At 42.8% G+C, this 70,641-nt stretch overlaps 3 protein-coding genes across 3 annotated transcripts in view; 2 read left to right on the top strand and 1 right to left on the bottom strand.

Moving 5' to 3' along the window:
- The window catches only part of LOC104570735 (ovostatin), a 25,300-nt gene extending 3,365 nt beyond the window's left edge, over positions 1-21,935 (top strand). The window contains exons 5-35 of the mRNA XM_010217773.2: positions 104-124; positions 1,171-1,339; positions 1,892-1,976; positions 2,771-2,882; positions 3,876-3,990; positions 4,184-4,293; positions 5,314-5,472; positions 5,752-5,979; positions 6,534-6,591; positions 7,074-7,219; positions 8,337-8,486; positions 9,058-9,228; positions 9,514-9,646; positions 9,835-9,931; positions 10,356-10,584; positions 11,945-12,068; positions 12,409-12,527; positions 12,940-12,991; positions 13,786-13,869; positions 14,749-14,925; positions 15,472-15,553; positions 16,040-16,196; positions 16,612-16,686; positions 17,674-17,839; positions 18,109-18,323; positions 18,917-19,132; positions 19,294-19,418; positions 19,772-19,862; positions 20,430-20,498; positions 21,423-21,528; positions 21,874-21,935. Coding sequence (XP_010216075.2) covers positions 104-124; positions 1,171-1,339; positions 1,892-1,976; positions 2,771-2,882; positions 3,876-3,990; positions 4,184-4,293; positions 5,314-5,472; positions 5,752-5,979; positions 6,534-6,591; positions 7,074-7,219; positions 8,337-8,486; positions 9,058-9,228; positions 9,514-9,646; positions 9,835-9,931; positions 10,356-10,584; positions 11,945-12,068; positions 12,409-12,527; positions 12,940-12,991; positions 13,786-13,869; positions 14,749-14,925; positions 15,472-15,553; positions 16,040-16,196; positions 16,612-16,686; positions 17,674-17,839; positions 18,109-18,323; positions 18,917-19,132; positions 19,294-19,418; positions 19,772-19,862; positions 20,430-20,498; positions 21,423-21,528; positions 21,874-21,935 — 3,903 coding nt within the window. The remainder of the gene's footprint in view (positions 1-103; positions 125-1,170; positions 1,340-1,891; positions 1,977-2,770; positions 2,883-3,875; positions 3,991-4,183; positions 4,294-5,313; positions 5,473-5,751; positions 5,980-6,533; positions 6,592-7,073; positions 7,220-8,336; positions 8,487-9,057; positions 9,229-9,513; positions 9,647-9,834; positions 9,932-10,355; positions 10,585-11,944; positions 12,069-12,408; positions 12,528-12,939; positions 12,992-13,785; positions 13,870-14,748; positions 14,926-15,471; positions 15,554-16,039; positions 16,197-16,611; positions 16,687-17,673; positions 17,840-18,108; positions 18,324-18,916; positions 19,133-19,293; positions 19,419-19,771; positions 19,863-20,429; positions 20,499-21,422; positions 21,529-21,873) is intronic.
- A 4,984-nt stretch (positions 21,936-26,919) lies between these two features.
- Positions 26,920-57,016, bottom strand: A2M (alpha-2-macroglobulin). Its single transcript, XM_088531346.1, has 36 exons — positions 56,846-57,016; positions 55,221-55,404; positions 53,998-54,157; positions 52,352-52,404; positions 51,772-51,792; positions 51,248-51,416; positions 49,906-49,990; positions 49,036-49,159; positions 48,119-48,233; positions 47,779-47,888; positions 47,111-47,269; positions 45,420-45,647; positions 45,014-45,077; positions 44,430-44,572; positions 42,485-42,634; positions 41,636-41,806; positions 40,865-41,000; positions 39,564-39,678; positions 38,987-39,215; positions 38,600-38,726; positions 37,219-37,340; positions 36,512-36,563; positions 35,885-35,968; positions 35,284-35,460; positions 34,691-34,775; positions 33,417-33,573; positions 32,994-33,068; positions 32,565-32,730; positions 31,747-31,970; positions 31,016-31,234; positions 30,583-30,710; positions 30,134-30,224; positions 29,300-29,368; positions 28,783-28,885; positions 27,892-27,933; positions 26,920-27,094 (listed from the first exon to the last, which is right to left on the bottom strand). The coding sequence occupies exons 1-36, from the start codon at positions 56,932-56,934 to the stop codon at positions 27,069-27,071; spliced, it is 4,452 nt and encodes a 1,483-aa protein (XP_088387472.1). The 5' UTR covers positions 56,935-57,016; the 3' UTR covers positions 26,920-27,068.
- A 13,309-nt stretch (positions 57,017-70,325) lies between these two features.
- The window catches only part of M6PR (mannose-6-phosphate receptor, cation dependent), a 3,204-nt gene continuing 2,888 nt past the window's right edge, over positions 70,326-70,641 (top strand). Inside the window, exon 1 of the mRNA XM_010217775.2 lies at positions 70,326-70,531. Coding sequence (XP_010216077.1) covers positions 70,359-70,531 — 173 coding nt within the window. The 5' untranslated portion in view covers positions 70,326-70,358. The remainder of the gene's footprint in view (positions 70,532-70,641) is intronic.

The raw sequence follows: 70,641 nt of genomic DNA, 5'->3' as shown, positions 1-70,641 counted from the left end.
CTGGTAATTATTCAGTTCTTGCAACACTGAAAGAAACTTTTATTTGTTCAAACACCTGATCTCTTCTTCCACTTCTTTTTTTTTTTAATTATTACTTTTTCAGTATCCCTGGATAACAATTCAGGTAAGAGATCTTTCTCCTTGTAATATATAGTACCTATAAAAATAAAATCTAGATCATTTTATCTAGATAAAATCTAGATCAGTTTGTGTGTTTATACACTCAGCCAAATTGTACTCCTGAGTAGACTTGAAGATATTAACATAGAATTCAAGAATGTTGTTTGAGCTTTTCAGATGTGGAAAAGATACATACATGTATATTTATGTATAGCATATTAAGTTGTTCTGTTCTTATGCAAATCATTGATATACCTCCACTTCCTCCAGGCCACCTTGTTTTGGTGTGTATCTCTTCATAACTCAAGGTTGCTGAAAACGGTGAACAAATAGAGACAAGCGATAAAATTGCTGCTTATGTTAACATTTTTAGTCTAACTTTGTGGTAGTTTTAAAAACAGAAATAGTAGTCCAAACATAGGCAGCATTCCTGCAAGATTTTATACAGTGAAATCAAATCACTTTCTTGCTTTTATATATATATGTATATATATATTTTTGAGAAACATAAATACTTGGAGCTTATCTGCATTTTGTGCAGTGTTCTGAAGTGTTCAAAGAAATTGTGTGAATGCATTTCCTTTAATCAGTCTATTACGAAATATTATCAGAGGCAAATGACACCCCACTGAATGCAGAATAAATGTTTCCTTCCTTTATTTTGCAGCTGGATACTAAGGGACAAGATTTGTGTGGAACACGCTAGTCTGAAGGGGGCACACAAAGAAGAAGGGATGTTCTTTTTCTCCCCACTTTACACAAAACTAGATATATATACTAAAGACTGGGGAAGGACAATACAGTGCAACTTTCTCTGGTGACTGAGGGTTGTACCTGGGATGGGAGAGGCTGAATCTGAAATCAACAGGCAAGAATATAGCAGTATTAATAGGATTCCTGTGGCATAATTTAGCTCAAATCATATGCAGTGAACGACTAATAAATTAAAACAATTTGCCCTATTTGCTTCTTTTTTCTGGTTTAACTTGCTAGTAGCAAAAAAAAAAAAAAATTCCAAGGGAAATCAATTCTTTAATTGTTTTCTTTCAGGATCCAAGGGGAAACAGGATTTTTCAGTGGCAAAATGTGACTTCGGAGATGAACATTGTCCAGATTGAATTCCCATTAACTGAAGAGCCTATCCTGGGGAACTACAAAATTACCATAGTAAAGAAATCTGGAGATAGAACAAGTCACTCATTCCTTGTGGAGGAATATGGTAAATGTCACCTGTTGTTTTTATTCAGCGTAGGAAACACTATTACAGACTCTGCCACTCAATCTTTTTGATTGGTAATACTTCAAACATCTTCTGGATTAATCATCATTCAGAATTGGAGGGACAAAGACATAGAAGAGGAATTAACAATTAACACACATTCAGCATTCAGCCAGGGGAAAAAAAAAAAAAAAAAAGCTATCTAGCAAACCACCAAGATGAATGAAAAAAATCATTGTGACAAACTAACCTTTCCTAGTCATGCCCACAAGTGTCTTTATTTATAGCTCTGCAAGGTATCTAAACTCTACAGGATTAACTTCAGAAGCCCCTGACTTCCCTCCAGGGGTTTATTGAAATAGTTAAATGGAACTTTTAATCATCATGAGTCTTCATGGATGAAGACATTTTTTTGATCATTTTGACACCTCAGTTTTGATGGCATCTGCGATTAATGGTGATTTTATAGATTCCTTCTCGCTTTCATACTGAGAGGACCTGCAACCTGACATTGTGTTGGTAGTTCTATTTTCTTTTTGTTCTTCATCCTAGTGTTGCCAAAATTTGATGTTATTGTCACTGCACCAGAAAGCCTCACAGTCATGGATACTGATTTCACAGTGAAAGTCTGCGGAGTGTAAGTACTAGATACAGAACAGTATATACGCTGGGGACCAAGAACTTCTCACAGCTGGGGAAAAAGAAAGGGCTGAAGGGCTGAGGGAGAGAACAAAATAAGCAGGACCTCAGAAGAGGTTGGACAGGATTGCCTTAGTGGAAGTTGGAGCTTCCATTTACTTACCTTTTCTCAGACTTTGTTATATTGGCAGTATCCTTTTCATACTGGTGTTTAGTGCATTGCCCAAATTCTAGGAGATGTACTCTGCTATTGAAGGAGGTGTCCTTTCCCAATAACCCACATGAGAAGGAGGCCTTTATGCAAAAGACCACTGTTAAATTCTAGCGGCAATTTTAGTCTATCAGCCGGCTTCAAATCCTAAACAAATCATGCTTAGTCCTTCAGAAGGATGTGATTACTCTTATACTAAGATCTTGTAACTTGGAATCCATTGATCCTCTCACATATGTGCATTTTACTTTGATCTCAGTGAGTTCAGGACTCACTCTAAGCTGAAGAATGAAAATTCATAATTTGTTTGGTAGGCGTGTTTATCCATCATGTTTATAGATGTGTTTTGAGGCTTTTTTCATCGGTTTAGAGGTAAAATAAAAAAGTCATAATATTTCATTTTCTAAGTTCTATTTCCTTTCTGTAATAGAAGATGAGTAAGCAAAAAGACCATGAAACTACTCGAGTAGTTTCTGCTCTGGCTTCCCAAGTCAGTGCTCTTCCTGGGTTTATCTCTGCATAAGTTTGCCTGAGTCAATTTTTCAAGCATCAGTTCATGGACCTATTTCCTCTTTCACCAGATACACCTACGGCCAGCCTGTTGAGGGGAAAGTCCAGCTCAGTGTGTGCAGAGATTTTGATTCGTATGGGCGGTGCAAGAAAAGCCCACTTTGTCAATCATTTACGAAAGACGTATGATACATAATAATTATTCTCTCTGTGCTTATCCCCTCCAATAATTATTCTCTCTGTGCTTATCCCCTCCCCTCTGTTCTCTTTTCTCTTCCTTTTCTCACTGCTTTTGTCTTTCTTTCTTTTCTTGATGCTTCACATCACTCTATTTGTCTGTTTTTCAGATCACTAGCTAGAAACTCATGGACACATAGTTTTTCTTCTTGGTTTTCCTTCAAGCATGAAGAGGGACTGACATGGTCTTCTTCTATGTCTCAGCTTCCCACATGAAAACTCTAGACAGTGATGTTTCTGTCAGTCCTGAAAACTGTGGGAAAATGCACCTGTTTGAAAGTGACAGAAGAACAACTTTTTCCCTAGACTCCGCTTGACAGCTGGGCACTCATTTTAACCTATAAAACTCAGTAGCCACTTTTTCACGTGTTTTTCATTCTGCTGTGCAAGACCTGGCATTGTTTAGGAACTCTTTCCCCCTTATAGGAGACGCAGACTTGCAGAGATGCTTTGGCTTACTGGCAAATTACCTATCTACTTAAAAATCGCTCTGTTCATACAGTATAGTATGCAGCACAGTATTTCCATATCTGTAGACTAAGAAATTCTAACATAACAATGGGAAGAAAGGATAACACACACAACTGCCTTGCATGCACCAGTAATATTCCAGGCAGAGTGAAGATTTGTCTGACAGGAAGAGGAAGACAATTATCTGCAAGAGTTTCTTCATTTCTCTCACTCAGAAACTGATGGGAGCAGATTTCCTCTCAAATCACTTGAAAGATATCTTTTGCACAGTGTGACCCACTCTTCATCACTGTCTACTAGTGTCAGCCCTTAAGATCTTTCCTGAGGCAGGCCAAATGGAACCAGAATGGATTTACAAACACTGAATGCTTTAACAAAAAAAAAATCTCTGTAAAGCAGGGTCATTGTGGCCAATATCAGTTGTAAGCTGTAAATTTGCTGACAGCATTTGTTTTCTTACCTTTCCAGCTAGAGTCAGAGGGCTGCCTCTCTCAGGTTTTCAGTTCCAAAATCTTCGAGCTAAACCGCATTGGTTACATGAGGAATCTTGATGTGAAAGCCACTGTCACAGAGACAGGAACAGGTAAGCTTTTCTAGACAGTCAGAAATAGAGCAAAGAAGAGAATAAGAGCTATTCAGTCTCTGTCTGCTGAGCACAAGGATGTCTTCCTGAAGAAGATCCATTTTTATGAACACATCTCCAGGCAAATGCTCTGACTCTGTTGAAGCTATATGCAAAACAAAGTATATCTTCTGACTCTAGGCATGTCTTACAGGCCTGCAACTTACAGCTACCCGGTCTATTTCCATAACTCGAGTGATGAGCCGTATACAATTTGAGAGCATGGATCGCCACTACCGAAGAGGAATTCCTTACTTTGGACAGGTAAGCAAGGAGATATAGAAGTTCTTGTATTGAAGATGATTGAAGAGAGATCATATGAAAACCATGACAGAAAAATCTGGGAACTTCTTGAGGATTTTTTTTTCACCAAAGCTTCTCTCTTTACATACTGATGACCTCCTAGTAATTCTGAATGCTGGGAAGTATAAACTTATACCGAGCCCTTTCCATTCTGAATCTTTGAATATTTTGAATTAAAACAAACTATTAACTAGCATATTTCTTGCTTGCATTTTCAGCTTAATTTAACTAACTGCTATCCTTTCAGAATTGACAATGATATCCTAGACACAGATGACTGAACAGCGATGTAGTGTAATGACAAATCGTGTGTAACTCTTTGTCAGTGTCAATTTATGATTAGCACTGAAGCAAGGGAATTAATTCTCTTTAAGGATTTATTTTTCCCTCTCTAAGATGCCTGTAAAACTTTCTCATTCTCTTCCACACCCATTCTTCAGACTGCAGTGCACCTTACCATGACTTACTGGAGAAGAGGGGTCAAGAGAACCCCTGGGCTGACACAACATAGTGAATTCCTACAAAATACACAAAAATTCTCACATATGATAGAGGTTAAAAATGATAAAAGACACTTGGTAGGAAGCTGGAATGTCACATCTCAGAGACAAGGTGTTGAGTATTTTAGGCAATTTCTTTGTTTCTGCACAAATAAACAAACAGAAAACAGACAAACAAACGAATTTTAAAAACCCGCTGACACCCATACTTCCTCAAAATGCATCAGATCTCAATCCCTGTGCTGTCCCAGTCAGATGCCATTCACAGTTATCCCCTGCACAATCACTATCATTTGCTGCTGTAAGGGTCCAAATCCCCTAAGGGAGCTGCCACAAATGGCATCTGGCATTTTAGTTCCTAAATACTTTTTGGAAGGGAGAAGAAAAATAAAACAGTTTTGCTGTCTAGAGAGCAAAGGTGTGAAAAACATGAATATCTATATACAGAAAACTGAACATCTTGCATTTTCTTCCCCTGCAGATCAAGCTAGCAGACAAAGACAACTCTCCTATTTCCAATGAGATTGTTCAGCTATTTGTGAATAACAAGAACACACACAACTTCACCACTGATGTTAATGGCATCATTGATTTTAGCATCGACACATCTGAAATGTTTGAACCTGAGATCAGTCTAAAAGTAAGTACAAAACAAGTCTGAATAGGAGAGAAAGGACTAATTTCAAATTGAACCCAAAAAAGATGGGATGAAGTTTGAATTCTAGTAATAAGTTATGTTTTCACTGGCTTCTGTCTGAGTTGTTTCAATGCAACTTCTTCTGTAACTGTTTGACTTCAGATGCAATGCTTGTGAATTTTGTGACCTGATCATTCTGATGTCAGTTTGTGGTAATGCTTTGACATTCCCTAGTGAGATATATTTGTTTTGTTTTTCTTCTCTGCTCCCTGTCCTGATCAGGCAATATACAAAACCAGTGACCAATGTCATTCTGAAGGCTGGATAGAGCCTTCCTATCCCGATGCATCTATTTCTGTCCAGCGCTTCTACTCCTGGACCAATAGTTTTGTGAGGATTGAGCCGTTGTGGAAAGATCTGATTTGTGGGCAAAAAAGGATGATCACTGTGCACTATGTCTTGAATACAGAAGAATACGAAAGCATCAATATTATGAACTTTTATTACATGGTGAGTGTGAGGTTGTTACATGGCTTTGCTTAAAGAGCTTGATCAGAGATTTGTTGTCTGTTCTGCAACAGATCTGTCTGACAAACAGCAGTTACAGCAGTGAGTGCTCTTCTAACCTTTGGGTAACTGACCAGTCCAATATCTCCTTGATCAACAATGCAAAGGCAGAAACAGCACTGAGATGGCTTGGTAAAACTGCGTGCTTTACAGGCAAAATCATACTCACTTCTGGCCATGTTACTCTAATTCACAGTAAGGAACCACTTTCACAATGTCGCACAAGGATTCTCACCCCTTCTCTCCAAGCAGCCCTTTACAGCGTTCTGTGCCTTCCCTGCTACCTGATCCCTTCCTTTTCATGTGTTTTCTGAGCAGTGTACACAGCCATAGCTATAGCAGCAGCAGTGGCAGCATCCAGCAAGGTTTAGTGTTGATGCTTAAGGACTTGAAACCCTCCCAACATATACGCCACTTCTTGAGTTGGATTTGTCACTGAAAGTGACAACTTTCTGCTTCTAAGAAATATGTTGCTTTTCTCTGCTGTTCTCTCACAGGGCATGGCAAAAGGCAGGATAGTGCTTACAGGGGAAATTAAAGTCAATATCCATGCTGGTAAGTGAAGTACCTATGTATAGTTCTACATTCAATTGAAAAAAAAAAGGAAAAAAAGTGGGGGAAGTGGAGGGAAAGGAAGAAGGAAGGTGTGCTGTGGACCAAGATAAAACTTCTTGGATGTGTATAGGAGCTACCAGGTGGGCTTTATCTCTCTCCATCCTTGCATGTGGGCATGATACTAGCACTACCAGTAAGATTGCTGTACAGTCAGGTTAAGTCTAACAACCTCAATATACGGGCAAAGAAGAAGGAATCAGTTGATACTAGCCAAAAAACTGTCCTGTAAAGATCTCCTGAAAGGGAGGGAAAGCAGAGTGTCTGGTTTGGGAGGCTATCTGAATCTCAACACATGTTTAAACCTAGATTTTGATGAGTGTCACTTACATGTAACTCCATGTCACTTCAGGATTCTTCAGTTTGATATACAAGAACAAACTTTGAGTTTCTCTGTTTATTAGTCCCTTTCCTTTTGCTGACAGATCAAAATGGCACTTTCATCATCCCACTTGTGGTCAACGAGAAAATGGCTCCAGCCCTTCGGTTGCTAGTATATACCTTACACCCTGCAAAAGAGCTGATAGCAGACAGTGTCAGATTTCCAGTTGAGAAGTGCTTCAAACACAAGGTGAGAGGCACTAAGATATATCTAGAATTACTTGCTGTCAAATAAATATAAATTCTTTGCACAAGCATCCACAAGATATCTCCAGTCTTATTTCTTCTTTCCACCTACTTCTCTCACTATTACTCTCTGCATTCTCCTCTTTTTTCCTTGGTCTTGTGTCTGTCCCCTACTAGCACTTCTATCTGACCTTATCTCCAAGGAGCAAATTCTTTTTTAACTTTAAAACTACTTTTTTCAAGAAACCAGCAGTACTCCCAAATTTTGCCTGCCTCTCATTCACTATGCTGGCGTCCTATGTGTTTTGGATTGTCTGTTTTTTATTGTATTGAATACACTTATTCATATCTCAATTTGCTGTGTAATCTAACTCCTTACAGTCCATTGCTTATTTGCTAAAGAATGCAATTTTGGTTTTTCACAATGAAACACATATAGAAAAGAATGCAAAAATAAAAATACTGTTTTTTAAGCTTGATTTACATTTTTTAATTTCAACTAAACATTTTGATCTGTCAAATTAAAATGAGATTTTCTTAAAAGATAAAAGATATCCAAATACAAAATAAAATATAAGCAGACAAAGCAACCAGGGTTAACCTGAATATTTCCATTTACCTGATGTATTCTCCCCTCCTGCGTTTTCCCTCTTCTGTAGCACAAACTTGAGTTAGATTTTTCTCTGAATAGATTCAAATGTCTTTCCTCAGATTTCCTCAGATTCCTCAGATTTCCTCAGATTGCATTTCCTCAGATCAGTCATGGTCCTGGTAAAAATATGATTTGCTCACCATAGTGTATATTGTGTTATCAATGTCATAATAAGATTTGATTTGATAAGAACAGCAAAAGAATCACACTCCATTTTAAAACACTAAAAGTAGTCTCCATTTATGGTATCACAATGTAGAAGTCTCTATGTGTCTTCAGTTTAAGCTCTCATTACAGTGCAGGCTGAGTCAGCAGAGACACTGGAGACTAGATATCTCTGTCCAGTTAGATGATCTGTACTTTAATAGAAGAGTTTTCTGCTTTACTTGTCCTCCCATCCACACATATAGCCTTGAGCAGCCTTGAGCAGTAGGGATTATCAAGTCGACAAGTCTCTGATCAATTTCAGGTCCAGTTGCAATTCTCTGAAAAGCAGATACTCTCAGCTTCCAATGTCAGTTTGGTCATTGAAGCTGCTGCCAACTCCTTTTGTGCTGTGAGGGCTGTGGATCAGAGTGTCCTGCTCCTGAAGTCTGAGACAGAACTCTCTGCTGAAACTGTAAGTCACCCCAAAGAATAAATCTTCTCCTATCACAACACTCTTCCTACACTGCTTCCTACTTACAATATCTCTCAATTTGTGAATATTAGACTGTGCTTTCTTCTACTGCTTTTTGTACCTCATGGTCATTCACCATCTATCATGTGTCATACATGGCTCTTGTTTTTTGGCAGTCGGAAGCTTGCTTTTGTGTGGTCTCTGGACTAACCAATAATTTAAGGGTTCACAAAATCATTCTGGATGTTTAAGTAGATTATCACAAATCAATAACTACAAGCATCCTAGTAAATACCACAGCCTTATACAACCATGAGCTCTACCCTGGGTATTATATATCCAGAAAGGCCAAGAACAAGAAGTCATTCCATAGAGTCAGAATCCAAAGACAGAAAAGCAGGCCTCATATATTCTTCAGGTAGCTATCCCATTATACTTGTGTTATGTGACAAAAGGGTATGGTTTCAAACAGGCCAGCATCTCAGTTTTGGTAATGACCAGCACGTGGTTGTATAATTACGGTTATCTTTCCACACACTGGTTTTATTTTTTTTTTCCTTCTCTCTCATAGGTATACAACCTGCATCCCCTGCAAGATTTACAAGGCTACATCTTCAATGAGCTCAACCTAGAAGATGACCCCCAAGACCCATGTGTCTCGTCTGACAGCATCTTTCACAATGGCTTGTATTACACACCTGTAATGTCTGGACTAGGCCCTGATGTCTCGCAGTTCCTCAGGGTAAGTATCCCACAAATTACCTAAATTTCTGAAGTAGGATTACATTGACAAAATTCCAAATCTTTCTTCAAATGGCACTGCCAGGAAAACTCATATGTGACAAACTCTTAGCCTGGGTATGCATTCCCAATGGACTCCTACGCATATCATGATTTTCCAGCATCTGTATATTCTGTCCTGGACTTCTCTGTGGGAGAAAGGAAATAATGAGGAATAGAGAAGAGCAGAACTATACTACCTACAGCATTGTATTTGTGTCTGATACTGTGATATGCTTTTTTACAGGATATGGGCATTAAATTTTTTACCAATTCAAGGGTTCGGCAACCAGTTGTGTGTGCTAGTGAGACCGTAAGACCTCAGCCATATTTCTTTAATGTAGGATTCACAGCTTCTACACATAATGTCAAATCATCAGGTAATAGAGGGAACAGAAAAGTGGTATTAATACCTTTGTGAAAATATTGACATTCTCAAGTGAAAAAAAAAAGGTGGATAAACACTAATCATCCTTCATACTGATCCAAGCATATTAAAGCCCAACCTTCCTGGTAGTCCTTGCAATGTGAACTAGATTTGACCTAATCTCCCATTATCTCTTAGCAGCTGACGTTGCTAGAGAGGAGCGTGGGAAAAGACTCATACTTGAGACTATTCGACAAGTTTTTCCTGAAACTTGGATTTGGGATATAGTCCTAATAAAGTGAGTACTACTTTTTTTTTTTTCCTTTCTTTTAAGAACCACTAAATATGTCCCCTGATGTCCTGAAAGATGATAATAAAGGCCTTGAAGACCTAACTGCTTCAGTCATCATCTAACCTTTTGTACTCTCCTTTTCCATGACAAAATTACTCTGTTTCCAAAGGGATCTATTCCCGTAAGATGTGTATCATGAGTCATATTTCTTTGTTAAAAACTGGGTCTCCTCTTGTCTGCAAAACATGAATTCCAAGTTTTCTCTTGAAACTGAGGGAAACAATGGTCAGATGCACTTTCAAGTGATCTTTCCTTAGAAGATTTGGGTGATGGGTTCTGAGGTTTTGGAGGTGGGATTTCTATAGAGTAAGAACACTGTCATTTGTGAAACTTCTCTTTTACAAACTCATTATCTACCCATTCCCATCAGCTCTACTGGAAAAGCAAGTATCCCATACACTGTCCCTGACACCATTACTGAATGGAAGGCCAGTGCTTTCTGTGTGGAAGGCTTGGCTGGAATTGGTATCTCTGTGCCTGCCACTTTAACTGCCTTCCAGCCTTTCTTTGTGGACTTGACTTTGCCATACTCTATCATCCGTGGAGAAGAATTCCTACTTAGAGCCAATGTCTTCAGCTACTTCAACCACTGCTTGAAGGTATCTACATATGCCCGTATTTTTAGTCCTTACTCCATCTCTAAAGAAGTTGCAGCCCTTGTAGTCTTGAAAAAAAAAAAAGAAAGAAAAAGCAGCATAATTGGTGTACATGATTAAAGCTGTCTTTGCTCTGGACTGGTGAATTGCTCTGTCTGTCTGATCACAGATTTTCCTGACTGAATTTATTTCTCCTAAGCTACTATGAAGCAGAGAGAGATCTGTGTCTAGGTTTGATGTTCAAGGCAGTTTCAAGGCAGTTTCTCCAGAGGTTCATAGAGGAAGGAAACAACTGTTTTGCAAAGTGTATCATTCAGCATTCACAGTTCTGTGAACCATCAGTGGTTTCAGTGGGTCTTTAGAACGATTTATGAAGGTATGAAAAACTAAAGGACTTGGGTATCCCAAACAGCAAAAAAAAAGGGTAAAAGCAGAAAAGAGGAAAAGGCAAGAAATAGAGAACAGATAATCCCTACTTCTGTCTGGCAAAAGCCTCCAGAATTACCAAAACAGGGAGTAGAAAAGTCCCAGTATTTCTCCTAGGGAATGCCTGTTCAGCTAGAGACTCTACTGCTCCCAAACCCCGATTGTACTCCTAGTACTTAGTACTCTCCAGAAAAAAAAATACTTCCAGACCACAGGTGCATGGCACCTCTATATTGAGAGAGTATATACATAGCATAAGTGTCTCCTGAAGAAAGACTCCTGAAAGAAGAACAGGCCTTTTCTGTTTGTATGCTTGGTTGCCTTTTTTTCCCCTACATGTTATATCTAGGAATCGTAAAAAGACAAGGAGCAAATACTGTTTTCTTCATTTGAATGCTCCAAATCGTTTCTCTATCTTGCAAAGAGATCACCACCAAAGGAAGAAAAATCCATACACAATTTATAAGAGATTTTCCAAAATTTTTGTTAACATTTTGATCTTAAAAAAACCCAAAAAGGCCTAGAGTAAACATTCTAGGAAAAAAAAAATCTCAGTTTTAAGACATTCATTTCTTACCCTCATTTTTCAATAACTCCTATAGTAACAAAATAAAACATTAGATGGTGTTTTCCTTTTCAAGACAATTCAAAGCCATTAGCATCGGGTCAACTGAACATAACTTAATATCCTGATGAGATATCATATGCATGCATGGGATATTTAACATTGGGAATAACAATACAGACAAAAAATAACACAGTTACAGTTTCCTCTGATGGACAATTCATGTAAGAGTTGCATCACCTGAGGCATTAGTTTTGCTCTACAGTGTTACCACTGGAGTTTAGGAGAGATCTCACTTCTACCTAACAAATAAGCAACATTTGTCTGTGGAGCAGAATTTTCATCCCATCCTATTTTTCTTTCTATTCTCAGATTGATGTTTTTCTGTCAGATTCACTTAATTATGAAGCCAAACTCCTCTCCCCAGAGAATGATGGATGTGTATGTGCCAAAAAAAGGAAGACATATGTCTGGAATATTTTCCCCAAGGAAATTGGTAAGTTGACTGTGAATCCATTTGGTTTTCTGTACTAAGATTGATGCTCACCTGAAAATTAAACCTTCTTCTAGTCTTCTGAGAACCTGGTCTACCACCGTTTCAGCTCTCTGAGCCAAAGAGTCCCTGTAGAACTACAGTATATTTACTGTTCCCATTTATAGCAATCAGTTCTCTTCCCCCTATCTCTTACTTAGAGTCACTAGGTTCATTATGTTACATCATTAAATATCTATCTTGGGGCTTCATTATCAGATGAAACCACTTCATTTGACCATAATTCCTTACAAAAAAAAAAAGGCAGGGTCTCTTTTTCCCTCTTTTTCTTTTACCATTTAAGGTGATGTGCTATTCAGCATCACTGCAGAGACCAAGGATAGCACAACTTGTGGAGATAAAGCAGCCGGGAACATCAGTATTGACTACAAGGACACCCAGATCAGAACATTGGTGGTGGAGGTATTGATGACAGTTCTTTCTGTTTTCTTTTTACTTCCATCCATGAAGAAAGAATACTGCAGCGAAAGTATAAAAAGCAAGTAAAAGTTTTCCAAGTTCCCTAAAAAAAACTCTTGATTTGGCTCTACCTTCATCTAGCTGACCTAGCATTTGTCGTTTAAGCAAGTCCATTCCCATCTGAAGTCCTCTTCCATGAAAATCAATGGGTGCTGGAAATGAGGGACTCAATTTCATGGGAGCCCATTGGTAGCAGCCACATCAAGCACTGATCTTTGAACTATTGTCTGAATCCAGACTGCCTATGATGTAGGTGAATTAGACTGTGGGATGATGCTTCTGTGGCTGCATTTTTTACTTCTGCATCCTTTGTTCTCATTTGTGGCATGCGTCTCTTTTTTCCATCATCATCCAGCCTGAAGGCATCAGAAGGGAAGAGACTCAAAACTCCCTCATCTGCACAAAAGGTAAGAGTCTTGCATACTTACATTCTGAGAGGATCTTAAAGGAAGGTTTTCACTCTTTCCTGCAGTGCTCATTCATGCTGTCCCTCCTTTATTCCTTGAGGAACCTAGGTCACTATATACAAATGGCAACTACTATGAGTATGTTTATAAATCAACTCCTTGCTACAAACTCCACATGTGATCTGGTGCATGTCACTTGGGCAATGTCTGTGCTGCAGTCAGAGGTTCTCAGATACTGAAGGAAGGCTTCTATGGGGATATCAAAGAGTGACAACCTCTATGCAAAATCTGTTGTGTTCTGCATGCATTCATTTCGGTTGTTGTTCAGCATTCCAAAGATAACTCCAGCTTTCAGCTTTCCACTTCTGTTGGGGATGGGATAAAAATACAGACTTTTCCCTTCCAGCCATCTTGGGGCTGATTGCAAATGCTTTCCAAAGTTTCCTGGAAATCCTTTCTGAAAAAAGGCACAAGGGCAGCCCTGATCCTCACTAGTCAGATCTCCTCCTCGATGTTTCACTAGAGTGCTTCATGGCCAGGGACCACCCTGTTCAATTGGTTTCCATTCTGCAATGACAGTTGCTGCAGCATTTGGTCTGTTTTTCACTAGTTTGTTTTTTCTATGCCTCTTCTTCTCCTGACACTTATGTTCTTGTTAGCATCTGTGGGTTTCTGTCTATTGCTGTCTCCTGTGTGTACCTTTTCATTGTGTAATTTCTACCAGAAGCGTTTTGCTTTTATCATCAATGTTCCTATACAAATGCCCACAATAACCTCAATATTTTTCTCTACAGATGACACAGTTTCTCATGATGTTGCTCTACATCTACCTACAAATCTGGTGAAAGGATCAGTCAGTGCCTCATTTTCTGTTGTTGGTAAATATAAAAATAATAAAAATATATAAAAAAGAAAGACAATATTCAAATATTGAATATATACTCTTGGAACACAAAATTTTGAGCAAAGAAACTGATTCTTGTCCCTTCCAGCAATGCTTTTAGCTGCACTAGATAAATCAAATTTCTAAGTATTGTTAGCATCCATCCTTCAATTTTCCATTTAAGTTCATTGAAATCATTTGAATGATTTGTCTACAAATATTTTTGTGTTATGGCCTCAGACAAACTCATGTCGAGATGATTTTCTTTCATACATTCACCTGTAAATCAGAGATATTAGGGAAATCTTTAAAATCTTTTAAGATCTAGACTGTTTATGTTATTAAGAAAATCTTTGCTTTGATATGTGATTTATGGTCATTCCCCAAATCCCTTGCTGGCTCTGTATCTACTGTCTTTCCTAAGAATAACAATTTAGATATGGTTTGTGATACATTTATACACCCAAGATTTCTGTTCAGCATTAGATGTTAATTCTGCACTATCTCTGGACTGTTACTCCTCTTCTTCCTCCAGCACACATGGAAAAAGATGACTTTCCTGACATTACTTGTTTTCATTTCTAGTTAGAAACACCTGCTTGAAATAGCACTAAAACAAATTATGTTTCTGGTGTGGGCAATTTAGTCTAAGTAATAAGAGGTACGAAAGGGATTTCTTTGTTGATTGTAAAGCAGAACAGAACAAACCAATCAGTAGTGAAAAATTCAAGCTTGTTAGAAAGTTGAGTGGTACCATAGAGGCTTGCAAGCCTAGCCAGGACCTTCCAGGACTCTGCCTACTGTTGCTGAAATTATTGTTTATTTCAGTGGCCCTGAGTTGTGCTAATGTTTCCTGGTATCTCCCATTTCCCAGGTGACATCATGGGAACTGCCATGCAGAATGTGCATCAACTCCTCCAGATGCCATTCGGCTGTGGAGAGCAGAACATGGTCCTTTTTGCACCTAACATCTATGTCCTGGACTATCTGAACAAAACAGAGCAGCTGAGTGAGGAAGTCAAATCCAAGGCTGTTGGATACTTAGTAAGCGGTGAGAGTACTGTCTTTCCCTTATGGTGTGCTAAATTCCCCACCGAGGCCCAGTGAACAGAAACAGTAGCATGGCTATCCTAGGAGTATGGCCCTGCCACTGTAGCACAGAAGACTGACCTGAAGAAATGTCCTAGTTATGACATTTACTAACTTTGGTTTATATTCCTTCTTCCCTCACATTGTTTTTCCTAGGCTCACTTGTCATGTTTGATTTGAGGTTCTGTTTTTCATTCCCTTCTTCCTCTTTCACTCATGTACAGCATCTAGCCTGATACTGTTAGTTTAGGTGGAGCACAGGACTGATACAGCTTTGCCTGTCTTTGACTTCGTTAGCATTTAACCAGGACAAGATGTTTCATGATTACATCTAATATCCCTTGGGGCTCTCATTGCCTGGTAGATGTATGTTACCTCTCCTTATTTTTCACTATGGTTCCAGATACATCTGATAGCGAAAAGAATACGATTTTTTTTTCTAACTTCCTAAGTTTTCTAAGTTTTTCTTCTAAGTTTCTCTAAGTTCTAAGTTCCCATGTGCTTGCAGGATACCAGAAGCAGCTGTCATACAAACATCCAGATGGGTCCTACAGCATTTTTGGCACCAGAGATAAGGAAGGGAACACCTGGTAAGTCACTGGGAGTGGAAATAGCTCAGAGATCAACTTGCATTCAATTTACAAGCTGCAGGTAAAAGATATTTTTACTAGTTAAATCAGATGTACAGAGGTGGTCAGGACTAGGACTCTTCAGTACATACTAAGAATAAGGCTCTCTGCCCCCTGTCAGAGGATGCATGCAGAGAGAAGAGGATCCCTAAAGACTCAGATATTTTTTCAACTGTCACTCCTCCTGTTTCCTGATAGAAGTGAAACACAATTCACTGCAGTGCTCTGTTGTCAGGATCAGCTCCAGAGTATGCTGGTCTTACTTCCTGTGTCCCAGTTAACTACTATTCCTTTTGCTGCTCTCTCCTGAAGAAGCACATATGGACAAACCAAGCCAGGAACAAATAGGCCATAACTCTTTTCAGAAAGAGATAAAAAGGAAGAAGAGTTGATTTATTCTGCTCCTAGCTTCAGTGCTCAGGTCACAGCTTCATGTTTTCCTTGCAGGCTCACTGCCTTTGTGTACAAATCATTTGCGCAAGCTAATCGCTTCATCTATATTGATGCCAATGTTCAGGCTCAAACTCTTATGTGGCTGGCAAGCAAGCAGAAGCCAGATGGCTGCTTCCGAAGTGTTGGGACACTCTTCAACAATGCCTTGAAGGTGATAGACAAATACTTTTTGATCAGGTTTACCCTCTCATAACTGAGAAGATGTTCTGCCATTGCTGCTAAATATTATATTTTTCTCCAAATTCCTGTCCTTTGCCAAGGGCTAATTCTCCACACCTTTTACAGACTGTTTCCAACTCAAGCAGCTTCTCCACACTATATTGTACACCTCATGAGCACATAAGAGAGGACTGCAGAACTGTAACCTTGAGGTAGTAGTGTGTTTTGAGGTGACAGCAATGGGCTGCTTTTAGTGTAAGAGCTAGCCCAGCTATGGGTGTGCTCTCCTTCTTTTTGGGCTGCCTCCAGAGCTGGCCAGACTCTTCGAGTTGGGATAGCATAACTCATAATTAAAGGCTTTTCCTCATGCCATTCACTGATTATTCCTCTCTCGATGTCCTTTTCAGGGAGGAGTAGATGATGAACTGTCACTTTCTGCCTACATCACTATTGCCATGCTAGAAGCTGGGCACGCCAGTTCGGTAAGATCTTCAGTACTGGTATTCAGCTCACATTGGTTCCCCATTGTTGGCTTGGCTCCAGTGCCACATCCAGAGAGAGAGAGAGCTCCCAGAGGATCTTGCATAGAATGTATCTTCCCTAGTTGCTACCATATCTCAATACCTCTTCAACCACCAGTATTCAAGTAGAGATTCTACAGATCTCAAAGAAAGAGATCTGATCTTCTGATTGGGAGGCGCAGGATATTAAATGACATCTCTTGAAGTTAAAAAAAAAATCATCAGGTAATAACCATGCCCTATGGCTTATCCTCATACATGGTTCAGTTATGAAGGTAAAGTACTGTAGGTAGATTGATAAAGTTTCCAAAGGACCTGTATAGCCATCCTGGGAAAAGGAAGATCCAGCGGAGTGAAAAGCAGTATTTTCCTATTTTAAAGTGGCTAGTACAAAATAGAGTAAAGCCAGGATGTTAGACTTCAATATATAAGTGTTCTTGTCTTCAATTTGTCATGTTTTTGAGGACCTTTCTGCTTAGATAGTGCATTAGTGAGGACATGGAGCTACATTATGATCTCAGGGTTATTGGCTGAAGTTCTTTTATTTGGCATTAAGATAATACATCTCCACAGAAGTAACTGAAGTTACAGAAGAGTCACTGAGGATAGAAACTGCCCCATAAGATTGGATTTGTTCAAGACAACAGGCTTGTCTGAAAAGCACAGGGTGAGTCATTATCATAAAGGCAAAAAAGGAGGAATTAGCTTCAGAATAAGAGGACAGTCTTCTGTTTATACATTAAAATCTTCAAAAACACATTATATAGGGTTTCAGTGTGAAATCCACCCTAAAGTATTCTGTATACTCTCTCCTGAAGTCACTATACAAACCGATGGTCCCATTTTCATTGCTATGATGGTAACAGGATAAAGAACAGATTTGAACAAATGTTTAGCTGGGTGAGAACAACTGTACTGAATTCAGACCCATTCCTTTCTTCTTTAAAGTACCCTGTCGTCCGGAATTCCCTTTTTTGCCTGAAAACTGCATCTGAGAAGAATATCAGTGATGTTTACACTCAAGCACTCATGGCCTATGCTTTCTGCTTAGCTGGCAAGATGGAAAAATGCGCATCTTTCCTCAGAGAGTTACAGAAATCAGCAAAGAAACTTGGTAAGTTTCAGCTGTTTGGGGGTATTTGAAGGGCGGACAGAGGGAATAGATCTTACTGACTGCATGTGGTTTAACCTTAACAAAATTGAGAACATGATCAGATGCATCAACTATCAGATGTCTCCAGATAATGTGTGGTGAATTTATAACACATCTGTTTCTCTGTAGTATTTGTTTGGAAGATACAAGGACACAGTACATCTATGCGATAGCATAAAGCAACAGTAATCCATTCTGGTTCCTTCTCATTCCCTTTTTGGGTTTATAAGGTGGATCAGTGCACTGGGAGCAGGAGAAGAGATCCCCCTCAGAAAAATCCCCCTACTCCTACACCCCATCAGCTGATGTTGAAATCACTAGTTACGTGCTGTTGGCATTGCTTTACAAACCCAAACGGAATCAAGAGGACCTCACAAAAGCCTCAGAAATTGTGCAGTGGATCATCAGACAACAGAATCCCTATGGAGGTTTCTCTTCTACCCAGGTAAAACAAGACCCTTCCTCTCCCCAGTGACTTCTAGGAATCTGGACACTCAATGTGCCAGAAGGCCTAGTGACAAAGCAGACCTAATGTTACTTTTTTCTTGGATCTGCTGTCTCATATACACAGAGACCAAACCTTTTTTTCAGGTGGTCCAAGATCCTTTCCCTTCTCTTTTCAGTTTCACTTAGAAAGGTGAAATTCATGCAATAGTAAGTTGATGAGAAACAAGGACGGATATTCATGCAGGGAATAAGCCTAATATCCAAGTCCGGGCACTACATAACCAAGTAGTGCACTGCAGGTGCCTAACAGACATGTTTTACCACCAGAAATGTTGAGTTGAAAAATCAAAAATGTGCTCTAGTGCTCAGATTTGATCTTTTAGGACATTCATTATAAGTATAGAGAATTTTTTTCCTCTCTAAAATGTAACCTGCCAGAACTAAATGAGAACCCTGGAATTATTGAGTTGTTTTTTTTTTTTTCAGTCAGTTCCATGTAATGACTTTGCTTTGTATTGGACCTATGACATAAATTTCTTCTCCAGGCGCACTGAGTAGCTAATCGTTTTTTATTATTTTCCTTTCCCTCAGGACACAGTCATTGCTCTTCAAGCCCTTGCCGCTTATGGTGAAGCTACCTACAATTCTGTTACGCAAAATGTAGTTAAGATAAGTTCCAAAAAACATTTTGAGAAGATATTTATTATCAATAATGAGAATAGGCTCCTGCTGCAACAAATTCCTCTTCCTGAGGTTCCTGGGAATTACAGCCTAGCAGTGAATGGCAGTGGATGTGTCCTTATGCAAGTAAGTGTCTGTCCTCCTCCTCTTTGTGTTCTACATTCAACATATAGTACAGGCTTGTTTTTGTTGACGCTCCATCCAACTTTTCATTACTTTTCCTATTTTTTTTTTGTCTTCCCTAAAGTCTTTAAGACAGTCTTTTCCTCATCTTCTTACTTTTCCAGACAGCACTGAGATACAACATTCACCTTCCAGAGGGGGCCTTTGGATTTTTTCTCTCGGTACAGATAGCAAATGCTTCTTGCCCATTGGATCGACCAGCAAAATTTGATATTGTCCTCATAAGCAGGTACTGTGCCATGAACAAGTCCAACCACACAGCTAATATGATACACAGAGAAGCTTAATATGTGTATTCAGTTCTGCTTAAAGTCAAGAACCATGAACTAATCAGTGCTGGAGTGTGGTGAGGATACCAACCTGTAAGTCATTTGTCTAAGATCTTGAGATACTCCAGGTAATTTATTGTGTTAGCATATACTTGACCCTTGCACATGAGGGGTCTCTCCAGCATCTGCCATGTTAGTCAGTCAGCAAGTGTGTGTGATTCACTGCAGTCCTCCAACATCTTACGAGTCCGGATGCAGAGAGTGGTCCATCCTCAGATATGGGCCAGATTGATGTAGGCCTCTGTTGTTTCAGTTACACAGGGATGCGTAATAGCTCCAACATGGTCGTTATTGATGTGAAGATGCTCTCTGGCTTTGTTCCTGTTAAATCTTCTCTGGATAAGGTAAACTATAGAAGCAAGATTAAATGACTCACCCCAGGTACAGAGATGACTGGTCATACAAAAGCTGAATGAGAGAGGCCTAGTTAAGAATAATTTAAATACAAACTGTGTGAGGTATTTGCATGGTAGCTCTGTTTTTATTATTGAATTGAAGGCATGAAGGCACTGAGTTCAAACACATACTACAGATCTTGCTGTATTAAAAAAAGAGCTAGAGCCTAGCCAGATGGCACCTGAGATTGTAACCTGCCACTATCTAAGAAGAAAAAGGGTGGAAACCTACCAGACTAGTGTGAAACCTGCAAAACACTAGAGAAGGGCAGTATTTTCTTAATAAACTGATGTGTATCTCATTTTCCGACATGCTCATTATATGCACTAAACCAGGTGACAGTTTTCGCTCAGTCCCCTCTATCCAGCAGCATGTAGACTCTAAAATCAGCTAGCCCTCAATACCTAGCTAGGTGCAGAGTGAATCCCATAGCTAATGTGATAGGTTCCCCGGTAACACTTGCTTTCTAATGGCTTACAAATCTATCAATTTGTCTCTATTTCCTTGTTTTAAAGCTTATTGATGACCATACAGTGATGCAAGTAGAAAACAAGAAAAAACATGTTATCTTTTATCTGGAAAACGTAAGTTTCAAACTCAAAATATTTGGTCTGAATACGGCATGAAAACAGTATGTAACAGATGCTCCAACAGAGCAGATGAACTTTACGAAGTGCAATTATTGTGTTTCCTCCCCTGTCAGTTTTGCCCTCTATCCACAAACCTTCTTATTCCTCAAGCCACATGTAACATCCCAAATGCCCAAAGAGCTTCAAATCAATGCCTGCCATTAGCACGAAAAGCCAAAATTCTTTCTCCGTTCAGTAAAAAGCTGATAAAGACCAGGAAGGAAGTTGCTTTTAGTATATGTCCCCTTGTCCCTTTGGTAGTCTTCTACTATAACCCAGGCCTTCTAACAGCAGCTGGATCACTACTCTGATCTCCTCTGGAAAGACTTCCATGACTTCTCTTCCTCAAATTCATGCCCCAAAATTCTTCTTTAACCTGTAATCTAATCCCTATATCCAAATTTACCTATCAAAAGTACATTTGCTGATGGTCCTGCAGGACTAACAACAGAAGCCAATATTTCAGTGATACCTTTTGATTCCAGTTTCTTGGTGACACATAACATTCATGGGTGAAAGGGAAGGGGTTTCAATACCAGACTTCATTCTCCTGAATCTTGGGAGATCCTGGGAAAAAATGTTTTGTCCTTTGTGACTTTTTTCTCCCTCTAGCCCTTGCACAATAAAATATGCAGTAACTATATAACGCAGGAATATAGGCAGGATATGAAAGCTATAACCCTTCACTTTATTTTCACTTTAGACTCTAAGCATCTTTCTGGTCTGAGATGGGCAAGTAGATAAATTATGTCATGCATATGTATGCAGGGCACCAGTGGAGTTTGAAATACTTGCTCTGTCAATTACCCACTTCAGTCTGCTTCAGAGGTTGTTTTATGAATAAAAAAACTTATGACAACCCTATCCCTTTGTTCCCAGATCTTGCAGAAGAAAAAGAAAAAAATCACTTTCTCAGTTGAACAGGACTTCATAGTGACCAATCCAAGGGCAGCTCCTGTGCAGATGTATGATTACTATGAGACAGGTAGGTTTTTGATTTTCTCAAGTTTTCAGTGTAGGAGGGAGAGGGATGGGCACAGGCACTGTATGCATTTAGGCAGGCAAAGGACCAATCCTTCTGGAACTCTCAGTCCCCTGAACTATATCAGGAGCTGGAGCTAGAGCCAGGGGGCTCAGAGATTCATTTTACTCTAGGGAACTTGGTCTAATATCCAAGGTGACAAGTAGTTATGACTGGAGAGCTATGAAAATGCATGTACAAGAACTAAGGAGATATCGAGAAGCTCCAGCATATTCACCTCCAGGAAAAGGACAGGATGTGTGCCCAAGTCCCCAAGAATAATGGAGTGTTACTTTCCTTCTCTTACAGAAGAATATGCTGTTGCTGAGTATAAATCACCTTGCAAAGACTCTGTTGCAGGAATGGGCTAATAGTTACAAAAGGTAAGTGAAAGAAAAGAACAAGAGAGGGAACAAGAGTGAATAGTTAGAAAGTAAGAAAGTCAAACTACAAAACTGCATGAACCTTGGGACTGACACTGATTGCACGAACTAAGGACTGACACGATCAATAGAGGGATAGCTAGATTTCAGAAAAGGCATTTCAGTTTCCACCAGGCTTCTCAGGAATCAGCACAAGACAATGCCCAGATATTGTCCTGTGCCACATGCACTGTAGCCTAATGTGGGGACCACTATGCTTTTCTTGGGAAGATCTTACCTTCCCTATTTCATGAGAGCCAAAGTACAGAAAAATAGATGGGAAAATACCTTCAGAGTTTCCTCAAAAGTATCAGCACTTAAAAGCTCATTCCAGCTATTGCTTTCTGTCAAAGCCTGCTTTTTAAAGGCAGAAACCCTACCTTTCATGGACATAGGCAGGATATTTCACATAGACTCAGAGAAAACATTTTAAGGACAACTAACACATTTTCTGAAGAAATATGAGGTGACGTATCATGGAGATGATGCATTCACTAGTCAGAGGTACAGTGTGACCTCACTGCAGGTCTGTGCCTTGCTCAACACAGCAGTTATGCTGGCTGTTATCTGATGAGCAACTCTCTGGTAGTACAGGCATAGCTTCCTGCCAGCCCTTGATCTGGCGCTTGTCTGTGTCACACAGAATGGGCTGTCTTGATAGTATCTTGGATGGTGTCTTCAAACCATCCTTTATATTCTTCACCTGTCCGATCATTCTTACTGAGCTTATTTTCTTTTGGATTTTCCTCAACAGAACCATCATAAATGTTGAAAAAGTGGTCAAGCACCTTATTTTCTTCTGTGTTTCAGTCCCATAAAGGGCTATTTCACCTTTCTAATCAGAGTGGTAGCCTGTGATGTCATTTGAGATAGGGTCTGATTCTTTGTTTCTTGTCATGGCACTTCTCTCCATATCTGTACCATAATCATGTATCCCTTTCCATCAATAAACCTTCCTTTTACATTGAGCTTTGGGTTTTCTTCAGGGTCACAGAATAGACATTTTAATAACAGTCCGCATGTCACAGTTGCTGCTTGGGACAGGAAGAAGAGAGATGGCTGTACTAACCATCTCTCTCAGCTACACCTCATAACCACTGGCAACTACTATAATGTACTGCATGCTCAGTCACAGCCCAGTTTCCCATCTCCTGCGTTTAGGTCTGATTTCCCACAGCTATGGGAAATAGCCTACAGTAGCCTGCAATAGCCTATAGGGTCCTTCCCTAGCCCTACAAAGGGATTGCCCCTAAACCTTTAACAAAAAAATATGTTCCCTGTGGTACTTTCCAGCATGTTGTAGCAGATACTTTACAGTGCAGGCCTCAAGCCTCAGCCATTCACAAAACATGCTGTAAATCACAGGGAAGGCAGTATGCAGTTCCCTCTGCACACACCTGTTGATGAAAGGAAATTGAATTCCTTTCAGAGGTACATTGCTGGTCTCTCATTCAGACAGCAATCATCTTATACACAGACAACAGGGAGTGAATCAGCTCTAAAAGTGCCCTGGCAGAGGGGACAAAGAAATGGGCTGACCAGGCAATAATGCATGAATGAGGGGTGGGAAGAGAGTGGTTCTGTGCCTGCTCTCCAGGAAATATGAATGCTGCTGCTTTTATCCACAAAGAATACTACACCTACACCTGGTGCCCAAAGCATGTACCCAACAGCACCTGGCTGGAGAGGTGTGTAGAGCCTGAATGACTCAAACCATGTCTACCTCTGGAGAATGACAGAGCAGAGCTCCGTAGAGGTGCATGGGCAGTGCTGCTCTACTTCCAGCAGAGGGTTAGTTCCAGAAACTTCTCACCTTTTATCCTGTGAGTATAGGAAGCCTAGCATGGCAGTGAGGAAGCTGGGAAGCTGGAAGGCTGCATCGCTCAGGCCTGGATCCTCAGGAAACAAGATATCTAAATCTCCACAAGTACCACTCAAAAGATTCACTGGCTATGCATGATCTTAAAATTGTGAAGGATTGGCCATTCAGGATCTGCATGATACCAAAGTTATGAAAAGCTATTTCATTAAATGTCATAGACAAAAGACATTTAAGGGCTTTAGATTTCTATCTTAAACTCCAAAATCAAAACTTTGCTGGCAGTAGGAGGGAAGCAAGGAAGACTATGAATTTTGCTTTCCTGACACACCTAAAACTGTAGCAACTAGGTAACATTCAGATTTAACTAGCACCAACAGCAAAAAGGACTAGATAGTGAAATACATAGAACAAGAGGGTTTGAAAAGGGCAGCAGTCTGAATACATATGAATATAGCATGTTCATTTTTCTGGGACTTATGAGGCCACTAAGTCAAGGACCACTTTGTCCCACATGAAGCTCATAAAAATCCCCTTCAGGCCGGCCAAATGTCATTCTGCTCAGCGTGACATATTTGGGAGAGGGGGAAAAGTGTTGAGGGAAGAAAAAGGGTGCATTTTTATCATTCTTTTCCTCTCAGGTCAAAATGAACTATTAAAACAGCAAAAATACATTTCTTACTGCAGGCACTTCCTCCTTGTACCAGAAAAGTAATATTTATAACCTAATTTTAGCTTGTGAATGTCAAACTGATAATTGCTGGTTCCAGCCACACATCCCATTCTCAGAATCTTTGTCCAGATTTTTACGTGCAAGCCATGCTATACATGCTCATAGAGAGAACAGCAAAATTTCTCAGAATTTCTCATATACATTCCAACACCTCCCATATTTATGGAACCTGAATGTCTTGCTTTAGCTGCATGCTTTGTGACATGTACCTGAAGCCAAAAGAAGGCCATTACAGTGCTGAATGCCATTTCTTCATCTGTAATGCAATAACCTTGAAGTATTATCATTAAATCACAAAGATTTAGACAGTGTTCTAGGCCCCAGAAGTCAAAAACGACTTCAATTTTGGTTGGCAACACTAGACAAACTCAGTTTCTGCAGGTGTGAAAAAAGCAGGCATACTAGCACAAGAACTGCTCTGAACTATCCTAATGCTGCCATCTCCATGACACAGACACTGTCTTACTGTGCTCCCATAGTGCACAGCTCAGTTTATAAAAGCTTTCAGGAATTAGTATCCAGTGAAACTGGCATGCAGGTCTTTGAACTAAGTCAGCAACACTACGAGAAATGGGCAACACAACAATCTGTTCTCTTATGGCGGGGAGGGGAATGTGGCAGTTGTGAAAGATGACAAAGCTAACTGCTTTCCTCAGTGAGGAATTCTAATTCATGAAAGGAAAGAGGTTTCGGGGACATCCATATGGGAAATGACCACTCAAAGAGCTTCTGGGATCATTGAAATGAGTACACTCTTCCTCCTTTACAGCTGTTTGCTGTCCCATCTACAATGATATGTTTCATGTGGCTTGAATCACTATTGCTAAATAGGGATTGTATGATGGCTTTGACAACTGAGCATCTGCCTAAGGATACAGATCAACAGAGGGATGGTTAATGACTATATGAACCAAATTCCAGATCTTAAGTATGGGGACCTCTTTGAAATCAGCAGGCTAGATCTTTGTGACTTGTGTAAGGATCAGCGGGCGAGAGAACAAGCACTACATCTATTAAGTGAAAAATAGCAATGCTGTTCATAACCTGTTTAGCTGATCTTTGAAACACAGGAAGTTTCATCTCCATATGAAGAAGAACTTCTGTACTGTGAGGGTGACAGAGCCCTGGAACAGGCTGCCTGGGGAGGTTGTGGAGTCTCCTTCTCCGGAGATCCTCCAGACCTGCCTGGATGTGACCCTGTGCCATATGCTCTAGGTGTCTCTGCTTGAGCAGGAGGGTTGGGCTAGATGATCTCCAGAGGTCCCTTCCAAACTCAACCATTCTGTGATTCTGTAATCTTTATTTGGGTGAACAAACTCACATCAAGCCAAAGAAACAGATCCAGAATGAATCAACATACTGAATTGGTTTCATGGTGGGGAGTTAAGGAAACTTAAGGAGAAAGAAGTTTAAACAGAACGCCACATGATGTCCTACAGTCACAGTCCAGTACATATCACCCACCCTACAGGCAGCAGTGATCACAGTTCACAGTCCACTATAGTGGCTAGTGAAATACCATAAGCTCATGGAGGGGCAGGGGGAAATACCTGTCAAAAGCTTGAGACCATTACGGAAGTTCTGGATGTGAACAGTTCTTCTTTTATTAGTGACAACTCAGAAGAGGCATTCCAGGCTATTTTACAGCAAACTATATGAGGGGAGCTTTGTGACCATGGCAGTGGCAAATAGGCCTGCCATGGGAACAGCTCTGCTTTTTTTTGTTTGCTTGTTTGTTTTTAGAAAAAGATTGCTAATCTGAGACAAGCCTTCAGTTACTGCTCACAAATAATGGATCTCTTTCTACAAGGAATGCACTTTTTAGAAATGTGACATTTTAGAAAGAAGAAGGGTGTGAACACAGGACTGTAGTATTTTATCCTTACCAAGGTGATCTGAATGATGACTTCGTCATTTCCACAGCATCATGGTATGTCCTTGGTCTCCCTGCCTTTCTTTATAGCATACAAGTGTTGCCCACAGTTCTATCATCTGGCTTGCTGTAAAAGATCTGGTAGGGCAGGTTTGACTTGGTCATTCTATCTCATAGCAGTAATTTCACAGTGGGAACACACAAATCATCTGAGGACACATTTATGTCCAAGGATTATCTCACATTTAAAGACAAGGCGCCAAGTCTTCAGGCAGGATTTTTTCTCTTGGAGAACTGGCAAATATGTAGCTGAACCTTCCCAACTGTGAAAGCTGTCTGTCTTCCAATGTTCCTGAGGATTTGTCAAAAATCTGCTTGCCATGGATGGCTCTGGATCTAAACCTCAGACCATTTCACAGTCTTATCTGTAGATGGGAAGAGGGACAAGGCTCACCAAAAGCCTTAACAAAAACAATAAAAAAAAAAAAACAAGACTAGAGGCAGCTGATGAGAATCAAGACTTAATTTATTTATAATATTGCTTATTCTAGTGTTGAGGTGTCCTTCTCCAATACTGCAATAGACCACCTTACCAAGAGGGTCCTTTAGGCACGGAGGTCAGACAGCTAATCCAGGAGGTTCAGATAAGATTTTTCTTCAGGCATTTCCCTGCTCAGCCTTGGCTGGAGTGAGGATAAGGACACAATGAGAGAGGGTTCCTGAGAAGCAGTGTTCAGAGCCCTGGTCATCTTCCCTATATTCAGGTGACCCCTTCTTTCAAGTTACATATGTTCAAGACCTGTTAAAATCTGAGGATCTACTTCCTTTAAAAATGCCTGGTTGCAGAGACATATCACAATGGTGTTGACTGGACACTTTCAAGATATCCAGGCTACTGAGAGGGGAGGGGAAGCACAGACATGAGCTAACCCAGTACACATCCTCCCTCAACATCTGGATTACCCAACACAGCAAAAATTACTTAGGGCAGAGTTTGAAAGTCCCTCACTGAAGAAGTAAATAATCTTAGTATTGCACCAAGATGCTTATGCTTGGGATATGGTGGTTCAAGATGATTCTGTGTCTGCAACATGAGTGAAAGTGGACAAGAAAAGGGCAAAATCCTAAAGGCTGAGTGTTACATTCAGTCACAAGGAAGAGTTCAATTTTATTTGTACCATGTGACACATACACACGCAGGAAAAAACAAAGAGTTCTGTGTGCATGAAGGAACTACCATTGGGATTGCCAGCCTGAGCAAGACAAAAGAAAGTTGTATCTAATTTTTTATAACGCATGGAGAGATGAAGTTAATTTCCCTCTTTGCACTGAGATGTGCTGAGAGATTGCTCCAGGCATGGTGAAACCAAGTCTTGAGATTTGACTCAGGCTGAGGAAGTCTAAGGTCTGCACAGACCCTTACACAATTAAGATGTGATAGCCCTTGCTGGAACACCTCAGTTGTTTCTATGCACTCTACCTGTGGTGCAAGGAGCATTGTATTCCTCAACAGCAAATTCATCTGGAAGACACAAGGAAAGGGAGAAAGCAGAGTTGTCAGACCGCCTCAGCATTCATGGCAGAGGGCTTCCAGAGAGACACATCTCCCATGTCCCACAGCAGACAGCACCATCCCTGACTTCCCTGCAGAGATCCTGGGCAGAGGGAGTCACAGGTCACAGCCCCATCTGGACACTGTGGCAGCAAGGCAGCATGACTCTGCACAGACAGCCCCAGCAGGTCTCTGTCTTATTCCCAAGGCCTGCCCAAATGCCTTGTCTCAAACACACAGAGGGTCTCTGTCTCTGTCACCCTGACCCAGCAGCTGGGAAAAGAGATCCCCAAAGAAGATGTAGCATCTGCCCTGGAGGCACATGCACATTTGCAGTCTGCAGCAGGATCTGAACACAGGATTCCTCCCAACATCACTCGGCCTGCCACAGGGCCTGGTTCCTTTCTGGAGAGGATGGCCACCTTCCTAGGACCTCACAGCCTTCCCCTTCTCCCTCAGGTGGGATAGCTGCATGGTGGCTCTCACAGGTGGGGATAGACATGGGGGGATGAAGATAAAATCCTCACTGCCCAAACCTGTACCCCGTTGTTGTTGCAGGGCTCTGTCTGGACAAGAACAGAAAGGAGAGAGACAGTTGCCTCCATCCATCTATGCTGTTAGCACTGTGAGATTGAAGGCTGGCAGAGTCCAAGAGGCCCTCTACTCTCCAAAAGCACTGCTGAGGCAGGGCTGGGAAAGGCTGAGGATGATGGGGAACTTGAGGCCAGGGGCAGTTGTCTCAAAAGCTTCCGTGTTATCTCATCATGGCCTATGTTGAGGACTCACACTAGTGGGTACCCTCCCCCCACCAGCACTCACCTGTCTCGTAGTAGTCATAGACCTTCACCTGAGCTGGCTTTAGGCCCTGAACATGGATGTCCCGCTCCACTGTGAAGGAGAAGCTCAGGGTTTTGTTGCTCAGCTGGGGAAAGGGAGAGGTGGAGACTCATGGTCAGTTCTGCATCTGCCCCATATTTCCTCACTACCTTTTCATCCAGGTCCCCTCCCTCTTCCCTGTCACCAGCATCCCTGGCCCAGGAGTGTGAATAGGGCTGCAGGCCTGGATGAGGGATGTGGGGAAGCCCTGAGCCTTTCCCCACACTGGGGGAGCCTCTGGTTGGGGAGCCAGGTCAGAGCCTGATCTGTGTGCATGGTCAGAGAGAAAGCATGACAATGGTTTGGGGGAAAGCATCAATGATGTTAAGAGGGGGAAAACTCAGTGTGAGATTCATTCTTATCCTTGGTAGGTGCTTGGGATCTGTTTGGCCTAGATCTTCTGCTCCAAGCAGGCAGGTGTTGCAAGGTATGTGATTACATTTCCTAGACAGATACTCACCTTCTCCAGATACACCAGTACATGATTGGTACTCAATTCTGTGCGCTCAATAAGCTGGTTGCCTTCCAACTGAAGAAAGAAGAGAAAGATGTTATTGAGTTGAGGGTGGTCTCTCTGTACCCCTTGCAGAGCTTTGTGGACGGGACATTTTATATAGAGACATGGGGGTAATGGGGAAATCAACTAAGTTAACTGGGAAATATGAAACTTCCTTCTTGGTGCACCTCTCAGTACTATAGTGCCTGGACCTTCTCTTCATCAAGTACAGCCTGGTTATAATAGTTATCTGAGCATTGGCACAAACACCGTGATAGATGGAGTCAATGAAAAGAGAGTCTTTTTTTGCTTGCTAGTTCTGCAGTTTCTTAGCAAGTAACCTTTGTTTTAGAGACCACTCATTTCCTCAGCATCTTACACAAGTACCTAAGGCCTGAAAAACTTACAAGCTAATGGCCTACAGGTAGATGGAAAACAAAACCAGCTGTTGGGTATGACATACACAGCTAATAGTTTTAGTGAGGTATCTGGACACATTTAATGCTGGGATGCCCATCACCAATACAAATATATTTTTCCTGCATTAAACATTTCCTCTCCTTGCGCCAGCCTTGAACCAGGTGTGGAAGGAGAACCTCTGCACAGTGTAAATGTGCAAGGAATGGTGGCAAGGTCAAGAAGACAACCAGTCCTGCTGTGGCCTAGTCTCATCCAGACTCTTAGAATTTGTCTTAGGAAAAACAAACAAAAGAAAAACACAAGAAGTTCTATGTTTCTTGAGTGAAAGAAGGTAAGGGGAATATTCATTCAGAGAAAAAACATCACACAGGCTTATACCTTCCTCACTGAGGACTTCACAGGTATGAATCCTGACAGCATCTTCACGTCAACAATCACCATGTTGGAGACATTGCGTGCCCCAGTGTAACTAAGGAACCAAGCAACAAAGCTTTAGGGCACCTTGAGTCAAAGCTGAGCACTTCCACCTTTTCCATACAACTTGACATCCCTCTGCTACCTAGAAGTCCAGCACCTTCTTCAGCTCCCTCAGTGCCCTCCAGTCATCCATGCATCCCCATATTTGCCAAGACCTAGGCTCCCCACACAGCCCCATCAGCACTAGACAACCCCATCTTCCTCCACAGCTTGTCTACCCAGACCAGTTGCTACTTTCCCAGGAAACTGGGAAGGTCCATATGGGGCTTTCAGGTGACTCACCCTGGGCCACCAGACCTTCTCCAGCTCCCTTGCTTCTCAAAGAATCTCCGAGCCAAACATGGACTTACCTGACATTTATGGCTATGTCAAAGATCTTGTGAGCCTTCAAATCATCACATGTCTCTGGGACTGTATGCACCTGGAGCATGAAGGGTGCATTCTCTTGCAAGGGCTGCACATTGTACCTCAAGCTTGTCTAGGGGAGAGACAGTAGCAGTGTGAGCAGGTGCATGCTCATGTATGAGAGAGACCACCTTCTCCTTGCCTAGCCTTTCCCACCTAGCCCATTCCTGCAGCTGCTCCATACTGCCCATTTTTCCCCTCTGTCCTTCCTACTTTTTCACTTCCACATATCTCTGCTCTTCTTCTCTTCCCTCTCCCTAGAGCCTTCTCTCACTCCTCTCTTTTCTTTCTCTTCTGCCGTCTCTTGAACTTCTGTCTGGAAATGGGCTTCCCTCATAGCACATGGAATAGGAGAGCACTGGCTCCCATCACCCTCACCTGCAGGTAGACGCATCCTTCACCAGACACCTCTATGCTGTACTCCCCAGGTACTGCGGGCAGTGACACGCGCTGGAGCAGCAGTCGGTTTGTGGGATCAACTTGGAAGCTTTGTTGGAAGCCCTCTCCAGATCGGAGGGTCACTTTGGAAGATGTTCCACTCTTAGCATAGGTGATAGCTCCATAGAGCGACAGGGCTTGGAGAGCCAGCACAGTGTCCTGCAAGAAGTTGGTGACAATGCACAGGGGAACACAGTTAGCCATTCTGTAGGCCTGTCTTTTGCTGTCAGCATGTACCCTCCTCTCAATTTTTGTCTTTCTTCAGTTGTAAGTAGGAAAGAGAGACAGGAAGATCAGCTTTTGCATGTTTCCACTCTGTTCATTCTGCAACCTTCACTCACACTCCACTAACATCTAGGGTGAAATAACAACTTTGTAGCACAAACAAACTGCAGTGGAGTTCCCTCTAAAGGCATAGAAACAGATTCCTCTCTGCCTTTCCACCCCACCGCTCCAAGAAAGCCAGGTCATTTCTGGAAATATCAGTCATTTCCGGAAGTGCTTCTTGGTAAACTAGCTTCTAGCCTCTTGAAAATTGGTAATCATGGTATGTTTGACAAGGAGAGAAAGGTATGCCACCCTGGCATACTTTACCAAGCTCCCACCTTGGTCTAGCATGCTTTGTATCTTCTGACATTGATGTATGAGGCTGCAGGAGGGAAACAGCTTACCTGGGTGGAGGAGAAGCCTCCATTGGGATTCTGCTGACTGATGACCCACTTTGCAATAAGTGATGCAAATGATAGATCATCCTGAGAAGGTGCTGGCTGTGAGGTCAGGTAAGCAAGGAGCACATAGGCTGTCATCTCCACTTCAGCAGAGGGAGCTTGGTAGCGATAGTATGGGAGATCAACCTCTGGCTCTTTTCCAGGCCTCTGCCAATGAACAGACCCATCTACACAAGACACAGGAAGTGTGGAGAAAAGACAAAAAGCAATGTTGATATTTCCTTCACACCATGCCACTCAACACTTACACTAAACAGACTGTCCGACCTGATTTTACCAGACAACCTGATTCTCCTGACACTCAGAGAACACTCAGAGCTTAAATCAGGACCTCTGAAATGATCTAAGTAATGGTTTTCTCCCTCAGTCCATGCAGCTCTTCTCTGATGTATTTCCTCTTGTGCTTTGCAAAATAAACTTGTTCTGTGTTGAACAGGGCCACTGGAAGGAGTGCTCATTTGCTAAGCAGTGCCTGGTGCAACAAGAGGGCCTGACTGAGGTGAGATGCTAGCAGAGCTACCCTTCTTTTTCAGAAGAGATGGGCATAATGCATAGTATCTCATGATCACCTTCCTCACAGTTGTAGGACTGAAAAGGTTTTTCAAAAATGTAACCATTTAGCATGATACACAGCTTGACTTGTGCCTTTCCACAAGTATTTTATCTCTTTAAGAGCTTTCATCTCCCACAGAAGTCATTTCATCAATGGAGTGTGAGGCCAGTGGGTTGGAAGAAAGAGATTTCTCAGCAGGGGCACTCACCCTTTTTCACTGCTTCTTCTTTAAGTGAGCCAAGCACCTCCTTTCGCTTCTCCTCCTTTCTGGCCAGGGCAAAGGCATATGCCAGCAGTGCCTTGGTGTACACATGGCTTTCTTTCTCATTCGTTGCCATCTCCAGGCAGAACAGAGCATTACGCACCACGGAGTGCTGGGAAGAGACAACTAGTGTTTGGAATGCAACGCAGAAATAGGAGGCTTGCGCCCACTGCTCCCTAGCATACTAGCGAAAGATCTGTCAGAATGACATGTAGGAACAAGCACAATACTATCATTTCCAGGGATGCCAAAAGTGACATCACATATAGTTCATACCACAGGGCTCAGTAACCACCTCAACATTCTTATATGGAACAGGTACTGGCCAGTACTGTACCAGCACAGAGCGTCTCAGGCTAGGGATCAGTCACGTACAGTTACAGGCAGGGGAATCTCCAGCAGTGCAATAGTGATGTAGGCTGTCAGCGTGACCTCGTTGTCCACTCCACCCTGTGGGGAACCAAAATGGTGTATGTTGATGCCACATAGCTTCTCTTCTTCAGTCTCTTCTCCCATTTCTATTGGAATGGTCCCTGCATTATAGACTATGGAAGCTCCCTGCATCATAGACCCTTAGATCATCTCCTTTCCCCTGAAGATCACGTGAAGGTATCAATGCCATTTATGTACTTTGGGTTTGCCTATCATGACTTGCATACAGGGTGGCCTCTGACTCCTTCGCTGTTGATGGCAACAGTGATCCCTATGTGATCAAGAAGATCAGCTTGACCCATCTGACTTACTGGAAAGTTCCAACCTCACAAAGCTCAGGTGAAGCCAGTCAGGAAGACACATTACCTTCATGGCATTGTTCAGGAGTGTCCCAGAGCTGCGGAAACATCCGTTCTCACGCTGTTTGTAAGAGAGCCAGACCAAGGCATCCTGGATGTGCTTCTCATCTATGAAGATGTAAGCCCGGGCTTGGGCAAAGGACTTGAGGACAAAGGCCGTGAGCCTATAAGGACAGAGAGCAGTGGGAGTGCCTGACCATATCCCATATGCATCTCAGCTGAAAAGGCACAGGCATCACCTGCCTGGAGTGAGACAAGAAGGCCTGGAGAGCCAAAGGTTGATGCGTTGTGCTACAAGTATATTATATCTTCACTTCAAAAAACATGTCCATTTCTTTCCCTGATATCTTCTCACTCCCTTCACTCATAAAACTCTGTGATCCTTCTGTGCTGAACTTACAATTAAGAGGACAATAAGCACTAATCTATACCTAAACAAATCTCTCTGGAAAAACAGCAGATAATTGCATGTCAGTTAACTCCACATAACAATAAAAGTCAAAATGGCAGGGAAGAAGAATTTAATCTCTGGAAGCTCATGGTATGCTGGCAGCACTGCTGCATTGGCAATCCATCTCATGGATTTCTCAGAACTCCCCAGATGTTTCAGTAAAACTGTGAATAAGGAAGAACAGATTAAAAGAATCTTTGCTAGAGCTGCTACAAGCCACCATGACAGAGACAGCCACATATGTGGAGAGAAGTTAAAGTGCTGTCAAGATACAAGTGTTGCTTCAGAAACCACAAGCAAACAGAATGTTTGCTTGTTTTTATCCATATCCAAAGTTCATAATGCAAGGCAAGGAGATACTGGAGCATCTCAAAGCTTTGCAGGAGATATTGATGCAGTAAAAGCTGGCAGCATATACTCTCCTACACACATATATAATCATTATCATCCTTTCTACTTATATGGGGACACTTTCTCAGCAGATTCTAGTCTAGAAGAACTGCCACTGCAATTCTTCAGCCTCCTTTAGTTGGCATGTGAAACTGGTGCTCCCCTCTTTCCAAATTCCTATTTCTGCCTTGCCTATTATGGTCTTCAAAGCTACTGGTGGGAAGAGGTTCTTCAGCTAAACAACTGGCTCATGCAGCCTATTTCATCAACAGGGTGACTGTGGACTGTGACTGTGGCCATATGCACTCTGGAGTGGCCACTCTAGAAAGCCTGCTAGCCTAGAACTGCATTCCACATTTACTGTCATGCAACATTTACTGTAACTGTGTAAGTGAGAAGGAAGAATATGTAGAGGAGGCATGGGCAAAACTGAATCTCACCAGGTGTTTCCTGGTTGGCCATAACGTGGTCCAAAGGTGCTGTAAGAGCCATCTGGGTGCTTGTAGTTCAGCTGCCTCTGATAACCTGCAACATAAAGTTAAAGCAAGATTCAGATGCCGGAGAAAGTCTGATGAGGGATGTGGGAAAAAAAAAAAAAGCCATATCAGCAAAGACAAAGGAGGGAGGGGCAGGGAGAAAGTCAGCTCTACCCTAGTCAATAGGCAGCACTGATACATGCCCCCTGCAATCACTGCTAGTAGCTTCTACCGCATGAGGAGAAAGAATCTTCTTTAGAAAAAAGGCAAGGCACACTGATCACCACGGACAAACCACCGTAACAGGTCATCTAACAAGTGTGCGCTGCATTGCAGCTCTATGAGGGAGCACGGAAAAGTAGATGCAATAATTGGATACCTTGATAATTAAGCAGAAAATAACAAAAGGAAAGCATGGAAGAGGCTCCTCAGCAGGTACCACCTGAGCAAAGGAAAAGTTCTCTCTGCATAACTGGCAAACATTGCCAGAAACACTCCAGGCAGGATCCACCAAAAAAAAAAGCCAAAGCAGAAGCAAAAGTCATGTCCCTGCTCACCGCTCACTAAGTATCCAATGGCCTTAGACTTGACCTCCTCGCTCAGCTGCTCTGTCTTGTTCAGATAGTCCAGGATGTAGATGTTGGGTGCAAACAGGACCATGTTCTGCTCCCCACAGCCAAATGGCATCCGAAGGAGTTGATGCAGATTCCGCATGGCAGTGCCCATGATGTCCCCTAAGGAAAAGGAGACACCACAGGCAGATTAGCAAAACTCAGGCCTTGCTGGCAGAATCAGAGGGAGTTACAGAACAAGAGAAGCAGAAGAAGACAGAGAAGAACAGAAATAAATTTTATATTGATAAAGACCCTCTAATGAAACACAGAAAAAACAGAAAAAAAGAAGAGAAAGGAGAGAAAGTTTAAGGCTCTGGTAACTGAGCTTTAGAACCAAAATCAGATAGAGATTTAGAAAAGGGGAAAGAAAAAGCAAAATTGGAAGGGAAGGTCCTTGTGAGAGAAGTGATGGAAAACATAAGGGAGATGTACTGAGAATCAGGAGAAAAAGCTGTGAGGTAGGAGGCCAACACTATCAGACAGTGAGGCAGACATAGTACAATATCATTTCTCACAAAAGATCCTTCCAAGGTTGCTCACTCACCTAGCACTGAGAAATATGCTCTGGCTGAGTTTTGTACCACATTTAAGGGAAGTGATAGGGAAATCGTCTCTTTTGCAGGCTCTCCTGAGAGGAAAACAAAACACAAACAGCTTTAATGCAGCACCCAGAATTGCCCAATGAGGAAGGAGGCCCCACTGAAACACCAAATAAGCTTCCTTTTTCCTTTAACCCTTCCTAGAAATGTCTTGTTTCACCCACTTCATCTTCCCTAGCTATGAGGCAGTCTCTGCCTGAAAACACCCACAGCCACTGCTAGGCGTTACACATCTTATCTCTAAGGCTTTTCCCGAAGGAGCTGGAAGACGAGAACCAGAGAGACAAAACTCCAATGCCAGAGAACAAGAGAGGAGAAATGGGAACACTTGTGCTAAAGCCCAGCTAGGTCATATCCTGGTGCTTAGGCTTGATCCCTACAATCCATATCCTAGCTATTTCTGCATTAGCTTCTAGGCAATCAGGAGATATACCTTGGTTATCTAGAAATATCACCCTGTCTGAAAGACTGTAGAGACGGCACTTCCTTCCTCCCCCAGGAAGGGTGGAGGATATCCCACCCTTCACCCCACAAAGGAGCCAAGTGGAGAGAAAGGAGAGAGAATGCCTTACCTTTTACACAGAGGACATAGTTATGGGCTGTTTCCTTTTCAATTCCTTCAGGCTTGGGTGGGATGGAGGAAAAAAAGAGAGGTGAGAGCACTAGTATCTTAGGGTACAAAGAAAAATTAAGAACACTGCATCTATCTGTCAGAATACAACATCAGTATAGCAAAGTAGCATTTTCCTAAAAAGAATATTCAGTACTGCCATGCAGTATTTAATTCTGTACCACATAATAATATCAACAACTGCCCTTTCCATAGGAAAAGAATAATCTGTAAAATCTTGCCACTTTCCCATGGGATGGGGTTTGGGAGGAGTTTTGTTCAGGAATCTAACTCACATAGGTGTTTTTGAACCCCTCACCTTCATCCTGGTACCAGACAGTTTAGAAGGTGGTTTGCTTGGCTATTCAACTAGCAGTGCTGCAAAATGAGAAGCTGTAAAGAGGATTTATTTCAATAGGAGGTCACAGATAGAAGATATAGGGAAGGAAGAACTGGAGGAGGAATCCTGTTTCAGTGAGAAATGGAGGGCATTTAAAGCGTTAGGAATGGCACATTGCCCAGTGTTACAAAGCTGCAGTCTTTATGCAGCCCTGTCAATCAGATCATCACATTGCATCGAGAACTCAGAGATTGTTGTTTCACACAGATAGACAATGCAAGCTCTAGCCTATGGCAAAGCTCAGTTATTCCCAGCCACAACACACATACCTCCACTAGCAGCTGTCTGATCACTGTGTCCTTCCGCCCTTTCTCAGGGGTCTCCACTATCATGTTCCCACAGGGCTGTTGGTCTTTCAGGGCCTCAGCACTCACTGAGAATTCCACTTGCCCTGGAAGAAAGAGGTGCAGATGCAGGGTGCTTATGGTAGGCAGTGCAGGCGAGACAGAGTCATTGACAGTTCTGGAAATTTCAGACTGCAGGTCCATGGGTGGGAATTTCCCATAGTAGCAGGGCCCTGCTCCTTTTCCATAAGAACACAGCTCTATCAGGATCCATCTGGAGGCAGATGGACTGCACTGCCATGACAAGTGACTGTTTTCATGCCCTTTTTTCCAGTACCTAGGACACCACAACGGTGGAACCCACCAGTTCCACTGTCACACCATAGCTGCTACCACAGCATGTACCAGCATCAGTGAAAGAAAAAGGTGAGGGCCCCATAGGATGTTCATCTGATCTCTGGCCTAGCTGGCAGAATATCCCTACTGCCAGAGATGTTTCTTGCTTCAGAAGTTGTTGCCCAATAGCTATAATGTTTGGTGATATTGCCAGACGTGACCTTGGACACTACGAGTCTGCTAGCTTTTGCTTGCTGGGTGACTTCATGTGAGCCAGTCAGCCAGCTGCCCAGCATTTCCCAGGAAATGATGTATTTCTAAAACCAGATACCGAACTGGAAGCACAGCATGGAGAAACCCTTTTCCTTGGCAAGGTGGTTAGCCAAAGAGAGCAGGAATTTTCATTGGGAGATGCATTTGCTTAAAGGTTAATTTCTTAATTATCTACCAGAGGAAACGAAAAAGCAGACAGCACACAAGATGATGATTCTCATTACTATGCTTATGAGTAAAATGAGTTCATGACAGAGTTTTGAAGCCAGGTTTGGTTCTAATTGGCATATCCACCAAGATCAAAGCTTTGCGGTTGATCGGTGATTTTCTACCAGGCTTCAATTTAGCATATTTTCCCCACCTTGGGCAGAGTGGCTGCTAATCTGTATTGCAATCTATGGTTTCTTTTAAAGGGCATATGTATAGCCAAATGTGTATCTCATGCTGCTGAACACCTGAAGGAACAGATTCAGGGCCAAATATTGCTACAGAGTGAAGAGAGGCCTGCAAGGCTCTGTAAGGTGCCACTATGAATAGGGTACCAATGCCCAGACATTCCTCTTATACAGTAAGCCCATTCCTCTTTCAAGAGACACATTTCTAGAAGCCCACTCTGGTCAGTGTCACCTGACAAAGAGAACAGAAACAACTAACATCCATCCCCCTACAGGCGCTATAAAGAATCTGATCCTCTACTTCCACCCAACCTCCAGCCTCATCCCTCCCTGAAGACATGTCAGTGACCTTAGACTTTTACCTAGAGATCTGGAAGTCACCAGCCAAGACACTGTTTTTCTTCCATTCTCACAGAGACAGGAAGATTCTTCTTCCTTTTCCACTGGGGTAGCCATGAAATTAGTAGATTGAGCTAGAGTCAGACTAACCTGCGAGGTGTAGAGAGAGGCATAGTCAGGGAGAGGTCATCATAAGAGACAGTGGGAGCATCAGGGAGCTAGGAAGAATCAGCAGTAGTCTTGTACCAAGGACTGGAATGGTGGATTTTAGCATTCAGAGAATGTGGAAGCTATAATAATTTTAGGGATAAGGGATATAAGGCTACTCAGAGATGAGATTGACAGTAGGTGAAGGAAAGAGGTGTACATGAAGGCACATACGTGCACAGAAGGATTTAAACATCCCTTACCCTGATGCATGCTGTCAGGTAGTTGAAAACAGTGGCTTTGAGCGTGAAGGCCTCACCATACACGACAGAGTAGGGCAGGGTGAGCTCTACAAAGTAAGGCTGGAAGGCTCTGAGGGACACAGTCGGGGACATCCCAAAGCCAGTATGTGTCGAGGTGCAGAATGCATTGGCTTTCCATTCGGTGATGGTGTCAGGGATGGTCACATCTAGCTCAGCATTTCCCTCTGAGCTGGTGACAGACAGAGAGCAAGAAGAGATTGTGGATCTTTATGCTATTTTCAAGACTATATGTATACCTGCCAGCCTACTAAACAGTACTTCCTGTGTGAATGATGGGACATAGTATGTTTATTGAAGGGCCACTCCCATTTATCGCCTTCCAGCCCCCTGCCGCTGTCTGGACAAACCTAACCACAGTTGCAAGTAATCCCACCTCAGTGGATTGCCAAGTAATCTCTGCAAACAATAAAAGATTTTTGGGGGGACTGAAAAGGCACAGAAAACACGTGAGATTCATGTTCGCACTTTATAAAACCCATTTAATAAAAAAAAGAGAGAACCAACACAAGCTACTCACCTTACAGGTACTATACTCCAAATCCAAGTTTCTGGGAAATACTTCCGAACTGTCTCTGTCACCTCTTCAGGAGATGCTAACCTGCTGTACAGTGGACCTGCCATTCCACTACGATCTGAATGTGATGAGGTGGAAAGGAAATCTGCTAACATGAATTTCAAACAACAGAGATCTACACCAGCATGATCCTATAGTTTGAGAAACTGACAATCTATGTGGTAATCAGAATCTGTTCTGACAGCAGACAGTTGCTGAGCAGTGAGCACTGGTACTAATAGTATCAAGAACAGGATTTATTAGCAAGGGCTATTCTTCCTGCATTTCCCACTGGTTTTCAGAAATACTCATAATGTGAGGTTAAAGCAAGAATGTTCAAGCACAAAACCATTTATGACCTAGTGTGCCTGCAGCCCTTTCCCTTTCAGGTACACTGTCTTAGAATGATATCCTTCGCCGTCCTGTAAGACCGGCTAGCAAGTTAAAATAATTAAGAAGCCTCCCTCCTGCCATTTAGCAACCTGTGTCATAAGCTGAAATTGTTTTAAAACTGGCTGTGTATGGATAAAAAGCTGGAGGTGTGTATGGATAAAAAGCTCTACAAAAGAGCAGGTTAATGCACCAAGGGAAGCCTCTGAATCAGTTATCCAGCAAAAAAACTCAAAAACCCTCAGATTTTCCAGCATGTTCACCTTAATAAAACCACCAATTAAGACTTTGAAGGGATTATATGACTAACTCTGCCTCCCAAAAAACTTCAGTGTAAGAGTTAAGACAATTCTTAGAAATAGAGCAAATCCATTTCAGCCAAAGCTTCTGCCAACTGCCTCTTAAGGTTCTAAGTCCCTGGAGTGCAACCTATGTATTTGGCACTAAAATTTTTCTCATCCATTTTATTTGGTTTTGTTTTGTCAGAAGACATCCCATCTCAGTGAGGACAGGCTGAAGATGGTGTTTGAGACCCCTTAAGCAATAGCCAGGAAACAAAGTCTACTGTAAAATCCTAGTAAATAGAGAAAGCAGCAGCACAATAATATCCTGCGCTCTGTCAGAGCCTCTGGAAAAAAATATTGTCCTACTGACTTCCAACAGAAATTTATCAAAGTTAGTCTGCAAGCTTCAATAGTTCAGCAAAAGAGACATGTCCTGAACTCATGAGGAAGTTGGCATCTGGGAACAACCACAAAAATACTACTTCCAAAGGTTCAGTGCACAAACACAGCCTTTGTTTGAGGGAAATACCCTGAAATACAGACAAGATTCCTGCTCAGAACAGAGGTGATAGCAAGGTGCTGGCCCTTTACCGCTTGTCCGGAGTGCATGCATTTCAGGCAGAACTCCACCGACTGAGTGACTGACTTCTAGATACATAGGATTCCTAGGGCTGCAATACCAAGGTTTCTTCACCTTGGAATTCGTAAAAACCTTTAAACCCATTTCCTATGAGAGAGAAAAAAGAAAAAGGAAAAAAGAAAACATGATTTTTGTTACTGATTCTTGCTGAGATTTGCACAACAGATCTGGCATTGTTATTTTATCATCTCAGAGGCAGAACCTGCTACTGTCTATGGTCTGGAATTTGAGCTGATCCCTGCCCCAAGCCTGAATCTGGGTGCCTCAGTGGAGGCTCAGAGACCAAAAAACAGATCCACCTATCCAGTTCTATTCTGGCTATGTGGTGAAGATGAGCCAGGGAGTAGATATGAAATCTCTTCTCTAGAAGACATCTGAGCTACAATGCAGCTCAAGAGTGAATTGATTTATTTGAGGTAATTGTAATGACACACGAATATTTAACTTCAAGGTCTCCAGTTAGAGCCTTGTGTCAAGTCAACACTAAAGTTTTTCCTGTAAGAAGGAAAAACAATATAGGCAGAATCTCTCTTTCTCCAAGACAGGGACAAAACTGGCAAGACAGGTGAAACTCATGACTGAACTTGCCTCTGGATAAAAGGTAGTGCCTTACTGTTCAGATTCATGAGCGCTTCCCTTGCTATACTGCAGCCGCCACAGTAGACTTAAGCATCCTCTGTCCTATCCCCACTCCAATCCTCAATGATCAGAGAGAGCCATACCTTGAGGATGCTGTAAGTATCCTCTTCGTTCACATCCACTAGTGGAGAATAGGTGATCCCATTCACAACTATGTTCTTCAAAAGGACACAGTCCTCTAAAGGATCCTCCAAGCTCATGTGTGAGCCATAGCTATAGTCATGTAATTCCTTCACTGGAAGCAAATCATACACCTGGGTAGAAAGAATAAGTTGCATTTTCAATACCTACTGTTACAAAACACAGCTGAGGGAGACGGGTGCAAGCACCATAACTGTCACAACACCTGCACATGTATCCATACAATCATGGTCCTCTCCATGGTGAGAGCAATAGGAATTCGGAAGCCCAGAAAATTTGGAAGTCCAAATTTGAAGATACTCCCTCTTGCACATGTTGGTCTAGTTCTTATGGATCAGGTATATTAATAATTATATAATCTGGCAGGCCCAGCTGCAGTTCTTTGTCCCTGTTCAGGGGTTGCCTTTTCCTGCTTGGCATAAAGGGAGTAAATTCTCTGACACTTTCAGATACTACTCAAAGAAAATAAATTAATAGCCAGACAGAATAACAAAAAACTATTAAATATAAGATAGTTTTTGGCTCTGGCCAAGAGAAGCAGCCCCATTGAAAGAGATTCCCAATTACAGATGAACTGAACTGAAAGAGATTCCCAATTCCCTACAGTTATGCAATCCTTGAGAAATGTCTGCTGCCCAGTTCTTTTTGTGCATTGAAAGGAAGATGATGAACATGGCAGAATATTTCTGTGTCAGCACTAGCAGGAATAATTGATCACTAATTTTCATCCCAACATTGGGCTACTTGTATTCTGACCAGGTCCTGAGGTACTGCACAGACTTAGCACTTACAGAGCTGGGTGACAGTTCAGCTTCTGGCTTCATGAGGAGAACACTCTTGTCCACGGCACGGACAGCGCAGAAGGAGTCCGGGGAGGCTCTTATCAGCAGGTGAGTGTCAGAAGAAGGCAGGCCCTCAGAAGGAGAGAAGCTCAAGCCCACCTGTTACCATAGGAAAAGTTATGTCTCAGATACCCTCAGCCTTGCAAGACTTTTCCCTTCAGTTATGTTCATCAGTCCTAACCTTACAAATGCCCCCATGCATGCACACTCACACACCTCTCTTTCCTGCTGTAGAGCTGAGTTTTCTTTCGGCAGTGACAGAAGAATCAACACTAACAATCCTTAGCACATTCAATATAAGGATTACTCGTGTGAATTTAAAGGCAATTTAGGATGTTCTGGCCACTGTGAATGCAATGAGATGATCCCACAGAGTGGTTAGATCTGTTTAGGCAGCTGGGTATGGTGTTAAACTAGGTCCAGCCTCTGTGCAGCACTCAGATACTTCATGTGAAGGGACAACAGGCCTGCAGAGAGCTCACTTGGCATGATGTCTTGGAGAAGTATTGTAATATTTACTGTCTGGCAATGGTTATGAAGAACTGGTCTGGTGGGTGCATCCCACTGCCAGACTAGTGTGCCTTCCCAAAAATCTAACTTCTAACTTTAAAAAACCCTAACAAACCCTGCTCTACAACAGTTTTCCAGCAGAAGTTGTTTTTCATCACAATCTCACATGCTTTCATAATAAGATGTCTATTCTGCATAAATCTTCCCTCTCCTCCACAGAACAAATTCTTCCCTGCCAAAGCTTTCAAAGTCTCCTTAGAGCAAAAGGTTTCCTAACAATGTAGGACAAGCTGCCAGTGTCCCTGGTGTCCTAACCAAAACACACTAGGCCTTCTGCTGATACTCCTGCCTCTTCCAGGGCAGTCTCACAACACTGAGAACAAAAAAGCAATATTCTTCAGGAAATGGCAGAACAAGGACCTCAACAAAATTGCTACAGGAAAAACATGTAGCACAGATATGGTCCAAAGTTTGTGTCAGCTGTACTGATACCAGCTCTGAAACCAGGAAACTTTTGAAAAAAAAGAGAAGCAGATAAATCATGTGATATTTTTCAGCTTTCACTGAGACCTAGATACAGTGTGTAGATTGACCTTTGAGATATGAATACATTTCAGATGACCAAGCTCCTACATTGACACCTGTTCTCAAGAAGTCATTTAGCTTGGCTTCAAACAGCGCAAGGAGTTGTAGTTAGCAGTGTTCTGTCTACCATTATGAAGCCCTCCAGGGCATCTGTGAGGCTTCTCTATTCTCTACTCTGACTGCTCAAATATCATGCTACTCTTCTACATGAGAAATATGTCAGAGAATCATAGGGGAATCATGGCACACATGCTAACAGAAGGCTTTTTTCTTCTGCCCTCCTTCAGTCTTACTGGTGCAACTGAAGCACTGTTTGTTGTTCATATGTAGATTGGAGATTATTGTAGATTACAATGGGAGGATGAAACGTAGGGGAGACAAAAGATCCAAAAAGTACTAACTCTGCTTCTTGGATTGAGACTGCATGTGTGTTTTACTTGTACTGCATGATCACACAGGCTGCCGCGTTGTGGCTGGAATAAATTTGCAGGAAAAGGAACAGAACATATGGGCTGAGTATAACTAAAGGCATAAAAGAGGCCTCCCTTTTTCTTACTCTACTGACACAGGGCCAGTAGAGAGATCATGGATGTGATTGGCTGTGAAGAGGAGCTTTGGCTGTGTAGTCTCTCTAAGGACCTTTCACCACCAGTTGATCTCCTCCAAGTCAGCACAAAACAGTAAGCAATGAATCTATCTAAAACTGGTAGGCAGCTTCTCCAATGATTAAAAAATCTAAATAAATGAACATGTCCAAACATCAGTTTAATGTTTGCTCTCTGAAAAAGTAAACACTTACCTTATTGCTGAAACAGCTTTCTACTTTGAACTTGACTGAATCGGCGATAACCTCCCTGCCGGGGGAAATGGTGTAGACAAGAACTTGGGCCACGGGAGCAATGTCAGCTTGTACAGGCAGTTGTATCAAGAAGACCCCACTGGCTAGCAAACAAAACAAAAGCAAAAAGTTAAGGGACCTGTTCTCGGAGCACGTAATTTTCTAGGTTCGACCTCATGCTGAACTTCATCCCAGCCACGATGAAACCAAGTGGGAAGCATTTGTGCCCACAGAGATATGTAAGCCTCATTGTCTGACTGAAAAGGCCTGGTTCAAGTTCTGCTTCCCACTGCATAAGCATGCTGACTTCTGGTCCAGCTTCTATAATCAGACCATCGAACTGCAAATCCTAAGAGCTTTGGAGCCTTAAGGAATGCAGTGATCACAAGAAAGAGAACTGGCACATGTAATTAGAGAAAAGTCTATTCAAAGTCCAAAATAAAAGTAGAGAAAACAAAGCCTCCACATGTACACTATTTTAGGGGACAGGGAAATGTGGACCCCCAGAGAAGCAACCTGTGTATCTGCCACTGTCATACACTCACCACTTTCATCGTCCAAATCCAGAGTGTTTGTTCCCGCTTGCTTAATGATTCCTTTGGCCATCACCTTAACAGAAGGAGATATTCCCCTGTGATTGAGGTTATACATGAGCCAAACCTTAAAGACAGGGAACCTGACAGGGGAGTAACTGAGCTGTGTCTGCCGGTTGCACCCCTGTACAGTTGCTCTCTCCCCGTCTGCAGAGGAATCCCAGGGTTCACCCCAGGGGCAGTGGGACATCCCCCCTCTTCTGCATCTAATGTAGGCCCTCTTTTTTTCTGTGGAAAAGAACATATTAAGGATGATGGGAAACTATTTAAAGTCTGCTGCCCAAAACCACAATTTCCTTCTCTGTGGCCCCTTATAATTACCAATGACAACATGATTGTTTGGCAAGTGCCAGCTTACCAGGTAGAAAAAGACAACTTTCTTCTTCTCTCCTGTGGCCTCTGGTGTAAGGATATAGTGCACTCGTACCTCCGTGGTGGAGCCACAGCTTAGTGTCTCAGACTTGGGCTCAATTTTGAGGAAGCTCTTACTGGGCGAGTAAAAACGTTTTACTTGGAGATACCCATGTATATATTGTGGAACAACCCAGGAACGCTCGTAGCAGTAGGGATGTGTTTTGTGAGTTGCCTGGAAAGGGAGAAAATATTTATATAGCTACTCAATGACAGGAGTTCAACTGGAGCCAAATTTCATGGCCTGATATTAAAGTTTTGCTATTTCTTGTACTAAAAGGTGGACAGACTACAAAGAGCAGACACTCTACAAAAAAAAAAAAAAGGCAGGGGGGAATAAAGAAACAAACAAAATACAAGTTTGGAAGATGCAAGGCAATGGGAGCATCCTCAGAAAGTCATTAGGAATGATCTTTCTGACAGAGAAGCTGGGGTTTGGCTCAGACAGTCTGTATTGCACTATTTGTTTATTTACTGTTAGTATCAGCTCAAGAGTTCTTTACCAAAATATCCAACCCTAATTTCAAGTTAGTTTAATAAGAAAAGAAGTTGATTTATACTTCTCATTTTTGTTAATGGTAGTGAAGAACAGATGCAACTGTTCATATGGGGGTTTAAGAGTGCCAAAATCAAGCTATGGTGCAATGGACAAGGAGGAAAAATATCTGCCTGGAGAAGTAAAAAACCTAAATCAAACATAAGGTCAGAAGGTGAGAGAGTACAGGTCTTATTAGCAATGACAGCAAGGAGAAGATATTTTACATTTGGAAGGATGTTATTTCAGCATTTTGCATGTCATGCATTCTCTCATTTCCTTATCTTTGTCACTATGCTTAGGAATTCTTGTTTTCTACTCGCCTTGTAAACTTGTGTAAATTTCACACACATTGTAGTAACTTTGTGCAAATTTCACACACATTGTAGAATAATTTCAGAGATCTTAACCTGAGGCAAGAGAATTATAAAGAGAAGACAGAATATAATTTTAGATCTAGAACCTACTCTCTCCCACTGTGAGATACTAGAAAACTTGCATATTACACACACATTGCATTTTCCAGCAACAAAAGGATGCTCAGAAATACTTATTTATTACAGATTATTGTATTCCACAATGGGTAGAGATTTTTTAAGTTTCATATTCTTTTTCTCTATATGGCTTTAAAAAAAAAGGAAGAAAGAGGAGGGCTCAGAGATTTAGAATGCTAAATTAAACCCTAAGAGATGTGGATTGCTCTAACCGCTACAAAGGGTATTTGATGAGATAACTGGGAAATCACATAACTGAAAAGACAGTAAAGCACCATCAGTGCTTACTTAGAGAGGTTGTAGAATCTCTACCATAGGAGGTTTTTAAAATGGGATAGATTAACCTGAGGCAGATTTGTCTAGGTACAGTTAGTGATTTCTTGAAGAAGAATAGACTACATGAACTCTTGAAATTCCTTCTAACCCTATACTGCAATAGCCAAGCAGAAATCCAGTATCTACGAGCTAAATACAATAGCTGGGTTTGTTTTATGCCTATTTCCACCACACTGGAAAGAGAAGCTAAGTTCTTTTGCGTATATAGTACAAACATCAGTTTCTTCTAGCCTTGCTGATCACTTCGTCATCTCCTTGGTCCCCAGGACTCACTCTAATTCCAATAGAATTGAAGTCAAACGTGGAAGTGTTCAGGGCAAACCACGCTCGGCCCTCTTCATTTGTTGTGTATTTGGTGGCCTGGCCTTCATTTAAAGAAATCGTTATGGTTTCATTGGCAATTGGAATACCAGACCCATCTTCGAGTTTCACCTGGAGGAGTAAGAACAATTCAGTATAGAAGGAAAACAATACCTACCAGATGATCAGACTGATATTTCATGAGGCTAAAGGTCCATGGCAAATCATGGGACCATGTCAGATAGGGAATTCTCCATTATACTTTACATGTACATCACCAGTCTTTTTCAGACAGCTGCAAACTTTCTGATTTCTTTGGATCTTTATTACCTCCCAACCCTAGGTGAGAGTAGTGAGCATGGAGATGACATGTCCTCACAGCTGTTAGGCTTCTTGGTCAAGAAGATACCAGAGAAGCAGAACTTTGACTTGCTTTAAGAAAGGAAGCCCAAGGACAGACGGGTAAGAATAAGATCTATGCTCTTACCTGTTGTAGTGTTACTACAGAGCCTGCAGAGCACAGGAGGCCCACAAGGATTTACTGAGGTCTACATCTTTCATAGAGGGGAATACATATCCATCCAGCAGGTTCAGTAGCATGAATGGCACTCATAAAATTCCACTCCTTATAGTTTCCCTACCTGCCCAAAGAAAGGGATTCCAGGTTTGTAGCGGGAGTCTGTCTCCTCAAATGTGATTTTACTAATTGTGGTTGTGATCTCAGAGAAGCTTGTTCCAGTCAATTCCACTCCTGTAGAAAGAAGCACAAGAATTACTTTTTCTTTGCCTGACCAGAATTACTCTTCCTTCTGGTCAACTTTCCTTTGCTAGATAAGCAATTCAAATAATGTTCCTGGACTCTAAGGAGGAAAGCTTTAGGACTCTAGAACTGGAAGCCTGCTTTTGCCCCTACCTGACAGGTCCCTGTGCTGCTTTTCTCCTGGTTTGCTTAAACAACTCTTTGACCCAAATGATACATACCTGTCTCCTCCTCTTTAATCTTAGCCTCCACATGGAGCTTATTCTGATATCCCATTCTCTTGAGCTGGAATAACTTGGTCTTTACCACTTTAGAAATACAGCCATGGTTGTCTGTCTGTTGGAGGAAAACAAACAAGATTCTTATCATCTCATGTTCACGATGTGTACGAAACCTAATGAACTCACCATTGTGTATTGCCTTGAAGTGTAGGAAAAGCCCATAACTTCACAGGGCATTCTCTTCATTATTTTTTAGAATCACTGGAAAACATATAGCTTGTCAAGGAGCATTCTGAGCAACATTATAGCAATGAGTTTCCCAGGCTTGAAACTTAGGAGATTTCTTGTTTATGTGTGTGGTTCTGAAGTCTGAAATTCCAAATAGCTGACATAAATGCATAGGGAGTTATTTAGGCATTGTCACACTGGAAATGTTTGCCAGGTATCAGACACATTAGCAGACACCCACTGGCTTAAAACGCAAAGGCAGTATGACTGATACATAAGCCAAAGCCAAGGTATGTGTACAGAGAAGATGACAGCTTTCCAAAGTTTGCCACCTGTCCTCAGCATCTTTGTCTCCAAGGCAGGTGTCCACAGTAAAGGGAAGGGTTGCTTGGAACAGAGATTGGATTAACTGATGTATTACATTCTTTGTTTAGCATAGTTAACAATAATTGTGAGAGAATTGTAGGGATGACATGTAGAAAGCCTTGAGGAAGGACTATGAGCGTGTCTTCTGCCTTTTCTCTTGTCTTGGCACTTTTCCATAGCTGTAATTACACTAGTTTCTATCAATGTCTCTCTCTTCTCACGCTCATACTTATACACTCCATCAGAGCAAACTTATACCTACAGGACACATTCAGTACACAATATTCTCTCATATCATCCTCATAAGAGTAATTATGACTCACCTTCCCAGAAAACTCATCGCACACTGCCTTAGCGTCTTCTCCATAGCAGTTGGTGGCTGGAGATTCAAACCTCCGGCATACACGGAAGCTCACAAGACCAGGAACAGGCTTTCCAAATGTGTATCTACCAGCAAGGAAGGTTGAAAGAAAAGCATAGCCATTATAAGCGGTAAGAGAGATGGAGAAAAACAATTAGCCCACCCTCAGGGGACTGTTCCCTAGAGCTGCCTCCAGGACATGTTAGGTATTTAATATAAGGTACAAATTCGAGAGCATTTTAGGATCTAGCCTTGGGATGAGAGGCAGGAATACCCAATCTTATAGTAGTGATTTCACTTTTGGGAATAAAACATAACTCTGCAGAAACCATTGACCATAATGCTTATTTAATAGAAGGCAGACCTTGTCTCAGAATGTGTTGCAAGTATCTGCACCACCACCTGATTCTGCTATAACTGTTTTGTGTATGTATTTGCATAGCCTCTTTCAGCTCAGCTTGCAGCATCTGTTGTGATTCTCCCTTCAGGATGCTGGGATGACACCACATCACAGAATCGAGTGAGGTGTTCCAAAGGAAATGGGCAACTCCATTACTTTCCCCTCAGCAGTGACAAGAGAAGCTATGCTTAAAAAATCTTTTTTAGTTAAACTATATTGAAAACCACTCCTTAGCCCTGCAACCAGTGTTAAATACTCTATGATTCTTATGTCAGTAAGCATGTGGAAATACATAAATAAATAAATAAATAAATAAGAGCAATGGATATTTCTACATGTTACCGACATAACTGTTACAAAGCCCCAGCTGGGCCTTTAGCAGCAGCTGAAATAAAGTTAGAACTGCATGGTTAAAAGAAGAATGAGACTCACAGACCACAAACTGTCACCATCAGCTTCTCATCAAGAATGGTGATCACTCTGGGCATTTTTACTGTTACTTCAAATTTCGGCAACACTGCAGCAGAAACGACAGAACAAGTGGATTCAATTGGCAATAACATAAGAGTGAGACATGGAGGCTGCTTAGTAGCTCTTTTCACAAAGGTTCTGAAAGTCTTTCACATCTAACTAGACAATTTTAAAGGCCCAGGTCACCTGCACGTGCCACTGAAATCAAGGAGGGCCATAAGTACTCAGCAAATCATTGTGCTAGGTTAAAAAGACAGAGTTATTACTATTAAAATACAACAGTTTCTTGGGCAGTACATGAAGTTGGGTTATTAGTTCCTGAGAGGAGGGCTACATTTAATAAACAGTCAGCAGAAATATCCCACAGATACGGAGTTGGGACCACAGCCTCATCTACACATTTTGAAGGTATATAGCTCTTACCAATTTGCAAAACATAAAAATATATATATAGCTTCCCTGATGACCCATTCATCATGTGCTGACATCACACCCAAAGCCAGCTGTAGGAGGGGAAGTGGATGGCGACTGCCTTGGAAAAACTAGGAAATATTCAGAGCAGTGGAACAGTCATGCAATTGAAAGAGGACCAGGATTTTTAGAAGTCTCATCTCTTCTGCATGAGCCAGGCCCCTCCAGACCATGTAACTGGGCCTGCAGCTGGCTTGCAGAGGTATGAAGAAGGCCGTGCTTGCTGCATGGGAAGGAAGGGACATTGCATGTGTGAGTGTGTTGGGGGAAGAGGTGGTCAGAATCTCATTTTCTCGACAACCAGAGGGGTTGCTGTGAGCTGAGAACACTAGAGAAAGGCTAAGGCAACTTGTGAGCTACTGACTTAATTTGAGGGGTAGGGAAGGCAGAATCTGAACTTATGGCCCCATCTTAAACCTAAAGGTCTGAGTTTGGGAATAGCACAGAGGACACCCAGACTCATAGTATGGCAAATAGATGTGGAACTATCTGGAGATGGGGCTTTCAAAGAGGGTGCAGCTTCTGACTGCTTGTATAGACTGCCCAAATACACTTGCTCCTGATGAGAGTCTTGCTGAGATAGGCAGACAGATTTCTCTGGGGAAGAATGTTTGTATGGCCTGAGACTTCGGGAGGAGCAGAGAATGTTAGTTCAGCCCTTCAGTATTCATTCCTCAGAAGGGGATGATGCTTGGGATGGAGAAGGCACAGAGACACTTTTTCAGTCATGCTGAGTATCCTAATCAGACCCACTATGCTGTCCAATTGAACTTTCATGCTCTGCTAGGTTAGTTGCCAGAGACTTGAAACTGTGTGCAGCAGCAGTAGTTACCATATTCCTCCACAGAGAAGGGATGTTGGATTGTCTTCCCAGAAGCCTTCTGCACCACAACTGTGTAGGTCCCCTGGATGGGCTCAGAGGTGAGATTGAAGAACATCTGGATTAACCCCCCTTTTAACTCTGCCTTTGTCCACTGGTACACACGGTTTTTCTTGGGATCCTACAGAAAACAGGATCATAAGGTGACTGTGACAACAGTGAATGGCTCCAAAGAGAACTAAAAAGCCCTGGCAAAGGCAGTGAGGGAAGGCTCAATCCCAGGATTGCAAATGGCTGCAAGGTAGGAATGAGGAGTGCTAGCACAGCTATGTGAGAATCCCAGGGCTGGATAACAGAATTAGCTGTAATCGTGGTGCAGAGTACATGGTTGCTACTATATGGGTTAAAGCTTTGCATATTTGAATTAATGCTACGGGCCTTCTGTATAAGTAAGATTCATCTTGAGGCAGCTTGTAGCCACACAGTCCAGGTTGAAGTATGACAGATCTGAACATGAACTGAATGACCATACATACCTCAATGTAGACCAGCGGAAACTAGAAAGAGAAGAAATGAAACAGTATTATTCAGAATTCACATTTAGGCAGAGTGCACGCAATACGATCAAATTATCATGGCTATGACCATCATGTTTTGGGGAACAAGATGATCACCCAGAGGGATAAGGAAGAAAGACTCCGATATAGATTGACAGAGCATTATGAGGTACATCAAGGGAGTGCCACTTCTTTGTCCCAGGCATTCAATCAAGACAGAAAAGCCGGCTGAAATTACTGACTCTGGATGATCTGGAATACCAGTTAGAGCAGGCTAGCCAAGCCCATGTGCACACAGTGATAATGGCAGATTTGCTCATTGCTGAAGTATTTACATTGTCCATTTGCAGTTTCATTCTCAAACCTTTCCAATAATGCAGAAGGCAGCCTTGGCAAAAATCTGGAGATAAGATCTGGTCAATAGGAGCTGAGATAGCCTATGAACTGCGTAACTACCTCAGCATAGTGTGAGTTCTCCCCAAATGACATTTCTAACCTCCTTTTCCCACAAACATGGCTTAAGGCAGAATAACTATTGAAAAGGAGCTGCCATACTTACCACCTCGTTCAAGGGATGGAAATTTTCATCCAGTGAAACAATTCTAAACAGAACTGGAGGAGAAAGGCGAGACGGTGAGATTCTGCAATGCAGTCACCATCCAGAAAACATTGTTTGTCAACATAGATGGTACCACAGAGAACAGAATCATGAGCTACTAAAGAAATCCCATTCACGAGAAAGCCAAGTCAGGTGAGAAGGCTACCCATGTGGGAAACATTAATCACAAGTTGCTAAGAGCATGCCCCCAGGCACTATGAATATCTTACTGACCACTGCCATCAGAAACTATCTAATCATGACCACTTAGGCTGACACAGGTTGTATTTGTCAACTTCAGCTGCAAGAGTACATTCTTATATTGCACTTAACATGGGTGTTTGGATTTTGTTCTAATCAGGCTGGTTTCTTAAGAAGGATGAATGCAGCACTGTTCAGCACTGTTTGCAGTTCTTGTTGGTTTTGAACAAAGAGGGTACTCAGTCTTTCTTTTAGGACATTAGTCCCTGATGAAGAAAAATTTAGGGGATGAATAGCTGTATCGGAGATGGAAATTTCTATGATCTGTAGAGTCATAAAAATCTCCTGTGGGAAGCAGAGGCCAGACCTTGAGAAAGAAGATGTTTGCCTGCCTAGGCTGAGCGATAAGGAGCATGGATGCAGCTGCTCAGCCCGGTTCACAGGCAGCCCCCTCCGGAAATTTGTTGAAGGTGGCTGCTCGACTGGGCTTGTAGCCAGCATAACCACAGATATGCTCTAAACTAGTTTGGAAGGTCAAACACCCGAGAGGGAGGAAGAAGAGGAGGAAGGCAGGACCCTCGAATTGAGGGCTGGGGCCCTCAACTGGTACATGCGCCTGCGCACCCAGCAGGGAGAGTTGTGCAACTAGAGGCGGAGTTTGTCCACCCCCCCGGGCTGCCTCCTGGGTCGAACTGACCCTACGTGCCAGGATGCACCAGGCATAGAGGGTACAGTGCGGAGAGAGCAGGGGGCAGGGACAAACTCCTAACTCGGAGGCCCATGCTGTCTCTGCAGGAGCTGGTCAGCAACTCTCTCTCATCTGCCAGCTCAAGAGGATGTTCGGGTCCAGTATCCTGCTGGCAGGTATCACCTCATGAGTACTTATCCATACTTTGCTTCTTTTATGTGCTTTCACCTGAATAAATGCTTGATGTAGTCACCTCATTCCGGCGTGATTATTGCCGAATGCCGAGCCGATTCGGAACAATAGCCCAAAAGAAATGCCTTATACAATCCTACCTTGATGTCTTCAGTGAACAAAATCAGCTGCCACTCTGAGAGTTATTTCCTGAGCTAGCCTGAACTTTGGCTCCATTCTCTAATGGACAAATATCCAGTCATTGTCCCTTTTTTGGTGGTTTTAGAAAAGGGGAGGAAAATTTTATTGAAGAGGATCAAAATTGCATGGACAGAGCTTCCAAGGACAAACGGAGTGTGTGCAGGTACCTTTGGGTACATGTGTGTATCCTACAGTTTTCAAATTTATTCCCACACAGAGCATTTAAAACACATGCTTCAGTTATGACTGTTGTTCTGACCCTCGTTGTCAACATCTGGCCAGCATAGCCTATAAATTTCAATAGGAATTTCATTTTGAATTCAAATGTCTACCCATTCTTTGTTACCTGTCTGTCCAGGCTTGTAGATGGGCTTGTCTGTCTGGACGAACACTAAACTTTCAGAATTCTTGACCAGAACTGACTTGCGGCTCCTGAACTCCAGTGTCGCTCCTTTCACCAGTATGGTTATAAATGTGACTTGTGACTCGCTTTTTGATTTTGGAAGCTGGAGAACGGCAAGAAGACAGCTGTGTTAGTGATCATCTCTAAGGTCTACTGAAGTGAACTAACCTTTGTGAAATGAGGCATCTGACATAATCCTTATTAGGCATCTTGACATAATCTTGACATTGATTAGAGGTGAGGGAAGTTGAAATCAGGAACAAGAGACAGATCTTTACTTGTCTCACATTCCTTCTCTTTCCTAATGCAGTGCAGTGGTTATGCAAGTATTGCACAGCAAATGAATTCCCAGCCCTGCCAAGCAATTTTAACCAATATATTTTTGCTCTTTTTTTTTTGCCATCCCTAGGAAGATAGAATCATCCCTCTCTCTCAGATACTGTCCTTAGTCCCTCCAGAAGGTTTAATTTTCCAAACCAGACATAACTGACCCTTGTACACCTCTCTCTAAAAAGCAAATTAAATCTTTAGTCTGTATCTGATAAACCCAGCCAACATATACAGTGTCCCGAAGGCCAGTTCTTCAGCCTTCAGGCCAAAGGCCTTTCTGTTGACTAAGTCAGGTGATCAAGTCCTCTAGTTGCCCAGGATTGCTCCTAAAATTCTCACTTATATTAATGTACGAATTCCCTGCTTCCCTGTTTTCCAAACACAAGCAATTACATCTCCATGTTCTCACATTAATTCAGTGTATTGTATCCACAAGGCAAAAGGCATTTTACACACAGCTCTACCCCAGACTAAGCCCCCCATATGACAATGGGGGAACATATGAAGATCACATTGAAGAAGTGATCCTACGAAGGATCATATGAAGAACTATCAGAGCAAACAGCTGTCAGACGTGTGAAAACTAAACGCCCTTCTTTCTCCTGGCCTCTTCTGCTCCTGTTCTAGAGAGGGTATCGCTTTCCAGGGTTCAGCATCTCCCATTCACATAGGATGCTAAGAAGAGCTAAGCCAGAAGAAGGTGTTGAGTGTGGACACTAATGTGAACTAGAGGGAAGTGAATACCTACACAGTGTCACTCTTTCCAATACTACTCAGAGCCCTTTTACAGTTTATCCCTGACACAAGCAGTCAGTCCACAAGCATCAAATACTCACTGAAAAAGGGATACAGGTGAACACATCCTTCTCTGACACCACATCATCAATCAAGCTCCTGTTTTCCCCCTGGTACTCCAGTGTGGCACTCAGTGTCACAGACTCATTCAGGTGGGTCAGCTGAACACAGACCTTCTCATGAGTGCCAGTGGATATCAGGAAGGGCAGTAGCACCATGTACTGCCTAGGAAGAGGGGAAAACACTGGTCAAACACAGCAGAACAGGGGAAACACAGGAGCAGGAAGAGGTAACAGAAACTGCACCAAAAGAGCAAGTAAAGTAGTCTCATGGCTGCCACCTTTACAGAGAGAGGTGCAATTTCCAGGAATGTAACAAGCTTTCCATCCTGCCTGTAACAACAAGGAAAAACATAGGGATGATGCTCAAAACTAAAATAGAGCCAGAAATCCTTAAAGCAAATGCCTGGAAAAGATACCAGATTTTGGCACAATAGCAGCACTTCCTTCCAGCAGCCTAAATGCTGCCAGCATGCAGAAGAGCAAAAACGTCAAGTGCCACCTTTGTTAGTCAATGTTAGTAAGCTTCAGGAGCCACACAAATGATGGTACGTTGTGAAATAATGGCATTGACACCATTACAGTCTGTAGTTTCTTCATGCCTTGCAGAGACCCAAAAGGGCCACACTGTGGTGCCAGATCTTAAGCAAAAACACTGGAGAAAATTTAGCACTTTCAGAAAAAGCAGCACTCTACCCTGTGTTTGACCAAAGTGCTGCAGCACAGCTTTACTTTGCGGAGGAGGAAGGGACATTGGCAAAGAGAGCAGTAAGAAAGTTTCTGGGATGTTAGAACTCCTTGCGCATGGCTCTAGCTATGCACACACACAAAACACACACTCTTTAATATAGAAGCAGGTATGGGCAAACGGGAGTGAAGAAAGGATGTGATATAATACAGATATAATACTACCCTTGCAGTCTGCCAGCACCTCACAGACCTTAACAGTTATACTCATGTTTAACAGGCGTCATATAATGTTGAGAAGGAAGTTTTCACTCTATTATACACACACAGAATCACAGAATGGTTGAGGTTGGAAGGGATCATTGGGGATCTAGTCCAACCCCCTTGGTCAAGCAGGGACACCTTATTCACTAAATTAAAAAAATATGAATAATAATAATAAAAAATATGGTAATGTCAGATCTGTTACTGTGAACAAATTTGTACAAATTGAACAAATCCTATGAAACAAATAAACATTCCCTTCCTCAGGGCATTATGACCTGGGAGTAGGGAGTCAACTCAAAGTGAAGCCTTTCATTTGCTTTAAAAAATAAAATTAAAAACTAAAGGTTTAAGAAAAATGGATGTGTGTATAAACAGTTATAAAAAGTCATGTTTTAACTACTTCAATATTGAACAGAAAGTTTTGCCGAAAATTTTCAAACCATTCACTCAAGCAGCAAAAGCTATTCCTATAACATCTTATTTATTTTTATTGCTGTTTTGAGGCCCTTTGGATCACTAGAACTCCTTTTACCCAGTTCTGTTGTCTTTATGGCCAGATAAAATAAAGCTAGCAGAAGATGCCAGGGTGAGAACGGAGTCAAGAACACTACCCAGGTCTCCTGCCTGTCCAAAGAACCCCATGTTTTGCTTACGGTTCTGTGGTAGGAGAGCTGTTTCCAGAGAGGACGACGAAGAGAAGGAGGAAGATGACTGGTTTTGTTGGTAGCCTGTCCTTCCTCATGGTGCAGAGCAGGATGCGGTGAACTAAGCAAATACCAGCCTGGTCTGCTACCGCTGTTTCTCTGCACCTTATACTGCTCCTCTGTTGTCTTGTGGATCAACCCCTTTATGCTCTCCACAGCAAATAGCCTGCAGGCTGGAGGAGATAAGGGCTGTGGGCCAGAATCCACCCGGAAAAGGCAAGAGGAATGTAAGGGGGGCTGAAACTTGCAGCTCTGAATTCCCGGCAAAAGGCCAGGCACTAAGGATGAGGGGGGAAGGGAGCCTGACAGCATGGGGCTGTCTCCCTTTCGGAGAAGGGGGAGAACGGGGAGGAGTAAGGGAGGAGGGAGGGAGGGAGGGTAACAGCTAGAGAAAAGAAAAGAGCAGAGGAAAAGTGGAAGGACTCAATTCCTGGCAGAGCTGCTTGTGAGGCTGGCCAGTGCACTGATCATGGAGAATGATGGAAGAGCTGGGAGCAGAAAGTAGAGCTACTGTTTTAAATCTGTGCTGTATCCAACCCCCACTTACAGGCATGATTACGTCTAGTAAGTGAACCCTCACTTACTAGAGCAGTCTTGCTGGGTATGGAAATGGTAAATGCAAAGTTTGTGAAAACTGTCCCTCTCCACCCACTGTAATCTTTTGTGCTGCCCATTCCTGGTCCCATCAGACTAATGCTGGTAAGCAGGGCCAGAGAGTAGTTGGACAATCACCTCTCTAAGATAATCTGACCTTCACCCTGACTGCAACAGGGACAGGAATATGACAGAAGCTGCCAAAAGTTCACCCTATTAACAGCATGTAACATATTAACCAGTTCTACAGAGCAGCAGTTACCGTAACACAACAGAATAGATGTACAATGTCTTGTTCTGTGTATACTGGCTCTCGTTCCAGATCAAGTTATTAGCACATTTATATAACTGATGGGGACCATGCTGGTTGCTTCAGAGTGGAGCTGAAAATCCACATAATGCAGCATGATAGGCAATATTGTGTCATGGAGGGAAATTTCTTCCTGACTTGTGGCTCTACTATAGTTACCCTACTCTGCAGTAGGAGGATCAATAGTTCTGGTAATTAATACCCTTGCAAGTGCCAGTAAGGTATCTCTCTTACTCATAGCCCTAACCCAGACTCGAAAGAATAGAAGTCTGTGTCAGAGGACCTAAAGCATAATTTGTGGATTAAGAAGGGCACAGGGTAAAATGATTCTTTCTAATCTTCCCCCCTCCTACTATGCTCAGTAGTTTGCTAAACTCAGGGATTTTAGAATCAAGAAATCTTAAATGCAATGTCATAATAAACTTTCACTAGAGACCTCTGCCCTGCAGTAGCCCTGCATGAGTCAAAGAGGATACTAATGTATGCCTAATTTCCTTGAGGACTGCATAAAGCAAAAAAAGAAACAAACCAACAAAAAAACAGCCCAGGCTTGTTCTCTAACTTCTCCATCTGGTGCTTTAAAGCTTCTCTGCCTGACCAAAAAAAATGTAATGCAGGAAGATCTGCTTTGTCCATGGAAAAGAGGGTTTGTACATGGGGTCTTCAAAGCCTTTTTAAGATGAGATTTTCCATTGGTTTGAACAGGCTGGAAGCTAGCCTAATTGTACATGATCCTTACAGGAAAGAGGTGCAGGACTGCATGCAGCAGGGAAAGCCAGGGCTGCCAGTTTCGACAGACTGTTAGGAAATCATCTCACACGGATACAGGAAGGTAGATTACTGAATTGCCTCAGTCTTTCCTGGTAAGACCATCTCTCAAAATCCCTGACCCTGGTGATCACACTTGGTGCAAGAGGATTGGGATCATTTAAGCAAATTTCTGCCCAGGCAACTGTGGGCAGGTGCAGGCAAATGTCTGAATGTCTGAGCAGCTGGATGAAACAGTGAGTGAGATAGTAACATCACCATTGCTCTTCACGGGTCCATGACTTTACAAGGTATAGGGCAGTAAAAAGCAGGCCTTTGGAGCTGAGTGAAAATTCCTTAGATCAGATGTAGGAGTTCTGGCTGTCTAGTGCAGTTGGCAAGCCGATCTAGCACTGTTGTTTTTAAAATGGAATCAAACTCACATTGTGCCATTGAGTTAACTCAACTTCCTAAACTCACCCAGAGTCTGTACTGTTGGTCAGTCCAGCACAGAAACATCCTGTTTGTATTCTCTTCAACAGGTTCTAGAAGTAGTGAGGAATTATAGAGAGACTAATTTTCAGAGTCAGACTGAAAATATAAGAATGAGTCAAGAGAATAGGCTTCACCTATTTCTTATGTGTTTGACAATACTGTTTCTCCATATTTTCTGAAAGATCAGCCCTGCAGATCACATCTGGAGTAACAAGCATAGGTGTACAATCACAAGGAAGTGAGCATACTTTCAGGGGTCCTGGGCTGATTCTTCACAGAACATTTCTCAGGAAACTAAATGAACTAAATGCACATCAGATTTTCTGATACAGACCACTATGTAAGAGTGGTTGCTGATAATATTAATATTAATACTAATGCTGTACTACATATCTATATAGCCAATACACAGCATTACCAATTATAGGGTAAAATCAGGTCACAGCAGGAAGTGAAGGCATTAACTGTTCCCTGTAAAGTGCCCAGGACCAAAGGTCATTAAAATGTTATACAAACATTCCTCCTATTTTGAAGGAAGGAAGGAAGGAAGGAAGGAAGGAAGGAAGGAAGGAAGGAAGGAAGGAAGGAAGGAAGGAAGGAAGGAAGGAAGGAAGGAAGGAAGGAAGGAAGGAAGGAAGGAAGGAAGGAAGGAAGGAAGGAAGGAAGGAAGGAAGGAAGGAAGGAAGGAAGGAAGGAAGGAAGGAAGGAAGGAAGGAAGGAAGGAAGGAAGGAAGGAAGGAAGGAAGGAAGGAAGGAAGGAAGGAAGGAAGGAAGGAAGGAAGGAAGGAAGGAAGGAAGGAAGGGAGGGAGGGAGGGAGGGAGGGAGGGAGGGAGGGAGGGAGGGAGGGAGGGAGGGAGGGAGGGAGGGAGGGAGGGAGGAAGGAAGGAAGGGAGGGAGGGAGGGAGGGAGGGAGGAGAGAGAAATTTTGCCTCTCCTACATTTGCGATGAATCCCAGCAAAAACAAGCTTTCTGTGATTGGGCTGAACTCCATTCTTATCTCCTGCTGCTATAAAGAATACTTCAGGGCAAACATCCTCACAGAGAAGCATTAACAAAGCTGACTTGCTAAAGTGCTGGGGATAGGAGTTGTTTGAGGAATGTCTTGAGTGTTGGTGGTAGCTTGAGGACGGTTGTGCTTTCATCTGTGAAAAAAGGAAGGGACACTGACAGCCTTTACAGCACAGGACATGTGTAATTGAATAGGTAGAAAAGTCCTGCTTATGAGGGGAAGTCTTTGCAGGGATACTGGGCAACACACAGGCAGCAGAGATAGTGATGGGAAAGCAGCAGGATCATGGAGGTTTTCTTTATGCAGAAAAATGAGTAATTGGAGAGTATGGGGAGTATGGGAGAGGTTATTGGGAAAACTGTCCACCAATGCAGAGTTGGGGAAACTGCACCAGTGAGGGCCTGGTGCATTCTTACAATCCAGCACCAAACTGGTTTTGTAAATCTTCAGAGCATTATGCAACTTCTGTCCAAGGACTGGAAGCATTCTAGCTAGATTAATTGAACATAAGCAAATAAGCTCTGGCTTGTATAGAGCCAGATCAAGTGTTTCTGCTCTACTGGTGCAGACGTGCCTCACTTCCCACATTATCAACCGCCTCAACCCATGTCTTCAGTGATCATTAATGTTCCTGCCCTCAAGAAGCATGTGCTAGAAAACGAGCAGTGGAGCAGGTGACATCACATGTACAACAGACAGTATTCAGAACGTTTCTCTGCTCTTTGCCACAGGGTCTGAGATGGTTTGTTGGGGGCCTGCTAAAGGAATATATTCCTCAAAATATGGCAATTGGAGCTAGATAGCTATTAACAGCTGGTAGAAAGCTAGAACAATTTCTGTTTTAACCCACTATAATAGAGTTCAAGACCTGAACTCTGTTGCTTAAATGAGTGTCCAATCCTTTGCTCTTGGGTGTTCACACTCAGCATCCCTTTGTGAATTTAATCATCTTCCAAATCAAGGCAATCACAAACGAGATGCTCAGATTCCCAAAACCTACAGCCAATCCCTGTACAATGGCTGACCACAGACAGAGAGCTATAAAAGAAGAAGAAAAAAAAAAAGTTTTAGGTAGTTTCCCTCAGTCCCTTTGGTAAGGCAGTGGTGTGTTCTGTAAAGTTTGGGAGTTCTATAAGGAATTAAAATATTTAGAACATCCCTGTTCTAAATATTCCTCTTCGTTCATGACAGTTCATTTAGGGTAGGTACAACAGAGACCCCATTTGACATATTGCAAGTCTTCACCTCAAAATCGAAGTGATGCACTATATGTCCTTTAGTAATATATATTCTCTTTCTTCAAGAATGAATATCTATGCTCTGCACTTCACACCCATTCCCCAAAGTATCACATTTTTGCATAGATTAAACACATTCTAAGGGCCCCAAGGGCAAAACCAGGCCTTACTGGTCCTTCCTGGCTACAGCTACCATTTCTAGTTTGAAGCCAAAACCAAGATATTTCTGCCAGCTCTCTCAGCAACAGCATCTTGTTCACAGACTTAGTCACATAATTATGTTCCATCTTCCAAGGACACACTCAAGACAGCCCTATATTCTTATCCATATATTTCATATCCATAACTGTATGAGCGGACCACCCCTGCAAATCTTTCATATGCCTCTCCATATTTTCATCATCACCATTACTCTTGTAGTGAGGGGCCCAAAACTGTACACAGTATTTGCGGTGCAGCCTCATCAGGGCCGAGTACAGAAGGATGATCACTTCCCTGGTCCTGCTCGCTACACTGTTCCTGATACAAGCCAGGAGGTCCTTGGCCTACTTGACCACCTGGGCACACTGCTGGCTCGTGTTCAGTCAGCTGTTGACCAGCACCCCCAGATACTTTTCCGCTGCCTCAAGCCTGCAGCGCTGCATGGGGTTGTTGTGATCAAAGTGCAAAGGACCTGCCACTTGGCCTTGTTGAACCTCATACGGTTGGCTTCAGCCCATCACTCCAGCCTGTTCAGATCCTTCTGCAGAGCCTTCCTACCCTCAGGCAGATCAACTCTTCCTCCCAGCTTGGTGTCGTCTGCAAACTTGCTGCGGGTGCACTCAATCGCCTCAACCAGAACATCGATAAAGATATTAAAGAGGACCACCCCCAACACTGACCCCTGGGGAACACCACTCATGACCAGTCACCAGCTGGATTTAGCTCCATTCACCACCATTCTCTGGTCTAGCCATCCAGCCAGATTCTCACCCAGTGAAGAAGAGTCCACTTGTATAAGCCATGAGCTGGCAGCTTCTCCAGGAGAATGCAGTGGGAGACCAGTGTGAAAGGCCATTACAAGTCTAAGTAGATCATGTTCACAGCCTTTCTCTCATTCACTAGGTGGGTCACCCGGTCACAGGAGATGAGGTTGGTCAGGCAGGACCTGCCTTTCATGAACTCATGTTGTCTGGGCCTGCTCCTGTCATTGTCATGCATGTGCTGTGTGATTGCCCTCGAGATGATCTGCTCCATAACTTTCCCCGATACCGGATGATGGAGAACAACTTGGTGAGCACTTCTGCCAGCTCCCTCAGAACCCTTAGGGGAATTGCATCTGGCCCCATAGATTTGTGAGTGTCCAAGTGGAGCAACAGGTCACTGACTGTTTCCTCCTGAATTATGGGGGCTTATTCTGCACTGCAGAGGTGTCTTCCAGCTCAGGGGGGCAAATACCTTGAGGATAGTTGATCTGGGTGTTATAGACTGAGGCAAAGAAGGCATTAAGTACCTCAGCCTTATCCTCATCCTTGGTGAAAATATTCCTCGCCACATCCAATAACGGATGGAGATTCTCCTTGGCCCTTCTCTTCTTGTTAATGTATTTGTAGAAACATTTTATGTTGTCTTTTACAGTGATGCCAGTCTGATTTCCATCTGAGTTTTCACCTGTCTAATTTACTCCCTACTTACCCTCATGATGTCCTTGTACTCTTCCTGAGTTGCCTGCCTCTTCTTCCAAATGTGGCAAACCCTTTTTTTTCCCTCGAGGCTCAGCAATAGTTGCCTGTCCAGCCAGGTCGGTCTCCTTCCCCTCCAGCTTGGTACATGGAGACGGCCTGTCCAGGGCACATGATACTTGCAGATTTCAGCACACAAGGACTTGAATGGCAGTGTTCAACCCAGGGAAGAGGAATAGAATTTGATAAATTAGCATTTTCCCTTAAAGGAAGTTCATGCAGTTCCCCTTTTTAAAATAGACTCAAGAGTCTGTCTTTGACCTTCAGCCACTGGAATATCATGTAAAGCTCCGTCTAGGGAAGGGAGGGAGAAGTAGCCAAGATGAGTCTGCAACTGAGGAGGAAAGTCTGAGTGGAGCATATAGAAATATTCTCGTATAGTTGTTTAGAATAATGTGGAAAAATCTCCCCAAGGGAGGAGAGAGATGGCCAAAATTGTTATTTAGTGTAAAAATCCAATGTTAATTTTTTCCTGTATAAAAAAATAAAGCTAGGTCTATTAAAGCTGTGGAGAGTTAACTGTGATAAACTGTATTAGTCCACAACATGACCCAGTATTTTTAGGTTTGGGAGTAGAGATTCAGTTCAGAAGCTGAAATTTGTTGTCATTTAATAACTCAAGTCTTCAAGGACAAAGAGAAGAATGTCATTCCACTGTCCCAGATAGTTCACCTCAGCTTATCTCTGCATCAGTATGAGAGCAGCACAACTAGATAGGGCAGCAGAGGAGGATTTGAGGGACAAGGATCCTGTCTCTAGCTATGGCACAGCGCCGGTTCCTTGCTGTAACTGCTAGCAGACTGCATTTGTGAACAGTCTCAAGTGACTACTGGACTGTTATGCTGGTAGTGGGGAATATTTCAGACTCTCTGGCAGCCAGAGAGAACATAGCTATGACAACTGTTCATGTTAGTGGAGTCCTTGAGAGCCAGAACCAGGTGTTTTGACACTGTTATACTGGGTCACAGATGTGATACAGTAGAAAGGGTATGCATTTGAAAGCAGAGATGATATATGTGGAAGTGCAATTCTCTAAAAAGGCTAGGTGGGCATGCAATGAGAGTTGAATGTCAGTCTTGCCAAAGAAAGGTGCTTAAGCTGTGCTTAGAGTAGTAGTCCTTTGCATGCAAAAGGGAGCTGGAAAATAGATGATATGCACAGAAATAAGTGTTCAAAGATTTTCTTTCTCTTTTCAGGCCTCACGTTTTATCTCAAAATAAACAGTTTGCTATCGGAAATTTGGAGAAGAGGAACACTAAAAAGAAAACCGTGAGCATCTCATAAGAGGATCCTGGAATACCCACCTCTTGTAAGACTGGATGAGCACAAGCAGTTAGGAATGATGAGATGGTTCTGTATTTTCTGAAGCATCTGACAGACAGTAATGTTGCAGAGAACACAAAGCACTTCACCTAAAGCATATGGGCCTTTAGAGGAAAAGCACTCAAATCCTAGGTAGGAGAGATGTATAAAGAAATATCACCAATGCAAAACCTCACTATTCAAAGGCACAAATAAGTGGCCAAAGAAATTTTTCAATATAATACTTGCAGAGTTTAAACGGGAGTAGAATGGAAACTAGAAAACAGAAAAATTAAGGCAGGTACTAAAATAATTTTACTGATAGTAAGCTACTCTGTAGAACTGTCTCAGAGGACAGGCTGAAATTTTTGCTCAGCAGGTAGTATACAAAACTGAGAAAAGAAAGCACAGAGAAATGTGTTACATAAAACAATGCTGCAAAGCCCCATGGGAGAAGAATGGATGATCGCATATGTCTCTTCTGTCTCTGATCTTTGATTAGCCTATGCCCTTAATTTATCTGTAGCCATAACTCAATGCACTTGTTCTTCAAAGAACTACTGCAGACAAGCAGACAACTTCAAAAAGTGCAAATCTATTTTGGCAAAAGGGGTGTCCAAACCGGGTCTCCAGCAGGAGACATTGAATGGAGTCTGGAGAATGAAGAAAGGGAAGGGAACAGTGCTGGGTCTCCGGCCCATTGGCTGTTGTCACAGAATTCTCAGATAATTTAAAAATCAAAGCTACCGTATCCCTGAGCTTAGCTACTCAAAATCTGTGGCCACCTCAGAGGGTGTTCACTAGATCCTGTGCAAATACTATGAAATAAAATCCTTTGTTCACCTACCTCATCTAGCTTCCTTACCTGTTCTTTCCCATTTACCTTTGGCTTGCAATGGAGGAGTCTGACAGAACTTGAGAGACATATCGATTATTTCCCCCTGCTATAGAAGTTTCTGATCTGCTTCCCTTTGTCAAAGCAAAGACTACATATGACAAGATGTTTCCATCAGGTTATTGATCAAGCAACATTTGTGAAATGGGAAACATTGCATTCAGAAGACAAGATATGTGAAGGGGTAACCTGTATCCCCAGATGTACAAAATCAGCAAGCTCATACCACAATGGAGAGCACGCGAGGTGCAACAACTTCCATTTCCTAATCTGTTGAGGGGTGACTATATATAAAAGAGTAGTTAGAGGAAGAGATGATTAATCAATGGGTTTTCTAACTATTGTCAACACAAGTGGCTTTGATTACATTGTGGTAGCAAGTGTGTGAATGTGGGCAGCTCTGAAGGACTCCATCTCAGGATAAAGCATGGAGCAGCTGGCTAGGGATAATACACGGTAGAAAGGACCAGTGGGATAAGCAATGAATTGAGCAAACTGGCAGGCCTACTGCTTTCACAAGCTTTAGAGTCGAGGTGCACATCATGGTTTTGAGAAAGAAGCCTGTGAGCTTTTGAGCATTTTACTCAAAGTAAAATTTTATCCAGTGTGCCAAGTGTGAAGGTACTTGAGACACAGGCAGGTGCCTGTCCTTTAAGACCCTCTGAGTCAATGCCTCAGCAGCATCAGAAATAACAGGACAGGATAGTTTCCTTCTCAAGTAGCAAAGACTGGTAGGAATGATGGGGGATACTGATGCATCTTGCATGCTGAGAAACCCCTTTGCTGTGTGGTTGCTTGATTTTCCTTTTGGTTCCATATTCTGAACCCCTCCATTTCTGGCTCAATTTGAGGATACTTGCTCGGTTTGGGGGATTTCTTACTTGTACAGTTCCCTTATGCGAATTGCCTGTGCATTTTCACCAAAGGACTTTGTCATGTTTTTCAGATGTAGAACAGGGATATTTCCTCTCTGGTCTCATAGCGCACTGTAAATTTGAGGAGCAGTTGTGTGGGAGGATATTTCACTCGATATAGAGTGTTGTGGACATTTTGCAACATATTCATGTCTGGGAAGATAAGGAGCTACAGGGCTGGCCGACAGCAGAGCGTACATGTTAAAGAAGGAGTATGACTTTGCTATTTGTGAACAAGCAAAGAAGTGAAGGTTGGTGTGGGAAAAAAAACAGATCTTATGCTCTCAAGTATCAGTGAACAGGAAATAGTGATTATACCATAGGAGGGTACACAGGCAGCACACATATCTAATTGTGAGACAATATATTGTGTATATAAATACACTTGACCTACTATTGAGATGTTGTTATGAAAAGCAGTTAGAGTCTTATGTTAATAGTATTTTATATCAAATTTATTGATACCAAATTTAATTAGTGATCTCACTCATCAAACAAAACACTAGCCCTGTAATAACACACTTGACAACCACTTATGAGAGAAATGAAAGGGGAGAGAGAGAGTAGAGGGAAAAGAATGAGATAGCAAAGTGATACGACCTGTCACATCTTGAAGAAAACGAGAGCTTGGCCAGCTGAAGAGGAACCCAGAGTGGTATTGCTCTGGCTTCCTTTTATGTGTCTCTTGCTGTGGTTGCACTTGGTATGGCATGCATGTCTTTTGGCCACTAACCTTATTTTATACATGCTCTTGTGAACTGCAAAACTGAGGTGGAGAGCTGGGAGCCCTCTGGTTCCCCCTGCCCACCTGCGTTCATCCGATAGGGCAGTCATAGTTTTAAGCAAACATGGTGGTGAGACAAGAACAAGAAGCCACTGACCTTCTGATCCAATGTGCCTGTCTTTATTTATTATTGTGTCTGCTGCAGTTTTCCGTGCCATACTGCCAGTGGAATCTGCAACAGGGCTAAAATATTCAGTTTATCAGGCGCCAACAATGTTCCTTCCCACTACTGTTGAGAAGCATAGTCTCCTATAGGGAAGTCTCCTAAACTGCTTACAAACAAGTGATTTCTCTAGTATGCTTAGACTCACCAAATCAATTATTTCCATACTAAAAGGTGAAGCAAGCCTCAGAGCTCTGAGAGAACTTTTGTAGTTTGTTCCCATCCCTTCCAATAAGTCAGCCCTGCAACCAGACCCTTTTAACTCAGCAGTGAGAGTGTGACTCAAGAAGAGAGGTGTCTTTTAGATGGGTCACTCTCAGATCATTTATAGACTTGCAAATCTTACTCATGTTATTGAAGTATGCTGATTTTGTGCATTAGCAGCTTGGGACTTAGAACTTGTCTGCAGTAAAAATGTTGGCAACAGCTGTGAGAAACACCTTTAATCAAAAATATAACAAAATAGTGTGCCAGGCAGAAACAAAATCAGAAGTAGCAAGGCCACCAAATAATCTTAAGAACAGTGGTCTCCCTTGCCAGTTAAACAAGAAATCATTCTGGATGTATGTAAGTGGGATGGCAAAATCCAAGGAAAGTAATGATCTATTGCCATCAGTAGAGGGGCTGGGAGAAAAGGCAAGCCATGGCTAGATGTTAGTGAGGAGGGGAGTTTTTTTGTTGTTTGTTTTGTTTAGTAGTATGTTTACCCGCTTATAGTTGATTTGAACCTGTATTGAGAACAAGGGTGTGTTTTTCAGTATCAAAGAGGAAATGTCAGAAAGTATTAAATTAGATGTTTTCATCTTAATATCCGGTATGCTTCAGCCTACAGGAGTGACTGATTCTGAGCTCTACAGTGGCTCTTAGAGCAGTAGGAGAGAATACTAAAGGTAATTGACTTTAGTATTTAGTACTTGGGTTTAAAAATTGCTAGGAGTGAGTTATATTAAGCCACTTTCTCTTCTGCTTCAGATTAACTAGTCTTTTAGGCAGAGAAGAAGCTGAAAATCTTAGGGATTTTTATTTTACCCAGGTTTCTAATGCTGCCTCACATCCTGTTCTCATTAACATGTTCTAAAATAAAGTACCAGAAAGCAGATGCAAATCTGCCTGGAAAACCATACCTCAAGAGACTGTCAACAGTTCACTGCCAATAGTGTAGTGAAGTACTGGGGGACACGGGACCAATACCAGTTAGTATCCCCGCTAACCATGCAAACCATGGGAGGGAAAAGCACAATTGCTAAACTAACGACAAAGGACACCAACTTGGGAGAGCTGCAAACCCACAGGTGCTGAACACGGGAGCCAAGGGGGATCATAACAAGGACACAATCCACGCAGGGGCAGCAGGTAGGGGCCCACACACGGCCGCGGGTTGCAGAAAACGCGCCCGCCTCGGCGGAGGGGCCGTCCCCAACGGCCGCCGTACAACGGCTGCACTGCAGCCCCCAGAATGCACCACGCGCCACCAATGCCCGCAGCAGGGCTCTGCGCGCGACAGGAAGGCAAGGACGTCGGAGGCGGGGCATAACAAGTACTTCTCTGCCATTGGTCGATCCACTCCCCCTTCTAGCTGTGCTTCTCCGCGGCTATTGGGTTAGCAGGGCTCGGGGGCGGGCACTACGCGTTCCTTTCTGCTCATTGGGGGAGATCAAATCGCAAAGGAGCGGGGCGGAGATCGGCGCGCTTCTTCCCCCGCCCGTTGGGCGCGGATGGGGAGGAGGGCGGGCTCCGCCAGGACCGCTTGCTATTGGCTGTGGAGAGCTTTTAGAGCCCGCCCCCTTCCGTCCTCCCTTCTCATTTGCTGCGGTGGGCGTGGGAACTCCGGTGGCTCTCGGGCCCTCATTGGAGGAAAGGGGTGGTTCCGTCGCTCCCTTCCTACTTCCGGCTCGCGGGGTGGCCGAGGGCGACCGGGCGCGCACTGGGGCCTCCCCCGGCGGCCTCTCCGCGCCATGGGCCGCGCGTGAGCCCGCACGCGCCGCCCCCGCCGCCCCGCGGCCGGCACGAGGCCGCGGCCGAGGCCGCGCGCGCGGGGCTGTCCTGGCAGCAGGTGAGGCGCGGGGCGGGCCTCGAGCGCGGCTGCGGCCGTTGCGGCGGGGCGGGGACGGGGCGCCAGGGGCCCCCCGGTGCGGAGCGCGCCCTGCACGGCCCCCGCCCTGGCGCTGTCCCGCGAGCTGCCCGCGGGGCGCCGGCTGCGGGGCGGCCTTGCTGTGCGGTACCGCAGCAGTGCCCGACAGGGTTTGCAAGCGGCTGGCCCGGAGCCATCTGTTCTGGTCCTGGGAGAAGACTTCCCCTTGATGTCTTGTGAGAAGTAAATCATGAGTTCCTGAGTCAGGGCTGTCCCTAGCTAAGTATATTTAAGGTCCTTAAGTTTACATCTGCTGGGATTAAAAAATAGTGGCTTAAAAGTTGTAGCTTCTCATGATGAACCCTATGGGGATGAGGGATAATAGTTACATTCCACAGAACAGACTGGCTGCCCACAGCTAGTTGCTTATGAAGTTGCTGCACTGTTGGTTAGTTCTCACCAGCCTTGGGAACGCTCCTGACTTCTGCCGTAGCAGAAGCAGAGGAGAGTCTGCTGCGAAACTGACTGAAGGCGGAGGCGACACAATCAGTCCATGCTTCACATGTGATTATAGCCATAGCCTAAAGCCAAAGCTTCCAGGTTGCATTCTCATCCTTGCTACTGCCTCTTCTGTTTATCTTAGAAATGCTGCCTTGTTTTCTTTCTTCTCCCACATAAATGGAAGAAAATGCTTTTTTGTGAAGTTGCAGCTTTGTACTACAGAATGCTTTCTGATTCTCAGTTAGAAGTAATTTTAAAAGGGTAATGCTCTAATAATTCATTTATTAGGATTAAGGAACCTGAACAGAGTCTGGTTAATAGTTTCTGTACTCTGCAAGCTTGTTAATGCTGGTGGGCGCTAAGCAATAAGAGCTGCCAAGACAATTGATTAGAGGACTAGTAAATCACTTTCTGCTGATTGGCTTCTTTGGGGCGGGGGGGGGTGCAGTGCTGAAGAATGACTGACTTATGAAAGTGTTTAGTCTAGAGCCTGTTGGACTCAGCTTTGGCCGAACCAAGGCTAATTAATGAGTTCAGCAGCAAAACTTTGTGGTCTCATGGGGAATCTTAGAATAGAAGCTCCAAGAGACCCTCTGTATCAGTGAATTCTTTTTGACCATGTCAGACCCTGGGGTTTTGTGTCTCATGGGAACTTTGAGATATTTCTTGCTTTTTGACTTCTCCTTTTTGCAGTCTGTGGCTGGCATATATCCAGGATGTCATCAGCCTGGCATACTTCTGGTCTGCTGGTAGTCCTTATGGTCCTGGCTGTCAGTGTCTGGGCTGAAGAGATAAAAGAGAAGCACTGTGATGTGATTGGAGATGAGGGCAGCGAGTCTGAAACAGAAAAAGCCCTGTTGGAGAAACTGGAACCTCTGAGCCAAATGAGGTACAGTGCAAACCCATATCAACTCACTGCAGTTCTTGGGTCAGGGAGGCTGAAAACTTTGAGGCTGTGATATGGGCTATGGCTGGCTCCCAGTGTCTTTTAATGATTGC

The sequence above is a fragment of the Tinamus guttatus genome, unplaced genomic scaffold (assembly GCF_059628265.1).
Source record: "Tinamus guttatus ecotype Peru unplaced genomic scaffold, ASM5962826v1 Tinamus_guttatus_pri_ptg000408l, whole genome shotgun sequence".
NCBI classification, from domain to species: Eukaryota; Metazoa; Chordata; class Aves; order Tinamiformes; family Tinamidae; genus Tinamus; species Tinamus guttatus.
The sequence above is the reverse complement of the archived record's forward strand: the minus strand, read 5'-3'. Positions and strand labels throughout refer to the sequence as shown.

What these genes read in the sequence shown, in the direction of transcription:
- A2M (XM_088531346.1), bottom strand. Translation starts at nt 56,934, where the DNA reads ATGAGGAAGGACAGGCTACCAACAAAACCAGTCATCTTCCTCCTTCTC. An exon ending in CTACAAGCCTGGACAGACAG is followed by an intron (nt 52,405 to 53,997) that starts GTAACAAAGAAT and finishes TTTCTCCTCCAG; the next exon opens with TTCTGTTTAGAATTGTTTCA. An exon ending in AGCATATTTCTCAGTGCTAG is followed by an intron (nt 35,461 to 35,884) that starts GTGAGTGAGCAA and finishes CCTTTTCCTTAG; the next exon opens with GGGACATCATGGGCACTGCC.